This window comes from Ochotona curzoniae, unplaced genomic scaffold (assembly GCF_017591425.1).
Source record: "Ochotona curzoniae isolate NIBS_2020 unplaced genomic scaffold, NIBS_Ocur_1.0 contig_1, whole genome shotgun sequence".
NCBI lineage: Eukaryota > Metazoa > Chordata > Mammalia > Lagomorpha > Ochotonidae > Ochotona > Ochotona curzoniae.
The window spans coordinates 35,557,818-35,625,063 of record NW_024464918.1 but is presented as its reverse complement, the minus strand read 5'-3'; the positions used below and the strand labels follow the sequence as shown (position 1 = coordinate 35,625,063).

The 67,246-nt window shown below is 51.6% G+C and overlaps 1 protein-coding gene across 2 annotated transcripts; it reads right to left on the bottom strand.

Annotated features, from left to right (window-relative positions):
• Window positions 1–37,678: 37,678 nt before the first annotated feature.
• On the bottom strand, window positions 37,679–63,745 carry LOC121150536 (solute carrier family 22 member 5). Of its 2 annotated transcripts, none has more exons than XM_040971470.1 (10): window positions 63,353–63,745; window positions 57,658–57,761; window positions 53,258–53,412; window positions 52,214–52,385; window positions 51,284–51,410; window positions 49,402–49,502; window positions 47,788–48,002; window positions 45,912–46,094; window positions 44,662–44,797; window positions 37,679–38,707 (listed from the first exon to the last, which is right to left on the bottom strand). In XM_040971470.1, exons 1-10 carry the CDS (start codon window positions 63,743–63,745, stop codon window positions 38,515–38,517), a joined length of 1,779 nt encoding a protein of 592 aa, XP_040827404.1. In that variant the 3' UTR covers window positions 37,679–38,514. The 2 variants fall into 2 exon arrangements, with proteins under 2 accessions (XP_040827404.1, XP_040827409.1); XM_040971475.1 differs by lacking the exon at window positions 37,679–38,707 and adding an exon at window positions 43,299–44,353.
• Between the last annotated feature and the right edge of the window lie 3,501 nt (window positions 63,746–67,246).

The following is a 67,246-nucleotide window of genomic DNA, read 5'->3' as shown; positions in this document are numbered from 1 at the left end:
AAGTTCCCTGGCCCCTCCTCTTACTCAGCTGCCAAGATTCCTGGCATCCTGGTCTTCACTGAATGCATGCCAAAGCTTAGAAAAGTCTTAAACTACACATGAGCTCATTGTTCTCTTACCTTATAGATGTTGGTCTCTTCCAGTAGGTTGCAATCTCTAGCACCTGGAAGAAAAAATGAGAGAGGAAACTACTGGAGCTGAGAACGGAGCGGAGCATCTTTGAGCAAAGCAAGTCTGGCTGGAAGCTGAGCGGTGTGAGTCGGCGGTGTGCTGACCCAAGACAGAGACAGGTATCACAGTCTCCACCCAGAGCAGTTCTCCACTTGGACGACACCCTTCCCACTCGGCCTGGTAATGCTCTGTGGCTGGCAGAAACCCACTGCTCAAGGCCCTTCCTTCATTCCAATGACACGACCAATCTTATCAACTGTTTATTGAGTATCTTCTCTGGGCCAGGCATTGTCCTTGGGTTCCGGGGATACATCAAAACAGAGCAGACAAAATCTCTTGTCCTCCTGGGAGTCAGCTGAACCTAGATAATAAGCCTTTCTTTCTAAATTAGTTATTCTTAAGTGTACTGTAATAGCAGAAGAAAACACACTAATACACTGAGTCTAAAGACTCAGTAAATTACAGACCCAGTAGTCAGAGATGGCTTGTGCTTTGGAGGAAAGAAAACAGCAAAGCATGGCCAGCAACTCTGGGGCAGGAGGTGGGGAGTGCTGCTAGTCACACACAGAAGAGTTATAGTGAGACTCACACTGTACAGGATTAGTCTGAACGAGCACAAGCACGGCAGAAAACCATAGCACCAGCTCTTGGGCTACTGCAGAAACCCTGGCAAGAAACAATGATAGCTGGGGGTAACAGAAGTGTCAAGATATGGGCAGAAGTTGGCATAGATGGGTTTTAGAAATTGGAGGCAATGGGATTCATGTGGGAGGTACAAAAGCAGTCAAGCAGGACCCTAGGTAAATTTTGACCTGAGTAACTAGGAGGACAGAATTGCCATTTTCTCAATTGTAGGTACCTGCAATTTTTTCTTTTCTTTTAATAGATGGAGCATGTTTGGTGTGAAGATAAGAAACTTGGTTTGGGATATGTTAAGTATAGCATACCTTTTATTTATCTTTAGTGAATTATTTTATTTATTTGAAAGGGAGAGAGAGAAGAAAAGATCTTTCAGCTGGTTCACTCCCCAAATGGCAGCAGTGCTCAGGAACAGCCAGGCCAAAACCAGGAGCTAGGAAGTCCATGCAGTCTTTCATGTGAGTGGTAGAGGTCCAAGTAACTGTGCCTCTTTTGCTGCTTTTCCAGGTACATCAGCAGGAAGCTGGACTGGAAATGAAGCAGTCAGGACTTGAGCCAGTGCTCTGATATGGATGGCAGCTTAGCCCACTGTGCCACAGCACCAGGTATAAACAGATGTAAGCAGGTGGATAAGGGTAAGTGCTGAGCATGCTGCCATTCCACCACGCACATAGGCTGGGAATGCCAGGGGGGCAGATGTGGACAGAGAGGCTGTCCCAGGCCTGGGCCCTGCCCAGCTCAGTGGAGGACTCAAGGAAGGACTAGTGAACACACAGGGTGGTCACCAGGAGAAGGAAGAGGAGGAAGGAATAATCAGTGTGACGGGTCGTGTAACATGAAGTCAGGGTATTAGCATCTGATTCAGCACTGTGGAGTCCCGAGACCCTAGTCAGAGCAGAATCAGCTGGGATGAGCGCCTGTTTGGAGCAGGTTCAAAGGAGGAACTCAAGCCCTTAATAGGGGTACAACGGTGGCTGGGGCGGCAGCAGAACTAGAAGCAAAGGGGCCAGGGATCACATGGTGAACCAGTTCCACCTTCATTTTGCCCATTCATAAAATGGCAAGCATAAACCTGGCACTCACACAGCCCCTGTCAACAGCAACTGTTGCTGCCAGTGCTGGGCCACATCCTCTCTGTGACTGAGCCTTGTTCCTCCTCGGTCCCAGAAGCCAGCAACTTTAGCCTTAGAATAAATGCCCAGGGGGTGGGGTTGCTGAGCAAGTCCTCAGCTCAGCCGAAATGGAAAGTGGGCCCCTCCCTTCTCCTGCAGGGAAGTCAGAGCAAGAAGGGCAGGGTCCCTGACCCTACAGAGCTGGCTGGCAGGCAGCCAGGCATGCCCAGATATGAACGGTGCTCCAAGGACACTGTGACAGGGCTAAAGATGGACAATGAGTGTGGCGAGGTCTCCTGTGGCCAGCTGGTATGGACAAGGGGCCTCCTGCAGTAGTCCTGATCCATCCGTAGCTTCTATACTCTCTGAGACTCTGGAACAAGGCAGGGGCCTAGGGCCATCTGAGTCTGGGGCCAAAAGAACCCCCCCCCCCATACACACACCATGTCTCATCTCTCTCCAGTATATACCATGGGAAGCTCTTTCCTCCATAACCAGAAAAGACATGCACTTTCACTGAATTTGTAAAGTACATAAAACAGGAAAAAAGTCATACTTCTATGACCTAGAGATAACTCCAATGTACATTTGATATGCATGTTTCCATATATTTTTCTGTGTGCCCAAAGGCATATTTTTAGAAGACCAAAATCATGTACATTAGGTTTTTAAAAATATATTTACTTATTTTTATTGAAAGGCAGATTTACAGAGAGAAGAAGAAACAGAACTTTCATCTGCTGGTTAACTTCCCAGGTGGCCACAATGGCCAGAGCTGAACTGATCCAAAGCCAGGAGCCAGGAGCCTCTTCTAGGTTTCCCACATGGGTGCAGGGTCCAAAGGCTTTGGGACATCCTCAACTGCTTTCCCAGGCCATAAGCAGGAAACTAGATGGGAAGTGGAGCAGCTGGGACATGAACTGGCAGCCATATGGGATTGCAGCAGTTGCAAGATGAGGATTTAGTCACTAGATTATCATGCCGGGCCTGTACGTTAGATTTTACAACCTATTTTGACTGAATCTGCTGTATCTCTTGTTGCAGCTCTTCTGAACTTATTCATTTTCTTCCATATGATTTTTTTTTTGAGAGGCAGAGTAACAGAGAAAGGTAGCGAAATCTTCCACCTGCTGGAACACTCCCCCAGTAACTACAATGGCTGGGTGGGACCTAGGCCAGATCAAAATCAGGACTTTCCTCCAGGTCTCCCACATGGGTGCAGGGACCCAAGCATGTGGGCCATGCTCTGCTGCTTTTCCAGGCACATCGACAGGGAGCTGTATCTGAAATGAAGCATCAGTGACTTGAATTAGCACCCATATGGGATGCTAGCACAGTAGATGGCAGCTTAACGCACAATACCATAGCACAACCCCCTGGTAAGATAAAGTTAAGAGCTCCATAGTATTACATTGTGTTCAGTTATGCAACTCCAAAGCCCTGGACACTTACAATGTTTTAGGTGACAAGAACAAGTCTGAGAGAGTTCTTCTAGAGAAGGGCAGTAAATCTCTGTCTCCTTGAGCTACAAAAAGTGGATCTGTTCAGTTAACAGTGCATGGGGGTCCTGGAGCAAGGGGCAGCGGGGGAGAAGGTAAGCTGAGGGTGGGGATATTGGGAGCTGTGCCCCAAAACAGAGTAGCCATTTAGACCCCAGAGGCTGAGTCAGTCCTAGGTGGTGCCTCAGCAGCAGGCAAACAATAGGCCCCTCCCACAAACCCAGTGAAATCCCAGGGGATTCCCCAACTGGCCAGGAAGAGCCTGTCCTTCCCTGACCTCAGCCAGAGTCCATCCCCACCCCCTCTCCAAATTCCCCCTCCCCAGGAAGCTCCTCCCATTCTCCCCCACAGAGGCAGTTGGGCATCCTTGGTCCAGCATTCAACTTGGGAACGGGGCACAGCTGGCTGGGAATGCTCAATTAGAGTTCCGGGCACAGCTGCCTGGGAATGCTGAATTAGAGTTCCAGAGAAAGAGCAGCCCCTCTCCTCTGGCTGGCCCAGCCTTGGCTGTGGCTCCCAAATCCTCAAATTCCCCACAGGGGTCTGCAGGGACATCCTATGACCCTACGAGAAGAGTGTCCCCAGTGAGTTCTGGGATGAGAGGGGAGAAGCCTAGGCTACAGGCCTGCTTTTCTGCTTTCCAACTTCACCCTGGGCAAGGGTGTTCAGCTGTGGAGTGGAGGCACCATGAGGAAGAGGCTGGGGTCTGTTTTGGGTTGCAAGGAGATCTGTACCACTCAGCATGCGGCAGATGTTCCATAAACACACCGGGCCAAGGCATGAGGCCTATCATGCGTCAGTATGCTTGTCTGTAAAATGGGGACGGGGACACTGATCTCGCACAGTCTTGTCTAGAGGACTGAATGAAGCTTCAGTAAAACAGCACAGTGTCTGCTATGAACACAAGACAGAGCCCAACACCCCAAGAGGGTTGGCCTGTGCCCCACACTCCAGAACGTGGGCGGGAACCTTGCAGTCTCTTGCTGATGAACAGCATCAGTTTGCCTCCACCTTGCTTAACACTGCACCTGAAATCTATCTGCCTGGTAGAGCAAGCGTCACACTGTGTGGCTGATATCCTGCCTGCCTGCCCGCCCCCCGCCCCCCGGGCTTCCGGGAGCTTTGAGGACACCGGCTTTGCACAGTGCCAACACTGTGCCCCCTGAACAACACTTGGCCATAAACCCGGTACTTATTTCCATTCTACAAGTGAGGAGGCTGAAGCTCAAGAGCATTAGGGGCCTTGCCCAAGTCCGACACTGGAGAGTGACAGAGCAATGTCGGATCCCAGTTGTAAGTGTTGGGTTTGGGCTCTGCTCTAGATGATATTATTGCAAAGGGGAATGGTCACTGAGGCAGATAAAACTCCAGGGGGAAGGTAGGACTCTTGGAAATCTGCAGGGTACCACATTCCCCCTGAACCCCATCCCAGCTCCATGGAGACCACCAGCCTGCAGCTGCTATGGCCCCCAAAAGCTCCTGAGTAACTGACAGAAATGTGGGCTTCAGGACACCCCCGAGTGTGCACCCTCAGCTAAGCAAGAGTACTTGTGGATCCTTAACCTAGACCTGACTGTTAGAGCTCCAGCAGTGGGGATGGTGGCAGCAGGGCAACTGTTCAGAGCTGGTCTGTCCTGGCTATGGAGGAAGAACTCACCTGGGAGAGCCCAGGATCCCTGTGGCATCTGGTGTGTGGTAAAGGTTAAGTGGGAGGGAGCCCCCAGGCTCCAACAACCACAAGTGAGGGAGAGGGGGCGGCCGGACCTAAACCTGGGATACAGAAGGAGGTGACAAAGGATTGGAACGCTCGAATATGGCTCTAGTCATTTGTTTGTGACAAATTGCACGTTTCCTGGAAGGCAGCTCCACAGCTGACTCATCCTCATGTCTGTACCACACCCAGCCAGTTACTTTGAAGGGAGTTAGCACTGGGTAAGTGTAGATTACACTGGAATCATAACAGGCCAGTAGGCAGCAGGACAGCTGGCACATACTGTGCATGCCTGCAGTACCAGGGAAGGGTCAGTTCTGCTTGGTCCAGTGTGTCCTGACCACAAATGCTTTTATTTGGTCCGTTGGTGCCTAAGTCTAGAAACCACCCATAGAGAACCATCTAGAACCACTGAGGACAAGGGACGGCTGATAAAATAGTCTCTGACACAAGAGCTGGCCTTATTTACAGGGTTAAAAATATTCACAGCAAAAGGATGCCGGGGGACACAGGTGTGAACTCTGCAGAGGGAGGTATGGGGAACAGAGAGGGACGGGGGTTTCCAGGGAGTGGGAAGCAGCTGTGCCCAGGGGTGTCGGCAATGGGGCTCCTTCAGGGCCCAGGCCAAGGATCCACACTGGCTCCAGTGGTGTGCAGCAACCTGCAGGGCTGGCCTACTGCCTACTGCCCGTCATGTCTTGGATCCTGTGCACCCTGGGCATTGCATAGTGTCGCGAGGTGCGGCCTGCCTGCCTCCAGGGACCTCCCCCACCTGGTGGGAAGCTGGGAGTTGGGCTCTGGGGGCTCTTCCACTGTGCAGCTCGCTAGGGCAGAGCCCTGGCCTCATGCTGGCCTGGCGAGGGCCCCCACGTCCCGGCTGGGCTCACAGTCGCTGACCCTGTCCCTGGGGCTGGCAGAGTCTGCCCAGTGCGAGGTATTCTGCTTGCTGGCCAGGAGGCCTGGCCTGGCAGACAGCGGGTGCTGGGGTGATTGGGGGCCCACAGGAGTCAGCGCTCCCTGGGCAGGGCCCTGAGTTTCTGATTCAAGCGTTGTCCTTTGGGTCTTCCTTGTAAAGTGCCTGTTGGTCACAGGGACCAGGGCCTGTGCAGGCCAACCACCTCAGGTGTGAGTGGGGGACTGTGGGTGCCCTTACAGGACGTCCAGTGGCCTAGAAAGGGCTGGGCCACCTCTGGTGCACCAGGTGATCGGTGATAGAGAGCCCCATATTGCCTTCCAGCTGGGACAGGATCACCAGGACCCGTGCAGGGGTGGCACGCTGTCCCGGGTGCGCAGGCTGCCCCGGGTGGACACCACGTTGAAGCTGTCAGTGCAGTCGCACTGTACGTGCAGGTAGGACTTGGGGTGCTGGTTCTCCACCACCACCATGATGAGTCCCACCCAGCCATGTGTCAGGTAGTGTGCCTTTTCCCTCAGGTGAGCACAGAGACCATGGGGCACCTGGGCCTCCTCTCCTAAGCCATTTTGAAGAAACTAGCTGCACTTAGTGATTCCATAGATACTGAAATGGATGGCACATCAGAACAATCTTGCCCCCTGGGAACTGGGAGGGCCCTGGACTATGAGAAAGAAAAGCACCAGCCACCAATGATCTCCTTATTGAGAGCTTGTGCCAGGTAAGAAGTAAGAAAGCAGCCTCTCCTCCTCCTCTCTCTGTCCCTCTCTGCCTCTCTCCTCCCCTGTGTGTGTGTGTGTGTGTGTGTGTGCGCGCGCGCATGGGCAGAGGGAGGTAAGGGGGATAAGGGAAACCAAAGCCTTGGAAGCAGCCTGCTGTTTGATAGCACAACGTCCTGCCCAGACCCTGATAACTCTGCAGGTGCTCTCCATCCTCTCCTAAAGGAAAGCTGCTAGGAGAACCCTCTCTGCTCAGCACCACATGGGTTTCCAGCCTGGTGACACTGGGTCCTAAATCCTTCAAGGGAGGCACCTTAGAGGAAGGGCTCCCGCTCTGATAACACTTGTGTAGTAAAACCTTGGGAAGAAGGCTACCAGGAGAAGAGGGGACCCCATTCCTTAGATTGAATACTGTATGCTCAGCCCTCTCGGCCTATCCTGAGATATCCTGTCAGGTGTCCTCGCTCCATCAAACCAAGTCACCTTACTTTCCCTCCCCCACAACCCTTCTGAATGGCTGGGCACTGTCAAATGCTGTCTGCAGATGAGCCCACCGGTATTGCTGGGTACACCCTGACCCATTCCACCTGGCTACCTTGCTTATGACTCCTCTCTGTCACCTCTGAATCTTTTCTGGCCTGAAAACAAGAACCAGTTCCCTTGCCCAGCCTGGCACTTTCACTTCAATGGTCAGAAGCCCTGACTCCTTTTCCATCGGCCATCCCCGCTGCATATGGGAAGTGCTGGAGTTGCGTATTTAAAACTTTAAGGTTTTGCCCGTAAGTGTGCACCATTTTGCTCTGCAGGTGTGCTGTGTAAGGCAGTGCGGAACATGTCTCTACAAGGCCAGGCTCAGGAGGACTTTATCACTTGATATCACTCTATCACTTCAGGGTTGAGGATGGGGGACATGACACCTTAGACCCTGGAGCACGACATTCCTGCAGAACCAGCTCCTTATTCCATGTCCAACCACTAAATGAAGTCTCCAGAATCAGGCTGGAACTCCTCAGACAGCAGCCAAAGGCCTACAGGGTCTGGCCCACTGCACCTGCCTGAGGTGAGAGGCAGCTGCCTGGACTGGCTGGCTTTGGCTTAAAACTCTGGGTCTGCGGGGAAAGGGGGCATCTGGGATAATGATAAAGACAACGCAAATGATCAGGTCCCACCCTAGACCTGCTGAGTCAGAACTGTTGGGTGTGGCCCAGCAAGCTGTGCTTTAAGGAGTCCTCCAGTGTTACTGATAGGCGTGAAAGCTTGGGAACCTTTTTGCCTTTCCCTGAGCCTGGGTTGCCCTTTTAGCCATTCTCTGCTGGTTGTAATCCCAACCAATGACCTTTCAAAAGCTCAGGTTAAGTATCATCTCTTTCAAAAAAGCCCAAAGATGGCTCCACCTCCAACTGGAGTCCCTCTGCTTCTCCCTCTGTGTGGGGCCTGTTTTATGCTTTGGTTCCACAGTTGGACTTTGAGCACTTGCTAACTGCCTCCCTGGACTGATTTCCCGCCAGCACACGCCCATGGCACACCATAAGCACCTTCGGGGCAAAGGCCAAACGTTTTGCACGCACGCATGCCATCTTTCCACAGACACCCACTGAGGATCTGCTCCCCGGGCTGTGGCCGGGCTGAGTCCTGGCACCTGGCTTCCAAGACAAAGGCAGGATCTCAGCCTGCAGAAGCCAGTGGGAGGTGAGGCAACTGCCAACCAAAATGCTGGAAAGCACCAGTGATGGTATTTCCAAAAGCACACGAGGTCCCAGATCCCTCCCTAATAGTCCCTACCCAAAAGAAACCTCTGCTCTGCCTTCTATCAACAGATTCTTGACTTTTTAAAAAAAATTATTTATTTTTTACTTGATAGTCATAATTACAGAGACTGAGAGAGAGAAACAGAGAAAGATCTTCTACCCGCTGGTTCACTTCCCTAACAGCCGCCATAATCAGAGCTGGGCGGATCCAAAGCTGGGAGCTGGGAGCCTCTTCTGGGTGTTCCTTGTGGGTGCAGGGCCCCAAGGCTTGGGCCACCCTCTGTTGCTTTCCCAAGTCCTAGTCAGGAAGCTGAATCAGAAGTGAAGCAACGGCCCCAGCGCAGTAGCCTAGTGATAAAGTCCTTGCCTTGCACGTGCCAGGATCTCATATGGGCACCGGTTCTAATCCTGGCAGCCCCACTTCCCATCTAGCTCCCTGCTTGTGGCCATTGTGGCCACTTGGGAGTGAATCAACAGATGGAGATCTTCCTCTATGTCTCTCCTCCATTCTGTATATCTGACTTTCCAAAAAAAAAAAAATATATATATATATATATATATAAATTTTAAAAAAGAAAAGAAAAGAAAAAGAAGTGAAGCAGCCAGTATGAGATGGGTATACTCCGGTATGGGATGCTCATACCATAGGCAGAGGAGGATTAGCTTGGTATAACAGTATGCTGGCCCCATCTTAATATGGTTTTAAACTCCATGTAAAGAAAATTGTATAACAGTTATTTTTTTTTAGTCTCCCTTCTTTTGCTTAACATTGTGATTCTGATCAATGCTGGTTTGTACTTCTTGAAAATTACTGTATTGTATGCCATTACATGAATACAACATAATTAATACATCATGCTACTGTTGCTGGGCACTTTGGCTGTTTCCAGTTTGGGGGCTTCTGTGAATAAAGACACCATGGATGCCCTCCTCTGTGGCTTTTGGTGGATATTTGTTCTTATTCCTCTTACGTGCAAAGGAAGGTTTGTGGCTTGGGTTTAACCTTAGCTTTAATCGTACTGCAGTTTTCCAAAGTGCACCAGTTCATACTCCCACCAGAAATGCATGGGAATATGCCATAATTTGGTATTGCCAGCTTTTTAAACTAGCCATTTTTGTGGGTGTATGCTGGAATCTCACACATTTTAAACTGCTTCCAGGCTGTTTATATATCAGCTGTAAGATGCTTCTGTTGACAGTTCTGCCTCATTTTTCTTGTTCTAACAGTGACTTGCAGGAGTTCTCTTTACATGTGGATGCATGCCTGTGTCCTCTGCCAGGTACTGTACTGAGATTATCTTCTGCCAGTTTCTACCTTGCCCTTTTACCCTATTAACAAAATCTTGGGCCGGGCAATCAGCTTAGCAGCTATGATGCCAGTTAAGACACCTGTGCAGGGTACCTGGGTGTGATTCTGGCTCTGAATCCTGACTCCAACGACTTCCTGCTAATGCAGACCTTGGAAGGCAGTGTTGGATGGGGGCTCAAGTGATTGGGTCCCTGCCACACAAGTGGGAGACCTGGACTGAGTTCCTGGCTGCCAGCTTCAGTACCAGCTTAGGCCCTTGCCTTTGCGGGCATCTGGGGGAGTGAACCACAGGTTGAGGGATCAACTCTGACACTCTTTCTCATATAAATAAAATGACACTTTTCATCTGTGCCTAGTATTTTCTGTATCGTATTTAATCATCTCTACCTGATGAAGTCCAGTGAACACAGAAACAACATTAACAACAAAAACTACGGGCAGGAAACAACCCACAGAAGTGAAGAGAAAGCTTGGTGGTGAGTGAGGAAGAGAACCACCTGTAATCGTGAGGGTGTGTCCACCTGAGCGTGCCATGTGAAGCCTGACTCAGCACCACCAGGCTTTGCTGCTGGGAGCCAAGTGTCCAGCCGGCACTGAGAGGACATTCTCATGCCTAGGTTGAATCAGACATGGTGCCAGGGGCTAGATAACAGCTCCCTGGAGGGAAGGGGACCCTGGCTGGCTGGCCTCATGGTAAACTGGGTCTAGTAGTTCCCCTAAACCCTGCAGACTCCCTCTAGTCAGGCCTTGCTCCCCAGGGCCAGAGTGGTGTTGATATTTGTCCAGCTGGCCCCAAGGGGGAAATTCTTCTCTCTTTGAGTCACCAAGCAGGTGGGAGGAGCTTCATTCAGCCAGCCTGGACTACACAAACCCTCCTTGGGCTGCCACCCTTCCAAAATCCCCTGCCATGTTCTGCGACAAACTCAAGAAACAAAAACTTCCCCTATGTTTCCCCAACTTTGGGCAGAACAATACGCTGGGAATCACAGGCCATGTTGTAGAACTGCCCCAGCCAAAGAAGATTAAAGGAACCCGAGGCTCAGGGTTATGAGTCTGCGTTCTGGAGTGGCCATGCCACTACTTCAATCACCATGCCATGAGGATCCCCAAACCTCCAGGGGGACACAGGCCACCACCTGCCTCCTCTAGCAGAAAGCCAGGCCTGGTATCCTGGAGACAGTGTTTTCCACCTCTCACTTCATATGTGGGCAGTTCAGAGAAAAGGTGCCTGCATGGGCCTGTTACGGTAGCCTAGTGGCTAAAGTCTTCACCTTGCATGTGCTGGCATCCCATATGAGCGCTGATTCTAATCCCGGTGGCCCTGCTTTCTATCCAGCTCCCTGTTCGTGGTCTGGGAAAGCAGCTGAGGACAGCCCAAAGCCTTGGGACCCTGCACTCACGTGGGAGACCCGAAGGAGGCTCCTGGCTCCTGGCTCCTGGCTTTGGATCGGTGCAGCTCTAGCTGAGGTGCCTGCTTGGGGAGTGATTGATGGAGGATCTTCCTCTCTGTCTCTCCTCCTCTCTGTATATCTGACTTTACAATAAAAATAAAATAAATTAAAATTTTAAAAAGATACCCACATCCATACCATGGCTATGGGTCACTGCAGTCAACAAACACCCCTATGCACTAGGAGAGGAGGAACCATGGACAGCAAGATTCATCACTGATGTTTTCACAGGATCAATTCGGGCACAGCCACCTAGCAGAATTCAGGTTCCCTGCCCTACCTCCACCTTATCCCACTGTCATTCTCTTGTAAAGAGATCCTTGAAATCCCCACCTGATACATAAGATTTACTGGCATTTTTCCTAAGAAATGAATCCATTTGTTTCACTAGATTCTGGAAGCGGTATCTGACCTCAAAAAGCTAAGAAATGGAGAACATTCAGTCCAGGGGTTAAGATACCTGCATCTCACAGAAGAATGCCTGAGTTTAATTTCTGACTTTGGGCCTATTTTTTTTTTTTAATTTGAAAGGCAAAATGGGAGAGAAACAGACAGACACATACACACGCACACACACATGCAGATAAAGAGATCTTCCTTCTGCTGTTCGCTCCCCAAATGGCCACACTGCTCAGAAGCCCAGAGCTCCCTCTGGGTTTCTGACATGGGTAGCAAGGACCCACGGCCATTTTCTGCCGCGTTCCCAGGAGCATTGGCAGGGAGCTGGATCAGAAGCAGAGCAGCTGGGACTTGAACCAGTTCTCTGATACAGAATGTTATCGTCACAAGCAGCATCTTGACTCAATGTCCCACCAAGCCAGCTCTAGTTCTGCTCTAGTTAGCTTTCTTTTAATGCAGAACATAGGGAGGCAGTGATGACCAAATAGTTGGGTCCCTACCACCCATGTAGGAGATCTGGATTGAGTTCTGGGACCTCAGCTTGATCTCTGACCTTGCCTAGCCATCATGGACATTTTGGGCAGTGAAGCAGCAGATGGAGGCCTTGTCTGTCTATCTGTCTCTCTAGTGAATAAAGCAACTAAAAGGTAAAGAACCAATGATTGAAGTCCTTTTTAGGTATAAGTACATCTATTTGATTTGGTTAATCATATTAATGAGTTAGGTATCTTCAACTAGCTGCATTTTCAAAAAACACACTTGGGGAAAGATAATACTTAACTGCAAATGTTTCTAATGACAAAGCTGAGATACAATTGAAACCTGAGTGGGTCAGGATGCCACTAATCCTTTCCATGGGCACAGGAACTCAAGGCCACTGCAGTGGGACAGGAGCTGGTGATGAGCATGTGTCAGAAGTACAGGCATCGCTCAGATGAACCTCACACTAGGGCCACCGAGGCTCCAGAGGCCTCAAGACCAGTGTGACCAAGGAGCCCAGAAACCCAGATCCTCAAAATGGCAAGAGCCCTCCCGTAGCCCATACTCTTCCCTGAAACAGCAGAGCCCCTTGAAGACATCTGTCAGCTGCATCCGTAGTCCCTGCTCTCTCGTGATGAGACACAGCTGCCTGCATGGAGAGCCATCTGTGGCCTCCTCTCCCACCCACACCACCCACACACACCTCTTCCCCACACAGAGCTGCCTGCCCCCTGCTTGCTCTCTGTTCTCTCTCTTTCTCTCTGAATTAGAGCCCTGTCCCCTGCTCAGAGTGGGAGGAAGTGATTCTGCAGGGCCTCCCAGGGACTCTGGCATTGGCTCTAGGCACCAGACTGTTAAATAAGGGGGATTTTGTGTGTGTGTGTGTGTGTGTGTGTGTGTGTGTGTGTGTGTGCGTTTTCAGAAACTGTTGCTTAAAAAGACATTACCATTCACACTGTTTATGTAACCCTTAGGAAATCTCAACAGATATGGTTTTCTATTTATAATTGTGACCAGAACTCAAAACAAAAACAAAACAAAACCAAAATCCCAGTGATGAGGTTGTCGGGATTGGACAGCTGTCAGTCTCGGCTGAGCTCACAGCGCTGCCTCCAGCACTTCCCTTGTTGGAGAAGTGCCTCCTCACTCACTGTCCCCTCCTCGGCGGCCTCTGCTGTGCACCACACTCTCTGAAACTTCTGGAAATAGAATTGCCTCCCAAGATGAGATGGAGACCAGCATTTGCTTAGGCTCAGGCTGATAAGGGGTTTTCAGAATGAGTGACTGATATTAAATGCTGGGATACAATTCCAGGGCCTAGGAATAATATTCTGTTCTTACTGGTGCCCCATGTCCAACACGTCCCCACGTGGGACACGGTTCCCCTCCACCCCCATCACCACCAATGGCAGGGTTTCTGCTCAGATTGCCTTAGGCTGTCAGATACCCTGCTCTAACTCCCACAGGTTCCATTCTGACATCTAAGCTGAGTGTAGCTGGGAGATTGGGAGATAGGGCTGGGAGAGGAGGAGGGATGCAAAGTCCTTGAGACAACAGTGTCAAGGCAAGACCTGGGCTTCTCCTTAGCACTGTTCTGGTGTCTCCATTACTCAATGCTGGCATCCAATGCACACCCAACTCTTCCAGGAAAACACCGTCTTCTTTACCAACAGACTGTCCCTGTTTAGGTTAACTCAAGGTCTGGATCACAGAGATTTCCAGTGAAAAAGCATCTAATGAAAGCTATGCCAAATGCAGTATGCCAACACTTGAGGGCGGGAATGGGGGGCTGTCCATTGCCCCTAAAGATGACGTGGTGGATGGGGACTTAAGAATTTCTGACTTAAGGGGTTCCTCATATTAACAGTACCTTCAGAACTCTGAACCATACCAAAGGGTCACCAACAGCCAAACCCACCAACAGCTAAACTACACCAAAATGGCACCAACAGCCAGATCCTACCACAGACCTTTCCACTTGCACCTGTGCCAAGCACTTTTATGGAAGCAGGCAGGGTGCACAGCCCTCGTGCCCAGGGTTTCCCCTGAGGTCCTGACACCTCAGAGGGATTGAAGCGGGACTGGAGAGGGTGGCACTCACAGCTCTAACTGCCTTCCACTGAGTGGCTGAGGGACAGCTTGCTGCTATAAAGGGAGGCAGAGGGTCTGGACCAGAAGCTCTTCCTTTGCTCTTCCCAACACTCGCTACTCACCAAGCCTTCAAGTCACTCCTTACTGTGCCCATTCAGAAACCTTCGGCCACTTTTCATGGATTCACTCTGCCATGAAAGCTCACTAAGTGGCAAGTGCGGGAAAGAAGAAGGGGCAAAATATCATTCCTATTCTCCCGACTCTTCCCTGCCCAGTGAACTCCAATCTCCTTGTCTCACCTGGAAATCTCAACCCAGTCATCACATGGGCTCTTCTGATACAATGAAGAGCTCAGGAGGACATGCAAAGTTTCAATCCATGAAACCTTGGGCCAAGGGAAGACCCCTGAAAGCTCCCATCTACTGACAAGATGCGATAAGATGCTAACCTTACAGAAAACAGCTCTGAGGTCTTTGGAAGAAAACAAAAACATAGGACAACATGTTCCAGTCTTGAAATTTGGATCTGGTCCCAGGCTGCATGATTCCCTGCAATAGAAAATGCCCTCCCCAGTCCCTCTGCCCACCCCACCTCACTCACCTGAATTCCTGGATAATAGAGCGAACACTCCCTGACCACTGACTGTGTGCCTCCAACTATTCCAGGAGCTAGATTCTGGCATCCTCAAGAGGCTTTGAAAGGCATGAGAAATCAGTGCAGCCCCCTGATGGCCAGGTTCAAGCTCTGAGGGGCCAAGAATCTGAGAGAAAACCCAGCTAAGGGTGCTAGGCTGGGATGTGTTGCACTACAGCAGGGAGAGGAGCGCTTCACAAAGCAGGAGCCAGCAGTGAGCAAGTCTGCATGATAAAGTCATGGAAGGCAACCCAGAAAAGGTGACAGTCATGTGAGGCCTTGAAAACAAAAGATGGGGAGTTTCATTGGATGTAGCTGGGATGGAGGACATTCTAGGCAGAAAGTCCAGAGTCACCGAGTAAAGGCTGGGCGGCTGGGACTGTAGGAACAGTAGGCAGAGTGGGGGTAGAGCACAGAGATGGGACAGAGGCACAGGGAAGCAGGCCTGCACACAAGGCAAGGGGAGAAGAGGCTGAAAGGCAGGCTGCTGTTTACCCATGGGCCCGGGGTGTTTGCAAAGCCTGCTTGCCCAGGGTGTGGCCTCTCCAGAGGAGACTCTTGCCCTGGGCAGCAAGTGGCCAGAGCTGCCTGCTGGGCTGGGACATACACCCTAGTGCAAGCTGCACCCTTAACCGAGGTTCTGCCTGCTCCGGCCCTCCTCTCTCCGTCTTCGTGTCTCTGCTGCCTCTGCTGCTCGCTTCTGCTCCCTTTCCTTTCATCTGCCCCAGTTACATGTGGGGAGTGAATCAGCAGATATGTCTCTTGGTACCTCTCCTCCTCTCTCTCTCTCCCTCCCTCTCTCAAATAAATAAACATGTTTTTAAAGCAAAAGTCCCACGTATATTTGGAAAAAAAATATGTGAAAATTCTTCCCATCACCTTTCCAGAGAAGAAATAAATAAAGGCTCCTGGGGGTAGCTGGGAGGGCTGATAATGACCTGGTCAAAGTCAACAGAAATTAGAGATGAGCTGGGCACAAGTGGTGAAGGGCAGAGGTCCCAGAAGAAGCCAAGAGTGCTACAGTGGGTAGTGGGCAACAACTCACAGAGGAGATGGGGGCAGGGAGGCAGGGGTGAGAGGAGGCTGCCCAGGCTGGACAGGTAAGAGCAATGCTGCCTCCTACTCTAGAGCTCAGAGAGGAGTTGGGACTAGCAAGTCTAGAACTCTGGAGGGATTACAAAAATACTAACAGCGCTGACCAAGGCTGAAACACTAAAGATAAACACGGAAATTATACAAAATACTAGAAAAATATTGGTGAACATTTATGTGAGTTGATAAGGACTTCCAACTTTAGAAAGAACACAAAGTATTTTAAAAACCAAGCATTTTAACCACAGTAAAAATAAACCCAAAACTCATACACAAAATGAAAAAGATTGGAAAAAGATTGGAAATAATATTCACAGTAACTGACATAGAGGAAATATTCTCCATAAATAATAATAATTTTAAAAAATCAGATCAATCATGAAAAAAAAAAAAAGGCTGCAGAAGAAAAACAGTTGGAACCTTCTGTATCAGGGTTTGATTCAACTACAAAAAACCAAGCAGGGTAAAGAGTGACTTGAACTAGATGGGAGTTTATTTCTCCCTCATATTGAAAAAACAGACAGGGACAGAAGTTGTCAGTGCGGGACAGTATGGTGGTCCCTGTGTCTAAAACGCAGCTCTGGTTCTTGTGGTACAGGAGGTTCTGGAGTGCTGGTGGGCATCATGTGCAGAATAGGAGGATGGAAAGGACCAGCTTGGAGGCCCCACATGATGCTTTCACTGACATCTCACTGGCCAGAAAACAGTCACATCTTAGAAATGAGCAGCTTCTAATAGTCATGTGACCAAAAGTATTGGTTGCTGCACTGTCCTTGAGAAAGGCCACCCTTATCAACAGTCAAAGGGCTTTGGAGACCTCCATTTTCTTCGCAGCCTTCTGGAAGCCCCCTTGATAGTCTCTGCCACCTAAGATTTTGCACGGTGACAGGATGAGCCACAAAGAAAGGGAAGAGGCTACTCTCGTAAAAGCAATGTGGGGGGAGAGGATACAATGGCTCAACTGGCTTATCCTCCACCTCTAAGCACAGCATCTCATACAGGTGCCAGTTCATGTCCCAGCTGCTCTACTTCCCAACCAGCTCCCTGTTTATGGCCTGGAAAAGCAGTAGAGGACAACTCACAGCATGAGGATCCTGCACCCATGTGGGAGACTTGGCTTTCAATCGGCTCAGCTCTGGCCATTTGGGAAGTGAACCAACAGATCAAAGACGCTTATCTCTGCCTCTCTTCTCTTTGTAAATCTGTCTTTCAAAGAAAATAAATAAATAAATAAATCTTTAGACAAATTAAAAAGAGCAGTCTGGAGGCAACTGCACAAAAAGGTCATTTGTCCCACTGTCGGCTCAGTGGCTCAAAGGTGACAGTCCATCCTGCTCTCCCCAGAGTCTCCCTCAAACCCCAAGTGACGTCAGATTCTGTAAATGCTGGAAAGCAGAGGGAATTCAGCATCCAGGAACTCACTAACTAAACTCTGGCTGGAATTGAATTTTAGGTGTTTTTTAAGGTTCCTTAATAAAAAGCAAAACAAGTTGCATCCTCACATAAGCTGAACCAGCAGTTTCAAGACTCTTTCAAAACACTTTTTTTTCCTTCTTTTAAAGAACCTCTGTTTTACGCATGGAGTGCCGCAAAATAAGCATGAAAATCAGACACTAAAACGAGGACGAGTGTTGAGGAGTGGGGTGGGGCTATGGGCAGTACAAGGCAAGCCCAGGTCATCTCTTTGGCAAGTTCAAAACTTCAGCTCTGCTACTCCATTGGGATGTCAATTTTGTTGCCCTTCGGAAGGCACAGTGCAGTGGTCAGTGGGGACCCCGATGTCTCAGGGCTATCGGCTTATTCTTATTTATCCTTTTATTTGAGAAAGAGGGCAGTAGTGGGAGGAAGGCAGTGGTTCTATCCACTGGTTCACTCTGCCAAATGCCTGCAATGGTTAGGACCTGGCCCAGGCCAAACCCGGCAGCCAGAAACTCAACCCAGGCCTTGTATGGAGGAGACAGGGACCTAAGTAACACCAGCCGCCAGCCCCTGTCTTCCGGGGTAAACAGCAGTGCAGAGCTAGAGTCAGGAGCCGGCATTCTGACACAGTGTCCGAATCACTGGGCTAAATCTCTTCTTGTGGGTCTATTTAGTGTAACAGTTAATATACCCTTTCTGTTTCTGATTGCTACCGGTCACTTCTTACTGTTTATTTGAAAGCCTACCTTCAGCACTCATTTTTTATGCTCCCCTTTTTTAAAAAAGTTATTTATTCTTTTCATTTCAAAGGCATGGAGACAGAGAGGTAAAGCCCATATTATGGGTAGTAGCTCACCTCCCAAATGCTCACAACGGGCAGAGCTGAGCCAGAGAGAAGTCAGGAGCTAAGAATTCAACCTCGCTCTCCTACAAGAGTGGCAGGGGCCCAATTCTGGAAGATATCACCTGCTGGCTCCCAGGGTGCAAATCAGCACAGAGCTGGACTTGGGAGTGGAACCGGGACTCTGATCCAGCACTCTGATGTGGGATGCAGACTTCCCAAGCAGCATTTTCATTTTTTTCTCGCATCTCAACTGCTGTGCCAGATGAATGCCCCTAATTTTACTCTTTTGAAAAATGGCTGTGGATTGGGGAAAGAAATGCTGGAATAAATGCATGATTTCAAAGAATCCACAGAAGTGTGATGATCTAATAACTAAACCTATGCTCTGGAGTCAGAAAACCCTGGATTTGTGACCTAGCTCTACCATCCCCTGGTGATATGTTCTGGAATAAGTTAAGAAACTTCTTTGGGCCTCAGGTTCCTTGTCCTAACGTGGAGATAAGTGTGAGTGTGGTGTTTACCACCTGTTACCGGGGCTGGCAGGGAAAGACAGCACGCCAGCGACAGGGCCTGTTTGTAAAGGGATTGAAGGGGGTACAGAGAGAGCACATCAGAGAGTAGCTGTGACTATCTGCAGCCTGGAGGTGCAAAGCAATGGGGGGCAGGGTGTGACTCAGAGAAGGCAGCTGTTGGGATGGGCATCTGGCAGGAGGTGTGGGCTCCGAGGATGACGACTGTGGTCTGCAGGGAGCTGACACGGAGCTGGAGGAGATTAACTCCTGACCTCATCTTTCCATGTCCTGGAATATCTTGTCAGTTCCTTCTACGGGCGAGAGGCAAGCTGGGTGATGGACCAGGTCAGTTCTCAGCCCAGAGCAGGTAGCAGAGGGGATCTGGAGGGGCCAATGGAGTAGACACAACTTTGTAAGTGAACACGAGGAGTCTACGAGTCCTCAATATCTGTGGGTTTGTTTAGGACTCTGGACTTCTCCTGTCTACCTTCACTGCTTACTGAGAACTTCCTGGTTTTCCGCAGGTCACACGTGGCTAAGGTGACCTCAGATTAATCAGGTGTTGTTATCTATATTGGAGTGTATCAAAGGAGTAGTGAGCATGTAAAAAAGATAACAGAGATTCTGAGCGCTGCAGATGAGACAGGGAAATGAAAAATGGGCAGCAGCTGAGAGAAGCTGACAACAGAAAACATAGAATTGTGTGCCCGGTGTGATGGCTCAATTAGCTTATCCTTGCCTTGCAAGTACTGGCATCCCATATAGTCGCCAGTTCATGTCCCGGCTGCTCCAAATCCCATCCAGCTCCCTGCCTGTGGCCTGGGAAAGCAGTCGAGGACGGCCCAAAGCCTTGGGACCCTGCACCTCGTGGAAGAGGCTCCTGGCTCTAGATTGACCCAACTCTGAGCATTTTGGCCACTTGGGGAGTGAGCCAGCAGATGGAAGATCATTTTCTCTGTCTCTCCTTCTCACTGTAAATCTGCCTTGCCAATTAAAACAAAACAATAAAACAAAACAAACAAAAAAACCAGAATTGTTTTATATAAAAACTAAATTATGTTCATCCTGGGATATGATAGCTGAGCCTGGTGCAACCCAGCAGAAGCGATTTTGTAAATAAAATCTCCTGCCCTGAATCTGAAACCTGGGGCCAGGCCATGGTGCAGTGGGTTAAGGCCATGCTGGCATCCCACACTGCAAGCTGGCTTGAGTCCTGCTAGCATATGTGGAAGAGCAGGATGGCGTTCCAGGCTCCTGGCTTTGTCCTGGCCCAGCCCTGGCTGTTGTGGCCATTTAGGGAGTAACCCAGCAAATACAAAATCTTCTCCGTCACTCTGTTTTTAAAGTAAATAAAATACACATGTATGTTTAAAACTCTTGGATTTCCTTCCAGATTAATATGATTTTCCACTAGGTTGATTTTTTTTTAATTTGAATTGAATACATAGTAATTATACTTAATTTATGACTTTTGGTATGTGTGCACGGTGTGTAACAATCCATCATTTCATTGTGTTGGGAACAAAGTACAAGCTACTTTGAAATCTGAAATTACTCGTTGTCAGCCGTCATTATCCTATTGTGCTGTGGGACATCAGATCACACCTCTTACCTAATCAGACCCTTAGACAAGCACAAGTTTCTACTGGGCATCCTGCCCCCAACGAATCAAGCCAACATGCTCATCTGCAAGTGAGTCGAAGCCTGCTCTCTGTCCTGGGGGTGGAGGCGGGCACATCCTCTCCTCTGATCTGGACTACAGCTGCCCTGAGTGAGTCTTTCCACATGATGCTCCTGGGTAGGAAGGGAGGCCGAGAGTGGCCTGAGCAGTAGCTGCTTACCCAGCATCCTTTCTCTAGGTTTTGGAGCACGCGAGGCCCACCTGCTCCAGTCCCAGGACCTGCCAGTGTCCTTCTCATGTCTGTTGATGCTGTTGCCCTCCAGGCTGTGCATGGGCCCCTCCCCCTGCCGGGGACACTCATGCTTTCCTCTCCCAGTCACCTTACCGCTCCCTCCAAGGCCTCACCCATGCAGATCTCCTGTCTGCCTCCCCTTGTATACACACCTGCTGGCCCCACAGATCCTTTCACCCACAGCATTTACACCATGCTGCCTTGGTCTCCTGGCCCAACTGTCCCCACTCACTGAGGCCCCTGAGAAGCGGCCTTAACATGTTTGTCTTAGTGTCCCTACATCCTAGCAGAGTGCCAGGCAAACAGAGAGCAACCAGTAAAGGTTCGTTTAAGGAACATCTGAGGCATAATTCAGAACAAAGAAGCCTCACATAATCCCAAAGCACCATGTTAATCAAGCTGTATGTTCTAGAACATTCTTCCTCACCTGCGGCCTCCAACAGGACAGGTAACTCGCTTGCTCTTTCCTTTGTCTTTTCTTTCAGGTTTTCCCTTAAATGCCACTTCTACAGATGACTCAGTTGCTCAGTCACTTGGTTGCACATCAGTGTATTTTAACCTGCTAGGCAATGCTTACTATCAGCATTCCCATTTCACTTATGTGTTTGTTTTCTGTCTCCACCATGAGCCTACTGGTTCGTTTGAACAAGGACTTCTCGCTGTCTGCCCTAGCACTCGCAGCAGTCTGTGGCTCATGGTAAGGCATTCACTAAACATTTGTTCAACATTAAACACATACTCGGTCCAGCACTGTGGCCTAGCATATAAAGCCCCTGACTGTGACACCAGCATCCCATACGGAAATTGAGTTGAGTCCTGGCTATTCCACTTGTGATTCAGCTCCCAGCTAATGCATCTGGGAAAGCACTGGAAGATGGCCCAGGTCCCTGGGCCTCTAGAGCCACCTGGGAGACCTAGAAGAAGCTCCAGGCTCCTGGTTTCAAGACTGGCTCAGCTGCAGTCATTGCAGCCATTTGCGGAGTGAGCCAGTAGATGGAAAATCAATCTCTCCCTTTCTGCCTTAAAAGTAAATACATTCTTAAAAAAAGTAAAAAAAAACAATTTTTTAAAAAAATAAATGTACACACATGCTGATATTGCCACCTTGTTTGGAGCTGTGTCTCTGTTGCCGGAGATGCTCACTGGGCCTGGAGTGCCACCCTGCTTGTGGCTGGCCTGCATTCCCCTCCCCAAGCCAAGCTGCCTGCTCTCAGCTTCCTTCCGGCCCAGGCTCCTTCAACAGCAGCCAGAAACAGAGGCACCTCAGACACAGTGTCTACAGGCCTCAGACATGGAAAAGCTTTCCCCAGCTGTCTGTGAGCTCAGCTAGAGCTGCCCGCTGCCAGAATGGACATATGTATGTGCCAGAACTCCTCCCTGGCCTGGCACCGAGCAGGAAGCAGGCACAGGCCAGCTCGCTCAGGACCGATGTCTTCCTTTTCCTACACCCCCACCCTGAGAGTGCACGTTGCTGCCTGGTCAGGGCAGAAACGATCCCCACCTCCTGCAGTCTGGCAGACAGAATGCCTCTGGCTGTGCTGTAGACCTGGGCCAATCTTCAGGGGCTGGGGCCCTACTCCCTGCCCCTCCACCCCCTGCAGAAACCATGCTGCCAGCTCAGCACAGGGTCAGGTCTGGAGTCTCTCACCTGTCCCTAAGCCCTTCCTTTAAGGCCCCTGGTTTACTGGAAACCATAAACCATGAGACAGCCGTTATCACACCCTTTACAGTGCACTCTTAATATTTAACACTATAGGCTGAGCAAGCCAGAGATGCTAGCCTCCCGGTTACTCTTGGCAGTGAAGTTTGCGCCCTGGTAATTGAGGTCAGCTTTGCTTCTTTTAAGTCACGTGATTTGCTTCACAACAGGAAGGTGTTGGGGCCACTTGCTGCAGAGACTCCGAGGTGGTCACAGGAATGCAGCAAAGCTCCCAGTTCCTGGGGGCCTGGAACTGAGCCTGCAGCCGGCACTCCACGATGTAAGTAAGTCTCCACAACTCACTCAGAGCAAGCTCAGGACCTCTTTCCTCCCCACAAGATGCCTGCTGAAGACAGCCACCTACACTCCTTTTGGGAGTAGGCAAGGGCATAAATTAACTAACCAACCACAGAATCAAGCAGGTTGAAAAGCCACCCAGAAGACACTGGTCATTTAAGGGTCTCCAGATCATAGTACAGGCCCCACCCTACCTAAACACTTAATCTTGTTCCAGGCTTTGCTTGATCTCAGGTATTTATCTCCTAGTTGTCATGGAAGCTGAACAGATAAACAGCAGCACAGCCAACCTGGCAGGAAGCCAGTCAGCCAAGCCTTACAGCCTCCTGAGAGCAATGGAGCTCTCTGGTGGCCACTGGCACCAACTCACAGCTAAGGTCTCTCACAGGACCCACTGGTGAGTGTGTGAAGACAGTGCCTGTGGCAAGCTGGGCTGAGCCACAAAACCTAGCAGTTCCTGTGAGAGATGGGGCTGGCTGTGGAACTGACCAGGCAGCTACATCCACTGGTCTGTGTTTTGGCTTGTGCAGGGGTGGAAAGACTTGAGCCATCCTCCACTGTTTTCCCAGTCCATAAGCAGGAAGCTGGACTGGAAGTGAAGCAGTTGGAACTGGAATCAGCACCCATAGGGGATGTCAGTGCCGCAAGCCTTGTTGAGCCATCACGCCTCTAGGCATGCAGAATGTGTTCAACACATGATTGCTGAATGAAGGAACTCCCTAGGGAGTGTTAGCGCGCAGGCTTCAAGGTGCCCAGATTGGGAGATCCCTGGCCCAGCAGACAGGCCTGCCTTAAACGGCCAATCAAATGACCCAGCTGGCCCACAGACGCTTTACCATCCCCAGGGCTGGATGGGGGCATACTGAGGAGGGTGAAGCCAGCTGCCACCAGGTACTCAGTCGAGGGTGCCAGCAGTGCATGCCACACTCTACAGCAGGGCATAGTGTCTGCCTCACAGCCCCTTGGCCCAAGTTTCCCCAAGTACTAAGGATGCTCTGCTGAATGGGCATCTGGTCCCTAAAGGACAGCGCCAAGGACTCAAGGAAAAGCCACTGTCCCTCCAGACCTCTCAAGGTCATGGGATTGAACTACTGCCAGGGGTAGAGAGCAGCCCACAGGCCAGAGAAGGCCCTAGAAGGCAACACTGGAAGCTTGGGGATGACAGCTGGGTCTTGGACATCCGTGGACCTTGAGTGTCATAAACCTGCAATACATTTTGGCTACATAACTTTTTTTTCTCTCTTTCAAGGACATTTAACTAACCACAAGGGACACAGGGAATACAGTACACTTGAACAGAAACTTGATTACCCACTCTGGAAAACTAAGAATGACTGCACATAACAACACAGCAAAGAGAAGTCTGAGATGCCTGGCTCGCTCTCTCCGGAACCCTGAGTCATAGCAAGTGCAGTGCCACGTGAGAGCCGCTCCTCCCACACACTGGTGCAGCCACTGAGGAGCCTAACGATAAAAATAGCCAGCAGGCACTCACACACGCTGGGCAGTCCACATGGGCGATTTACATACAGCAGCAAACCTACCGTGAACTTGGCATTCTTATTCCCATTTTGCAGATACAGAAACTGAGAACTGAAAAGGCTGAATCATTTCCCAAGCATTCCTCTACTCACCTACCATCCTTCCATCCACCCATCCACACACACAAAGGGTCAAGAGTCAGGATTCAATGCCAAGCGTGGCTCCATGTGCAGTATTTCCTGAAGTAAAAGCCCTTAATGCTGTTGTTTTCCTAGGAAAACCCACCCAGACAGTCCTTCAATGAGCTTTGTCAGAACCCAAGGCCGTCACTGTGGGCCTGAGACCAAGTCTTGGGCAACAGGATGACCATGGCAGCAGAAGAGGGCATCTGAGGTCACTGTCCCATTGGACAAGGGACTTGATGGGAGCAACTGCATCTTGCCACAGTCCTACTGCAGGAGGAGGCTCTGCCCAGTGCACCCCTTCTCATTCCAGGGTTCCCGAAGGTTCCAGAAGGTCACTGCGAGCCTCCAGGAGGGCTGCAGGAGGTGGCAGCAACAGGCAGGCCTGGGGAGTGGGGCATGGGGAGCTCACCCCCTCCAGCCCCAGCCTCTGCTCCCGAGGGGCTATGGGTTTGATGAAGTCCTGCCACCAGCACCGGCAGCTGAAGCACCAGACACACAGCAGGCCATTTTTTTCCTAGAAACCAAGATGAACCTTGGGGAGAAAAGCCCTGGCCTGGACTTTCCAAACCCTGCCTTCTTCTACCTCTGGTTTTGTCTCTACCTGTCCACACGATCACAGGCCAGTCACATGACCACTGTGGCACGGGGGAATCCTTCTCCCATCATCATTATCAGCATAGCTGTCATCCAGGGAGGTCCACCCAGGCCAGGCACTTTGACCCTGTGACTCAGGGTTCTGGAGCGAGCCAGGCATCTCAGATTTCTCCTTGCTGTGTTGTTATGCAACAGTCACTCTTATCCAGAGTGGGCAAGGATGAAGGTAGCATCACCTTCATCTTCCCATCCCCTGCGCAAGGGGCCCTGATCTCCATTCCTGTTGTCAAGTGGGGACACTGTAACAGGCTGGTTACAGGACATGCCCAAGGTTACATGGATAGCAAAAGCACACTGGCCCCTGTCCCACGTCTGATTTTCTGTGCTCTTAACCACTGCAGCATTGCAGAGCTGGTTCAGGAAAACCAAGGACAGATGGGAAAGTGTTTTGGGAAGTACAAGAAGTGGTGAGGACAGAGAGTGAGCCTGTATAAAACCAACAGAAATCACAGCCCCTGAACATGACTCCAGGACTGTTTCTGACCCCATGAAGAACATTCTAAGGAATTTATCCACAGAATAAATTACTCAGGACCCCCAAGATGGGAACGAGCCTCCGCATGTCACTTGGGTCTTCCTCCCCTTCTGTTGGCCAGCAATGGCATAACTGACCAAATTCATGTAGGTGACACAGGAATGGTTAAGCCAGTTCCCAGGCTGAGAGGAGACAGAATCCTAGTCCCCTGTCCTCTGCGGGAGGGCACAGCAAGGAGAACAACAGGCCTCTTGCTGTGGTCAAGACATTGACAACATCAACATTGGAATAGAGTTTGCAAATGCTGTTTTTTCATCACCCGGATATTAGGCTCTGCAGAGCTGGTGGACAGTGGGTTCCAGAGAGGGGCAGCCAGCCCTTCCAGGCTCCCCTTGCAGCTCCACCCCAGGCAGGGTCCACAGGGGTTAATTCAGCTAGCAAATTGATATCGTAAAGGGATCTGGGGGAGCTCATAGGGTCTCTTGGGGTTTGCAGCCAGGCAGACAGATACAAAACCTTCCCTGTAGTTGCCTTCCCACTGTGGCCTGTGAGGAGGGAGCACTCAGCCCCCCTGATGTGTGTGCTGGCTGCCTGCTGCTGCTCCCCTCAGGCTAATTCTTTCTTCTGCTGGGACAATGAAACCCTCACATTCTGCCTGCAAGGAGGAGGATGAGGGCAGCAGCAGGGACCCATTTGTGCTGTCACCCGGCATCTAGTCCTGCAGCTCTTAGAACTGGTCTGGGCTGTTGCTGCTCTGCAGCCCATCAGATGCTGGCCTGATTCTGTCCCCTACTGTCCTGGAGTGTCAGAGACCAGGAGACTGTTAACCCACGGCCCTTTTGCCCCACAACTGGTTCAGCCCAGTGCTTGTGGCTGCTGAGCAACTGGAGCCACATGTGGAGACGAGGTCACACAAGGTCAGAGCCAAGGAGAGCCCTGAACCATGCAGGCCAGTTTTTACTTGCAGATAAGGAAGCATTCACAGGCCCTGCGGTCTGCCCACATCTCATCCTGGAAGGCCTATGCTCCCTGCTCCAGCTTCCTGCTGCTGAACACCCCTGAGAAACGCCAGTTGATGGCTCAGGGAATTGGGTCCCTGTCGCCCTCATGGGAAACTCAGATTGAAGTTGGGTTCTTGGCTTTGGGCTGGCCCAACTCCCAGCATTTGGGGAATGAGTCAGCAGATGGGATCTCTCTTTCTCTGATCTCCGCCTTTCAAATAAGTAAGCAAAACTTCAAAAATTGCACTTACATTCCTGCTGACTGACTCATTTGAAGTTGTAAGTTAGAACGCCGTTGAAATGTGAGGCCAGCATTGTGGTACAGTGAGTTAAACCACTACCTGCAATGCTAGCATCCCATACTGGAGTGTCAACTGGAGTCCTGGCTGCTCTACTTCTGATCCAGCTACTTGCTAACACACTTGCAAAGGCAGTAGATGCTCAAGGACCTGGGCTCCTGCCACCCATGTAGAACATCAGGATAGAGGTCTGGATCCTGGTTTCAGCCTGTCCTAGACAAGGCTGTTGTGGTCACTTGGGGAGTAAACCAGCACATAGAAGATCTCTTTCTCTCCTTCTCTGTGTGTAGCTCTGTCTTTCAAATATCTCTAAAAAAATTTTTAGATAAAATGTCCCCCAAATATTCTATTTTCCAAATACAGGGGGAAAAAGTCATGCAAAGTACCCAGGAGGCGCACTGCAGTCCCTCCCATTTCTGTATGCTTGGTCTGTGTGGAAAACAGTCATCTTTACCTCTGAAGATATTTGACAAGCACAGGAGCTCCCTGAAAACAGAGAGCAGGAAAATTAAAACAAACCCCAAGAATTAGACTCACAGGAAGATTTCAGGAAGGAAAACAGTTGAACTGAAAACTGTTGACTGGTGGTACAGTCACAAAAAAAAAAAAAAAAAAAAGACGGTGGTGGGGGAGGCGGAGGCAACCGGAAATGTTTTTGAGCTGTGTCTCTCAAGGTCCCTAGGGGCTGGTTTGTCCTGACATATCCTTTTGAACACCTGCTTTTACTAAGAACCAGCAAACCTGACTCTGTGAGGAAGGAGTGGGGTGATGACATGTAGGGACATCGCTGTGAATGATGTTGCCCAGCTGGCCAGCCCCAGGGGATCACAGCTTGCGGGTGGACCACAGAAAGCTGCACCAACAGCAGATGGCATCCTGCTGCCCACAGCTTCTCCACCTGCCTCCTTCCTCTTTCTGGCCCAGCTCTGTTCTGTGCCTCCCGCAGGCCACACACTCCTAGGGGGTACTCCTCGCATCAACCTCCAGGGACACCTCAAGACCAGCTCTCCGGCTTCAGGTCGAATGTGGCCATGGGTATGGACCCTTATGGTTGAGATGGCCTGTTCTATGGCTCCTGATTCCAGGTTCCTGTTAATGCAGACTCTGGGAGGCAGTGGTACTGGTTTAATGACCGAGTTCCTGACCCCCCAAGCAGGAGCTTGAGTTCCCAGCTCCAGGCTTCAGCCTGAGCCCAGTCCTGGCCAGCTGCAGGCACTTGGGGAGTGTGGGAGCAGAGGCACAGTCTCTTGCTCTCTCACTCTCTCTGGCTTTCAAGGACAATGAATTTTACTAAACGGAACAAACAAGACTCATCCTGCACATATGGTGGCTGGGCTCACTTTCTAATAAGACCAAAGATAGAGGAAAGACATGGGGACCACACCAATTTGTTTAGTTACAGTTCAGCTCCATGAGTAACTTCATGTCTAGACCTTGTTCACTCTATCTTTTAAGGTTTATTTATTTGTTTTTATTTGAAAGGCAGATTTTATAAAGAGAGAAGAGACAGAGGTCTTTCATCCGCTGATTCATTCTCCAAATGGCTATAATGGCCAGAGCTAGGCTGATCCAAAACTAGAGGTCAAAAGCTTCTTCCGGGTCTCCTACATGGGTGTAGGAGCCCAACGACCTGGGCCATCCTCCTCTGCTTTTCCAGGTCATATGCAGGAAGCTGGATGGGAAATGGAGCAGCCAGGTTACAAACTGGTACCCATATGGAATGCCAGTGTCACAGGGCACCATACCAGCCCCTCCCTTTTTTCTATTTCTATTTCTTCTATTTCTTTTTTTTTTTAATATTTACTATTTTATTGGAAAGGCAGATACACAGAGAGAGAAGAGACTGAGAGAAAGATCTTCCATCTGCTGGTTCACTCCCCCGTGGCAATGGCCAGAGTTGAGCTGATCCAAAGCCAGAAGGCAGGAGTCAGGGGCTTCTTCCAGATCACCCACTCAGGTGCAGAGTCCTGAGGTTTTGAATCATTCTCCACTGCTTTCCAAGACCACAAGCAGGAAGATGTATGGAAAGTAAAGCAGATGGGATACAAACTGGTACCTATATAGGATCCTAGAAGATGCAAAATGAGGATTTAGCTACTAGGCTAACAGATTGGGTCCCCCTTTTCCCTCTTTTTTTAAAAAGATTTTTTTCTTATTGCAAAGTCAGATATACAGAGAGGAGAGACAGAGAGGAAGATCTTTCATCTGTCGATTCACTCCCCAGGTAGCCATAATGGCCTGACCTGCGCTGATCTGAAGCCAGCAGTCCAGAGCCTCTTCCAGGTCTCCTACATGGGTGCAGGGTCCCAAAGCCCTGGGCTGTCCTCAACTGCTCTCCCAGGACACAAGCAGGGAGCTGGATGGGAAACAGGGCCACCAGAATTAGAACTGGCACCCATATGGGATCCTAGCACATGCAAGGCGAGGACTTTAGCTGCTGAGTTACCACACTGGGCCCTATTTCCCTTTTTTTAACAAAGAAATAAAATGATCCATTTCTTCAGGTTTTGTCCAAGAATGAAAGAGATATAAACCCTGTAGCCTGATGTCTGATGCCATCAGGTTACAAAGTGAAAAACAGGGCCAGGTGCAAACAGCCTAATAGCTAAATCCTCACCTTGTATGCACTGGGATCCCATACGGGCGCTGGTTTGTATCCTGGCCGATGTACTTCCCATCCAGCTCCCTGCTTGTGGCCTGGGAAAGCAGTCGAGGACGGCCCAAAGCCTTGGGACCCTGCACCTGAGTGGGGGAACCCAGAAGAAGCTCCTGGCTCCTGGCTTCAGATCAGATCAGCTCTGGCCGTTGTGGCCACTTGGGAAGTAAATCAATGGACAAAGATCTTCCTCTCTGTCTTTCCTTCTCTCTGTATATCTGACTTTCCAATAAAAATTAAAAAATAAATATTTTTTTAAAAACAAAAAAAATATGTAAAACCACCTCGAGGCGTGAAAGAAGGTAATCAGACACAAACTTCAAACATTTTAAAACTCAGTAATTAAAAAAAAAAAGCAAAGACAGATTTGACTTATAGAATTACCTCCCTCTTCCAACCACAACAAATTTCTAGGAGGCCTTGGATTTTGGTGAAATCACAGCCCAGTACATGCCTGTGTCCATCTGCAATTCCATACAGGGAACCCAAAGTACAAACAGTGCAGGACCAAGCTGACACAGGCCAGGGTGAAGGACAAGGGCTCATCAAGTTCTCTGCGGAGAAGGCGTCAGGACAAGGGGTGGAGCCCGCAGCATCCTGGACGGGCAAGCCCCAAAGGTGCTGTAGTTAAGGAAAAGGTACTGCCAAGGGTGTGCAGAAACCTGGGGAAGGTCTTTGCAGAGAGCCTTTCTAGGGCACCAAGAGAAATCTGTGATGTGGAGACACACGTGAGCTGGTCGCTGCCATGCAAAGTGCACCCCAAAAGTACCAGAACCACAGGGTCGCTGCAGTGCAGGCCTCACTACATGTAAGCTCAGCTTTTGGGGGTGTTACAGCCCCCCACCCAGTGCAGACGGGGACACCCTCAATGCCATAGGGTCCCTCTGCCTTGCCTCTCCTCTGCAACACTTGATGGATAATTCTGGTTTCGCTGCTATCGTTTTTCAGTTTTGTGAAAAGACTAAAAATTACACATCACTCCAAACTGAACTCATGTGTTTTCCAGGAATTCCCATAAAGAAGAGCAAACAAAGAGAAAAGCCCCAGCTGATCTGCACACTCACCCACAGCTGGGGGCTGGCATTCATGGCTCCGGGAGAAGGGAGTCCATTTTTGCCTTGGCTGACTTGCCTGGCCAAGGCCTTCTTTGCAGGGAGCCCCAGGACGTGCTGCCATCTACAGGCCAAACAAGAAAAATCATAAGCAGTAGCCCAGCTCATCCACCCAGCTTTGCTTGGCCCACAGGCAGCTGGGAGACCTGGCTTTCACCCTGGTAGAAAAGCCAGCAGCACTTATCCAGGCCCAAGACCTACAGGGCCACACAGACAGCCTAGGCTTGAGGTTCCGCCACAGTCTGCAGGGTCAGCAAGATGTCTAAATGACCCAGAATTCAAGTGTTTCTTAATAACAGTGACTTTCGCCTCAGACTGCTGGTGCCAGGCGCTGCTCTGCCTGGCTCCTGTTTATGAAGTTACTCAGTCCTACCAACAGCAGGTGACTGCTTTGGAAGGTCTCTGCCAAATCACTGGACTGCTGAGTGAGGGTGAAATAAAATGAAGACTTGATAACAACGGATTTCAAAAAGGGACCAAACATGAAAACTGTGCAAGATTATGTGCCCTTTGCAGACCATTCATTCTCAGATACTACTCCAAGGGCCTGTGTGGACCAGATGTATCCTGCCACCTGGGAAGAAAACAGCAAACACCTAAAATGAAGTCCCTATTCTCAGGGAGCTTCCCTTCCAGGAGAGAGAGAGAAAGGAAAAAAAAAAAAAAAAAAAAAAAAGGAAGAACCACAGAAGGCAGAACCGCGGGGGTACACAGTGGGATAATGACATTATCCATTCAGTCCCTGCTTCTTACTAACCATGCCATTCCTTGTTTCCATCTGCATATTAGCTGCCCTAGGCCAGGGATACAACTGTGGGGAGGAAACACACCAGGGGTCTACCAATACGGATTTACCAAACAACCACCTCAATAATGCAAAGATGCCCAACTCTGCTTAAGTGTCATAGCAGAAGGCACAACCCCTCCAAGAGTATTCTGGGGGGAGTAGCTGCCCTTGGCTGAGGCCTGAGACAGAGTGTGCTGAGACACCATACCCCTTGCAAAAAGCTGCCATGCGCACAGGTGATATGGTGGGCGACAAGCAGGATGGGAGATGGCCTACAGCTGGAGAAGGGGTGTGGGCATCCCGAGCCTGGCCCTCCCAACCACAACAGTAGTATGGGCCTCATTCTCTGCATGCTAAAGCACCATGCAAGGGTCATAGCCAAGGATGAACATGGTTTGGTAGGTGAAGTTAGAGCTGTACCAGAAACATCAATGTCGGAATCTCCCGGGATATGGCAACAGGGGCAAAACAGGTGGTTAAGGTAAGGGTCTCACCACAGAGAAGTTATCCCTGGGGGCCCAACGTCATCATGGGTGTCCATCTAAGAGGGAGCCCTAGTCAGTTTGGACCACAGTGGCACCCTAGGGATGCAGCATAAAAGGCATTTGTCTACTCTACAGGTGGAAGGAGGCACCTGGAACTAAGGAATGCAGGTGGTTTGGGGAACCTGGAAGAAACAACAAACTTCTCAAGTGGAGCCTCCAGAAGGCAGGCAGTCCTGCCCAAGCTTGATGCTGGGACTCTTGGCGTCCCCAACAGGAAAGCTGTAAAATCCTCCTCTGTCGTTGTTTGGGACAGCAGGGGTAGGAGATTAGAAAGCACTGACTGGGTTGAAAACAGACAGGAAGTGAACAGAAGGCCAGACAGGCACCAGGCAAGAGAGGTGAGAATTTGCAGCAGAGCCCTGGGCGGGTGGTGGTGATGTGTGTCAGGAGGGAAGGAGGGCAAGAATTGGTCTTGCTGTAACCCCAGTAGGGGCAGGTGTTACAAGGTGTTGTGCCACAAGGGGCCTCCATCAGGTTCAGGATGTGGACTGCTCACCTGCTTAGAGCCCAGAACCCTAGAAGGAGCAGGAAATTCCCAGTCGTGTCCCAATTTAAACATATTCAACTTCGACCCAGGAGATGCAGCAGCACCATTTTGACCAACATTTAGAAATGGTCAGTAGAACAACATAGAAAGTAAAGAATGAGTAAACAAGCAACTAGGAGACTTTTGGCATCTACTTCACTCCAGCAAATGATTCAGGCCTAGAGAGGCGGCTCCTAATTAGTCTCTCTATTGGGGCTGTTGAGAGGAAAAAGCAATAAAAGTGACGGTTGCCACGGCTCAGAGCGTTAGCTCTCTGCCTGTGGTGCTGGCATCCCATGTAAATGCTGATTATAGTCTTGGCTGTTCCACTTCTGATCCAGCTCCTTGCTAATGTTCCTGGGAACAAATCCTTGGGTCTCCATGTCCACATGGGAGATCTGGAAGATGTTCCAGGCTCCCGGCTTTGGATCAGCCCAGCTCTAGCCATTGCAACCATTTGGGGAGTGAGCACATGGAAGATTTCTCTCTGTCTTTTTCCCGGTTTTTTGGCCCCTGCCACCCACATTAGAGAACAGTAGGAAGCTCTTGCCTCCTGGCTCTAACCTCGTTTTAACTAGCCATGGTCACTGTAGTCACTTGAGGAGTGAACCAGCTCATGGAAGATATCTCTCTCTCTTGCTCTGTGTGTATGTGTGTCCATCTGTCTCTCTCTATAGCTCTTATGAAATAAATAAATATTTTAAATGCACTTGACAATCAAAACCCAAGCACTAGCCAAGCCCATTTTATCCTACTTCACTATAAGTGTCCACTGTATTTAACTTTCATAAACAAGAGATATCATAAACAAAAATGTTAAAAGCACTGCCACTTCTAAGAGGTTTTTTTCCATGTAAAATCTTCTCATAGACCATTTCTATACCCTAGTGGCCAGTCCCTGCTGTCCGGCAGCTCGATTCCATGAGCCTTCAGTTAGTGCTGAGTTTACACAAAGCAATATTGATTGGTTTAACCAAGCTAAAGTAAACTCAGTAAAACACGAGGAAGTGACTTTGGCATTTACAAACAGTAAAATGTCTTTGTGCCAGCAGAGGTCAAATGAGGATCACAATAGCACAAATTCTTATCTTGAAATCTTATCTTGGAAAAATAAGAGACCCAGAGAAGCACTACTCACAGGAAACAAGTCGCTCTAAAGGTTCAGTTAAGCCAATGCAAACGCCAAGAAAAAACTCCTGTTTACAATTTCTCTTCCTGGAGTAACACAAACTGCAGAGATAGACTACAGATTAATGCATCTGTTCAGAGTTTGAAAATAAAGTACGCATTGAAGCATGAAGCATTAACAAAACTAGAAAATTCCAGATAGTTCCGATGATTCCTGAGCAGACACCTAACAGTATATTGCTTACAGGGGAAGTGGAGAAGAAGAGAACCAAAAACAGGCTGAATGAATGGTTTCTTGCATTTGGAAATGGGCTACAGATTCTGATTATTTTTTTTTGCCATTGATAGGAACTAGGTTTATCTATGCTGTAGCGCTCTTTACTAAACAAAGAGAAGGGAAAATGGACAAAGATGTCTGCATGAATCCAGAGTCATAAGGGGATGGGGTGGCAGAGAAAGAACTCATGATAAATTTGTGGCAGGACAAATGATAGAAATAAATAGAAATAAGGCCATATGTATCACTACTCCAAGTAAATGCGAACGGGGGCCAGTGTAATAGGTTAAACCTCTTCCCGTAGCACTAGCATCCTAGATAGGCACTGGTTTGCAATGCGACTGCTCCACTTCTAATCCAGCTCCTTGCTAATGTGGCTGGGAAAGCAGTAAAAGATAACACAGGGCCTGGCACAGTAGCCTAGTGGCTAAAGTCATTGCCTTGCATGCACCGGGATTCAATTGGGTGCAGGTGCATATCCTAGCTGCTTCACTTCTGATCCAGCTCCCTGCTTGTGGCCTGGGAAAGCAGTAGAAGATGGCCCAAAACCCTGGGACCCTGCACCTGCGTGGGAGACCCAGAAGAAGCTCCTGGCTTCGGATTTGCTCAGCTCCAGCCGTTGCGGCCACTTGAGGAGTGAGCCAGCAGATGGAAGATCTTTTTCTCTGCGTCTCCTTCGCTCTGTATTTCTGCCATTCCAATAAAAACAAACAAACAAATAAATAATTTTTCAAAAAACATAAAAGATAACCCAATTCCAATTCCCTAGGCCCCTGAAGTCATGTAGGAAATCTGGAAAAATTCTTGGATCCTGGCTTTAGATGGGCCCAATGTTGGCTCTCTCTTTCTGCCTCTATTTTTCTCTCACTCTCTCTCTCCTCTCTTTGTAACTCTTCCTTTAAAAGAAATTAATAAATCTTTACAAAATAAATATGAATGCCATTGAAAGTTCAAGACTTTCCACCCATTTTAATAGATACCTACACTACTCGCCTGGCACAGAAGGTGTCAGAAAATATTTGCATGAGCATGGGAAAAGTCAGAAAATCACATCACCATGGCAACTATGGCTTACTATAACGAGTGGGTTTAGAGGCAGAAGGGGCAGGCTTTCCTAGCTTAATTAAGAATGTCTATTTCAATCTATTATAAAGCTACGCAACCACAGAAACATAAAGAAATGAAGTAATAAATGTAAGGGCACAATTAATGAAACAGATGATACTGAGAACAAAATATACAGAACAAAATACAGAAAAAAAATTTGTCTAACAACTCCCAAATTATTTATTTGAAATTCTACAAATCCCTAGGGGAGACTGACAGAGAATAATTGACCAAAGACTGCAAAAGAAAAAAAATGAAGAAATAACAATTACAACGGAACTTAAAAAGGTATAAAAGAATAGGTAAATAACTATACAACACCACCTTTGAAAATACAGATGAAAAAAATTCTTGAAAATAGAAATTTCTAAAGCTGGCACACAAATGGCCAAAAAAAAAAAAAAGTGAGTAATCATTTAAGAGTTAAGTAGGGCCCGGTGTGGTAGCCTAGTGGCAAAAGCCCTTGCCTTGCATACCCGGGATCCCATATTGGCGCCGGTTCTAATCCTGGCAGCTCCACTTCCCATCCAACTCTCTGCTTGTGGCCTGGGAAAGCAGTCAAGGATGGTCCAAAGCCTTGGAACCCTGCACCTGCTTGGGAAACTCGGAGGAACCTCCTGGCTCCTGGCTTCAGATCAGCTCAGTTCCAGCCATTGCAGCCACTTGGGGAGTGAACCAGCAGACAGAAAACCTTTCTCTGTCTCTCTTCCTCTCTGTATATCTGACTCTGCAACAAAAATAAATCAATCATAAAAAAAGAAAGAAAAGTTAAGTATCATGACAGTGTCAGGCCCAGAAGGTTTTGTTCGTGAGGAGGCAGAGCACCCCCATCTCCTAGATGCTTCAGAGCAGCAGCAGGGATCTTTCTTGTCTGAAGCCATCTGCATTGGATTTATAATACCATTTGGGGCCATGCAAAATTATCAACTTAAACACTAGCCTGCGGGCCTGGCAAAGTGGCCCAGCAGCTAAAGTCCTCACCTCGAACACATTGGGATCCTATATGAGCGCTGGTTCTAATCCCGGCAGCCCCGCTTCCCATCCAACTCCCTGCTTGTGATCTGGGAAGGCAGTCAAGGACGGCCTTGGGACCCTGCACCCACGTGGGAGATCCGGAAGAGATTCCTGGCTCCTGACTTTGGATGGATGCAGCACCGGCCTTTGCGGTCACTTGGGGAGTAAATCATCGGACAGAAGAGCTTCCTCTCTGTATATCTGACTTTGCAATAAAAATAAATAAAGAAATCTTAAAAAAAAAAAAAAAACCCAAACAACTAGCCTACCATAAACATTGAACTTCAAGGCCCACCTGCGGTGGCCTTGACAGGACTTTAAATGGACTGCAGGGTCAACATTCCCCACCCCTGCTTTAAAAGGAAAACCAAGAAAACACTGTACAATCTAAAATTACACTGGTTTTGAAATTTGGAATATGACTAATACAAATAAAGGCAAAGACAGGCCAGTTTCATTTAAACACATAAAGGCTAAACTCTTAAATAAGACATTATCTAATCAAATCTAAAAGTGTATTAAAAACACATCACAATAAAGCAATCCACTCCATTAACAAACCATGGAAAGAGGTGACTGAAGCTCGCCCACCTGCTCTCTTGCCCAAGGGGACATCACTGGCCTAAATGTCCCAGCCGCCTTACAAACTAGGTGGGACCCTGAGGACCAGCACATCAAGGCTATCTCCTACAAACCCACAGCAGTAGAAAGTAGCAATTTCTAGTTCAGACAGCATACAAGAACCCTAGAAACAGCAAAGCCATGTATCTCTGTATCATCCCTCTCAGAAAAACCCGTGCACGAGACCACATGGAAATAGCCAGGGGACTGGCTAAGCGTACTCTAGCCACGTACAGTTCTGATACAAAACTACACAACAACCCGGAGCGACAAATTAGATCTACACATAGTAACATGGATTGAATCACATTCATAATGCTGAGGAAACAGAAAACAAGGCAGTATAGCTCAACAGTATTTGCTTAGGCAAAGTACAGCGAAAACAAAACACAATCCATTTTTCAAAGACCATGTGATGTACGTGACTTGGAAGCATGCGCAATAAATAGGCCAGTCTAAGTTCAAGGCAGGGGTGGGGTAGGTGTTGGGAGCGAAACCAAAAGCAAAAAGCAAAAAGCAAAAAGCAAAATAAAATAAATGAAACGCTCCACATCCCGGCCCAGTCCCAGGAGTTGTGGCCATTTGGGAAGTGAGCCAGTGGATGGAAGAGGTCTTTCTTTATAATCCCTCTATCACTCTGCCTTCCAAATAAGTCAGTCTTTAAAACAACAAAAAGAGGCAGCTCTAAGTAGGGCAAATATTGTAGTGCGCTATGAACTTAGCTGTAAAACCTGAGATTCTAGGGGGAAAAAAATACACTAAAACCCAATCTCTACTTCCTAACAAAAAAACTAATTTTAAAAAGTACATCACAGGAACCCAGTGCAGTGGCATAACAAGCATCCAGCACAAGTGATCCAACTGGTGTCTCAGCAGCCCCTCTTCCCATCCAGCCCTCTGCCTGTGGCCTGGGAAAGCAGTACAGGACGGCCCAAAGCCTTGGGACTCTGTACCCACATGGGAGACCCAGAAGTAGCCCCTGGCTCCTGGCATAGGATCAACTCAGCTCCTGTCACTGTGGCTACTTTGGGAATGAACCAGTGAATGGAAGATCTTTTTCTCTGTCTCTCCTCTCTCTGTAAATCTGTCTTTCAAACAAAAAGAAATAAATCTTAAAAAAAAAAAAAAAGTGCATCACAAGTGATGGCCAAACTGACGGATGATGAAGCAACGGAGAGAACAAGGAGGTGGGCAGGGCAGGCCTGTTGTTCAACTGAGCCATTCTCCTTTTAGGATCCCAGGAAGCTAACAAGGCATTTGTGGTTCACACTTGCCATCTTCCCAGTCACAGGAGGTTAGGACCAGCAGGAACAAGCCATCTGCTGCGGCCCAAATTTCATTAACCGGAGGGAAGACACAAGGGTTCCAGAGCGTAGGAAGGTGAGTCATAAAACCCATTTTTCCAGCTCCTGAAAACGACAGCATTTTTTTCCCCTAAAAACACTACACCTTGAGGTCGGGACAGAGTAACCTCATCACGTTTTGAAAATCAGTGTGTGGAGTCACCATCTGTCAAAGTTCAGATCCTTCAAGTTTGGTTCAGCCCCAAACGTGGAGGGTCCCAGGCACGCGATTCCCAAGTTCATTGTTGGGTAAACAGGGCGTTCCTACTGTCCACAAAAACTGTCAAGTGCCTGAAGAGTCGGGCTCTCTGCTGTCAGCCACCTGTTCTTGTCCTACAGAACCTGCCTACAGATAATTTGCAGGGGGCCGCCCCACAGCCTGGGGTGCAGTTCCAATCTGTACACACAAATGAGCTGTTGAATGTTTGGGCAGACACCGACAGGTGGGACTCTTCTTTCACACTGATGAGTGCGGTGGGCAGAAGCCTTCTGGTATGGGACAAGCTCAGTCTTTGAGGGAACCAGTCCCTGACCATCTCTGCCAGCCAGAACCTCTAGGTTCCTGCTGAGGAGGTCCCTTGCCTCACGTTGGCAGGGGAGTAAGGGGTGGCCCTGGCCCATGATTAAGAGGCGACTTGCCAGCTTGCTGGGTCAGGGAGCCCTTGGAAAGCATCCGAGGTGCGCCCGAGGCCGGCCAGGTGTATAAGGTCTGGAAAAATTAACAACCACAGGTGGGATGGGACCGGCGGGCACTGAGCTCAGGTGAGGCCTCCACTCAGCATTTTCCCCACATCTCCCCACTCTTTTTAGTAAACCCTGGAAGGTTTTATTACAAAAACGAAACCTGTGCTCTGCCGGGGTCTGCCTCGCCACCTCGAGCCCAGGTTGCCAGCCCCTCCGCGCCTGTGCAGAGGCCTTCCGTCGTGGTCGTGCCTCTCCGCCCGGCCCCGGGGCTCTGCCGGGCGCCTGCGACCCTCCCCACCCCGAGGCAGGAATCCCCGGCCGGCCGCCGGAGCCCGGACCGGCCCCGCCGCGTCAGCGGGTGCCTGGCGTCCGGCCCGCCGGGTCCGCAAGGAGGAGCCCGCGAGGCGGCCGCCAAGGGGCTGCGCTTACCTCAGCCGGCGCGGCCCACGGCCCCGGGACCCCGCTTCCCAGCCGGCAGCCACCGCCGCCGCAGCACTCCGAGCCTTTCGCCAGAAACGGCAACTGCGCGGGCTCTGCTCACGGTCTCTTTATTTTCCTCAACGACGGCGGGCAGGAAAGCGAAAGCGAAAACCTCCGGGGGGCGGGGGCGGGCCTGGGGCCGAGGCGCGGTGAGCGCGGGGCGCGCGGCGGGGGCCTCAGCCGGGGATGCGCGCGCCGGGCCGGCGACGACGGCGACGGCGTGAGCGCTGCAGCCCCGCGGCCCGAGCCCAGCTGAGCTCGCTCGGACAACGGGTTCCCCCTCTGTCCTCCAGTCTGTGCCCACTTGGGCCCGGCGGCTGGCAGCGGGCCCGGACCTGACCGCTGTGGCTCGAGGAAGGCGGGTGCTGCGGCTTGGCCGGCTGGGAGCTAACCTCTGAAGGGGGGCCCTGAGCGTGAGGTGTACCGGGCACTTCATCTTGGCCCGGAGAGAAATTAAAATGTCGGTGATGTCGGTGAAACGGCAGCCCCTTGATGTGATCGGAAGGCCCAGGGTTTGGGCTCTAGTGCCCATTAACACACCGGGATTTAGCGGTTCCAGGCTGTAAGCCGTGGCTCTGTGTGGCTGGCAAGACTATTTCACTACTTACCCCTGGTCTGCCCCCTTGAGGGATGGGCTATAATACTACGTATGATTAGAGGAAACTACACACAGGTAGAGAAGTCATGGGCCTTTCTGTCAGCCCTTAGGGGGGCTCCTTGAAGGCTGGGGGGTGGAAGGGGGTGTGTCTACCTGGCTGTCTGTGGACAGTGGGCAGCACTAGGCTGCCTCCCCTGCACTTGTCACAGTCTGGACTTCGTTGCCCTCAAAATAGAGAAGTGACTGCCCTGGTTTTCGGATGTAGCCTCAGACTTGGGCTGCCAGTTGGTCCCTGTGGCTTTGCCGTGGGGCGGGCTTTGTTTAGAGAACAGCACTGCAGCACTGCAGCACTGTGCGCGTCTGGCTGCTCCGAAACCACTGGCAAAACCCTGGATTCCAAACATGATTTGCTGTGTGTGTGTGTGTGTGTGTACATACAGCAGTCTGATAACTGGAATGAAAAGTAAAATAAACTGTTTAATCTACCCAGAGCCACTGTGGTTTTGCCTGTTTGTAAAGTCAACCCATTCCCTGCTTGGCCTGGTCCTAGGCTGGGATTGATGGGAAGACTCAGGGTGTTGAAGTATTTCCCTCAAGAATGGGCAAGGGCATGAGACAGGCCACATAATGGTCTTGGAAACTCTTAACAGCCTGGATTTCCCTCCTCAGAAGTGGATGCTTTTAGTCTGTACCGTGAAGGACTAGGAAAAAGAAAATTGTCAAGAAGGACAAAAGCTGGAAGTCCCTTGTTCGTCTAATAATTCTTGACTCCCATGCAAGAAAACTAGGATAAGATTTGCTTCTGTGTGAAGAGTAAATTGGGGGAGATGAAGGTGGACAAAAGAGAGGAAGGCAATCTCTGTGTTTACCTGGCTAGCCTGTAGGGTAGTGAGAGCCAGGGCTTGAAGCTTAACCAAGCTTCTTAGGAGCAGAACTGTGAACACAGGATTCTTGAGGCTGCCTGGTGAGAACACTTGTTTTGTACCCATGTAATGTGGAGTGTGATGGTCAGAAGGTGGCTTGGTAAGTTTACAATTAAAATCACATGAGTTATCTGATACCAGTGTTCAATGATATCAGGCTGGAGCAGTCTCACATCTTTCAGCCATGTCTTTACACTTGTCAAAACCTGACCGCTCATCCCTGGGGTCTGGCCAGCCCTTCTCCTGTCATGAAATCCTCCAGACAAACTTACCAAGCAAAGAGGAGCTTCCTTTCACTCATAGTTCTGGGGACCCTTTTTTTTTTTAAAAAAAAAGATTTATTTTATTTTTATTGGAAAGGCAGATATACAGAAAGGAGAGACTGCTTTCCCGGGCCACAGGCAGGGAGCTGGAAGCGGGGCTGCCGGGCTTAGAACCGGCGCCCATATGGGATCCCGGGCATGCAAGGTGAGGACCTTAACCACTGTGCCATTGCACCAGGCCCTGGAGACCCTTTTATATTTGACACTTGATCAGGGTGGTAGATAACTGTGGCAAATGCATGCAGAGGAAAAGCCACATGGTGAGCAGGAAGGAGAGGAGGGCCCAGTGTGCCCAGCCCAAGCCAACCTTTATAACCACCCTCCTTGGACTGCCCACTACTGGCACACTTCCAGTGACCCAAGGACCTGCCACAACAGCTGGCTTCCTGAACACATGAGCCACCCTTGCATCCCTGGGGAAAATCCCACTTGGTCCTTGGTGATGACCCTCAGTGCCATCAACTTACCATGAGTGTGGGAAACAAATCATGTTCAAACGATAGCAGAACATGCAACATTCCTACTAGGTTACTGATTTGGTTTGCTAGTATCTTGTTGAGTATTTTTACATCTGTTCTCATAGACCTTTAGTATAAAGTTTTAGTTTGGCATTTTTGTCTGCCATTAGCCTTGTGAATGAGCTCCAAAGTATTCTCTTCCTTTCCATCCTCTGGAAGCATTTCAGAAGGAATGGTATTAATTATTCTTTAAAGGCTTACTAGAATGCACCGGGAAGTCATCTGATTCTGGGCTTTTGTTGTTGTTGGGAGGGTTTGGGCTATTCATACAGTTTTTTTTTTCTTATTTTAGTCTATTCATACTTTGTTTATCCTTTAAATTTTGTAATTTTTGCATTTCCAGGAGTCTTTCCATTTTCATCTAGATTAATTTGTTAGCTTATTCTGAACCTAGTACTGTCTTGTAATCCTTTTTGTTTCTGTAAGACCGATAGTAATTTTCTCAAGTAATTTGAGTCTTCTCATGTTTTTATTGGTCAAAACTTTAGCAATTTTATCTTTTCAAAGAATTAACTTTTGTCCAATTGATTTTCTGCAACAAACTAGACAGAGGGCTTAGATATTGCAACACTTGATTGGACCCCAGCAGCAGCAGTGACTCAGACCATTGCCCCATCATGGTATGGTCTCCCAGCACTGCGTGAAGCACAGCTTTCACCCTCAGAACGACAACAGCCACTGACACAAGAGTCAGAGAGAAAGTGGAGACACAATCCTTTGATGCCACAGGAGAAGGGGCTGGCAGGGACACCATTCAGATCCTGCAGGCCCTGGGAAGTCAGTTCAGCAGAAACCCAGGACAGTACCAGGCTTGAGGAGAGTGGTGGGGCCAACAATGTCTCACCGGGTGCTTTCTTGGGTCTGTGACATGGTGTGTGTAACTCAGGAGCTAAAATTCTGGAATTCACTATGGTTTCTAGCCCAATTTACCCCATAACAAGTTGTAAACAAAGACAGACACCTCTTGGCACCACAATGATCCCTGGTTCCCTTGGTTCTACCCCTGCCCCTAGCTGCTGCTGCAGTGAGCAAAGCAGCACCTCTGGGGGCTCCTGCCAGCATCTCCCCAGGGATCTGCTTTCCATCTGTGTGACAGAACCTGTCTGAACTCACAGGTGTGCAACATGGAACTGTGCAGGGCTGACAGCTGGAGCTGCCTCTGACACATGGGTGTCGACAAGTCAAGGGTGCTCACGCTTAGCCATGGTGCAGGTGGCGCTAAGATGCACAGGTCCTTGAGCAAGTGCTGGCTGGTCAGCCACACCACCCATGGCGCTGGCCACTCTAATCGTGAATCTTCGTCCTGGATCTCCCTCCATCCCTGCCCTTCTCCTATCCCTGACTCCTACTTCACACAAGTGCCAGTCTTGGGCTCTGCTCTCAGGCGAACCCAAGCTAAGACACCTGCACAAGGAGGCTGGCTCAGTCCATGGTCAGTTGGCAGGGGCAAATTCCGCTCTGCCTGTGAGACTAATCCCAGTCAGCTTCAAGGATCAACCCCAACTGACAGAGAGGTCAGCAGACGGTATGTTAGGTACACCCCGAATTCCGGAAAGGAAGATGGCGGGCAGCTGTTATTATTTAAAATAATCATTTTATGTATGAAAACTTCCTCATTTCCCAAGGCACTTCAGTAGCTTTCACAGAGATGTGTGGTTTTAACCAGGCAAGGCCTGAGGTTTACAAGTACCGCAGTGACACGATCAGCAAACAGCACAGCGTGTCTCCCAGTAACGCTGCGGCACCACAGCCAGCAACTCCACAGGACCATGAACACAATTTAGGTGGTCTTTTTCTTTCTTCTTTTCTTTTCTTCTCTTCTCTTCTCTTCTCTTCTCTTCTCTTCTCTTCTCTTCTCTTCTCTTCTCTTCTCTTCTCTTCTCTTCTCTTCTTTTCTTTTCTTTCATTTCTTTCCCCATGATCAAGTGTTACAAAAGGAACACACACAATGACATCAATTGTTGCTGCTCAGAACCATGTCATTGGCTGGTGGCAATTCAGGCCTTACACGGCAGCCACCAGAGGCAGCTACCAGAGGCTGGTGAAAGTATGATTCTGAGTAACAAAAATGAAACAAAACAACAACAACAACAACAAACAAGGCACAGACTAGAAGGCTGAGAAACCAGCCTTCCCAAAATCTAGACTGCAGGGCAAATAAGTTAAGGAGAAAGAGGCACAACAGACAGATGAACGAGGCCACAAAGTCCCTGGACAGTTTTGAGGGAGGAGGAGGCTCGTCTTCCTTCATGCCTCATCTAAGGCAGGCACTAGAGTGGCAACAAGCCTGATGTACACCATGGCAGAAAGTAAACCCTTGGGACGCGACAATGATGCACATGGGATGTGCCCACACAAGCCTGGAGCTTTGATCAGATGTAAACCTGTCTCCTGAGGCAGCAGTGGGGTCAGGAGTTTGTGGATCCCTGCTCCCTGGTGTCCCAGCCTCTGCCCAGGGCCCCTTGCCTTGACCACCTTGATGTGGGCTGAAGCCTGTGACCTTTAGCAGTGGTCCCAGTTACCATCCTATATGATGGAGACAAGGTGAGGGGTCAAATTCCCAGTGAAATTCTTTTCCTCTAAAATCCACTTTTACTGGGCAGCGGGGGCCAGGCAGGGGAAACCCTGCACTCTCTCCAGGTGGCCTCTTCAGGCAGGTTTCAGTGCCAAGTTCTGGCCTTCTTCCAGAGCTCATTAGGTCCAGTGCATCGTGCCCCCTGTAGTAGGGAGTGGCCACGGTGGCCATCAAGGCCTGTCTGCGAGCCGGTCACACGCAGGTTGACAGGATCCACAGCATACGCCCGTGTCCCTGGATGACCCGGGGTCTGCATGGCCTCCTGTGTCAGGGCGCAGTCATTCCCCTTCACTGGAGGCTGCTAAAACGCTGTGCTCTTAAGTATTGCCGGGCTCTCTTCGCTGTCTCTCAGTATCTTCGTGTGGTTTGGGTTGTGCCTGTATTTCAATCTATTTAAAAACAAGCCAGTCAGATGGCAGACACTGATCCTGGAAAAAGACGCCTGCTGGGTTAGAAGGACAGCAGAGGCTGGAAGGTCTCTGCCGGCTGCTGCCCCTGTCCCTGGGATTCCCATCCCCATGGACATGTATGCCTGGTGATTTCTGCTCAGTGTCAGACCAGGGACACACACTTCACCTTATACACCCTCTGGTGGACACGCTCTGGTGACATTCCACTGGGATGGCCTCCAAGGAGGACCCTGCCCAGCCCTGACCCAGCCCCACCACATCAGCCCTGAGAAGGAAGAGGCCCTTACCCTTTGACCCTCAGCATCTGGTCAATGGTGTCTGGTAGGGGAACGCCGAAGCTCTCTGGGAGGAACAAGGTGAGGATGGCGGTCAGGATGGTCAGGCTCCCCATGAGAATGTAAGGCAGGAAGCGGTCGTAGGCACCTGCGGTGAGGACAGAGGCCCCGGCTTGCTGTTAGACTTGTACCCTACTGTCCCTTTATCACCCAGGACTCTCTAAAGGGAACTGCCTACCCTACTGTCCTACTGTCCTCAGCACTTGCCATGGTTCAAGCTGTAGGACTGTGACTTGTTCCCATGCAGGCGTAGGGCGGGGTGGAGCTGAACATGATTATTCTTATTCCCCTGTGTTGGGTTTCTGAGTACCAGCAGGTGCTTATCTGGGCACAAGCATGTGCTCCCTTGCGCGACATGCGGCAGACTCTGTGTGGTAGGCTTTCAGCCAGACCAGATGATGACGCTGCTTGCTGGGCAGCGCCATGTGCTCACTGAGCATCCTTGAAGTAGGCACCATTCCTTTGGAGAGGCGATGGCTGGGCACGTGGAAGGAACAGCAGCCACCGTGGGGATGTGACTTTGAGGGATTGTTGGTACCTGCCACATGGAATAGCATGAGTCATGTGGACAGAGCATGAAGCGCGGTGTGAAGTGCTCCATGGGTCAACAATTCAGAATTGGTCAGACCTCCAGAGTCAAGAGGGAACATCTTTGCCCTTCAGGTGTCTTATGGATGCTAATCCCAGCATGTGGGCGCTTGACCTAGCAGCTAGGATGCTGGTTAAATTGCCTGTGTCCCACACTAGGGTGACTATGTTGAGTACCTTTCTCTGGCCCCTGCCCCTAGCTTCCTGTTAGTGTGGACTCGGGGAGGCAGTGGTGATGGCTCAGATGACTGGGTCCCCAGCTTCAGCCCCTGCACAGTCCTAGCTGTGGGCATGTGGGGAGGGAACCAGCAGGTGTGAATTCTATGTTTTGTAGTGTCTCCCAAATCAGTATTTCTTCTTCTTTTTTTAAAGATTAATTCAAAGAAGTAAGTTCTTTAGGCAAGACCAGTGGCTTCCTAAACCACTCTGCAGTGCCTTAGGATGAACTGAATTCTACAACAGAAGCTAGAGGAAGCTTTAAAAAAATGCCAAACCATCTAGCTCATTAGCTAGTCCCAAGTTGGAATGGGAGTGTCTTCCCCTTCCGCATTGTGAGAGCTGGTGAGTGCTTCCATCCTGTTGCCCCAGCATGCCAGGGGAACCCTGGGACTTACCCAGGTACACGAAATAGGGTGACAGGATGCTGCCAAGACGGGATGCCATGGAGCTGACGCCCACGCCCATGTTTCTGACCACGGTTGGGTACAGCTCAGCCGTGTACACGTAGACCATGGAGAAGGCAGCAGTGACTCCAAACTTGCCCATCATCACCAGGATGGTAGCCAAGTAGTACAAGTCTAGAGAGGCAAAGATAAAGGAGGTGGGAGTGGACATCCACCCCAGGGGTGCTGCCATGACAGCTCTGTTTCTTTCTCCTCTGATTCTCTCTTATGACTTCCTGTGGTGGGATAAAGGGCTACAGACAAGAAGTGCTTCCGAGTTGATTCCCGAGGGGAGGCTGGGGCCTGTGGTGCGGTGAGTGAGTGGGCTGCTTATCCCACAGCCCACCAGGGGCAGCTCCTGCACCACCCTATTTCCCCACAGTTAGGTCTGCCACCCTACAGCCTCCTACTGCACATGCCAAGCAACCACTGCATGACTGTCACTGCTTGCTTTCATTCTGCTCAGATGCAAAGAAGCACGTGGGCCATGGAAACCTCGGGAAGGAACTCCTGTGTGGCCCAGCTTTCCTCCTCATGGTCCAGTGAGGGGAGGCTGAACCGTGCGGGGGTCACTGGATTTCAGGTGTGTCTGCACCCATTCAGAGCTCCTCCTTTGGCTATGTCATACTGGGACTGCTCCCTCAGTCAGTGTTCCCGGCCCATAGCCCCCAGAGAGACCACCGGTGACTCTTGAACCCAGAAGTGCAAAAATGATGCCACACAGAGGCCAGATGAGGGCCCATGCACTGTTCTAGAAGCTTGTGGGCAAGGGCTACCTCCCGCCTACCTGTAGACAAGCATGACAACTTCAGAAATCACGTTCTGCCAACCACCTGGGAGACCCTCTGTGTGACCTGGCCCCCTGCTCCCATTCTTCCCATTCTTCCCAGCGTCCTCTCTCCTCAAATGTGCCAGGTCCCCTCTGCTCTGGCATTCACTGTGCTGGGGCTTCTTCCTGAAATGTTCTGGGCGCCCTGAGCCAACTCCCTGCTGCCTTGTACTTTTTCTCCATAGGAGGACACACGAGCTGAGCTATGAGCATTGTGTTAACATGTTTGGTGTCTTCCGTGGCAAGGCCCAGAGCCCCCTGAGCCTGGGAGCTGGGTGGGCCTCCAGACTTCTCTACCATCAGTGCTGGGCCAGCTGCCTGGCCCAGATCAGGCACTCCTCAGCTGTGTGTTGCATGAAGACAGGGCCAGCAAAGGAACAATGGGGCTGCCTCTCTTGCCTCCCCCTGACTCTGGAGAGGCAAACAAAGCTGGGTGCAGGAATGTGGGCAGGGAGTCACGCTGAGTGACAGCCCCAGCCTCTGCTCCCTCCCATGCCCTCACAGCCCAAGGCAGGAAGAGTGTTCTGGTTTCCAGAGACAAGTCAAGAATGCATCAATGCAGGGGAGCTGCAAAGGACCCAATCTGGTCCTCCATCTCAAATGAGGAAGACAGTAGACCCAAGTTGGGGCCAGCGCCTTGCTGTATTAGGTTAAGCCTCTGCCTATGGCGCTGGCATCTCATATGGGGACCAGTTTGAGTCCTGCTGCTCCACTTTTGATCCAACTCCCTGATAACATGCCTAGGGAAGCTGCAGAGGAGGCCCAAGCGCTTGAGACCCTGCACCCATGTGTGAGGCCCAGAGGAAGCTCTTAGCGTCTGACCAGCTCAGCTCTGGCCATTACAGCCATTTGGCAAGGGAGCCAAGGGAGCAAGTGGATAGAAGATTTTTGTCTCTGTCTCTGACTCTACCTTCCAAATAAATTAATTAACTTTAGAAGGAAATTAGAAAAAAAAAAAAAAAAGCAGAGCCAAGGGCTGTAGGGTCCCGAGGTCCGTACCTGAAGGGACCAGCTGCACGAAGAGCAGCACACCTCCGCCCAGGAAGAGGGCGGCGGCCATGGAGTAGCGCCGGGGCAGGTATCGCAGCAGCAGCCAGGCCAGCACATACGCCGGCACCTCCACCACTGCCGACAAGAAGCAGTTCAGGTAGATGTCCCCATGCAGGTTAGGCGTGTCCAAGGACAGTCCGAAGTAGCCCACGGAGATGGTCATCCTAGAATGGGGGGGGGGAGAGCAGAGCTGGAGAAGCACTAACCACACGCGCCTCTCCCAACAGCACGACTTGGCACAGTCATTTCAGTAAATCCTCCCCATCCCCCCACCTCTGACATCTGGCCTGAACAGGTCATAGCAAGGCTGCATTGTGAGCTTGGCGCCAGCTTCCATGCCCACACATGGCAAATGTGCCTGGGCCCGAGGGCCTTCACTAAAACAGTCACCCCCACCTGTCTTCCCACTGCCATGAGCCACAGCAGCCACTTCCCTCTTCTCTGAATCTCTTGGCATCCAGCAGCTGCCAAGGAGGAAGATGCCAGGGAAAGGGGGGAAGAGATAAGACAACACAGGACACAACATGAGCTCAAATGGTTTGGAGCCAGAGCCTGTGGACTACCTGCGCTGACCGGCCAGGAAGGGGCTGGTCTGGGGCAGCTGGCACAAAGCCCTCTGTAGCTGTGTAGAAGGGTGGTGGTGTCGCATGGTGGAGCTGCCTTGTGTCTTCCACACATTCCCTCAGTGTCCTTGTCCACACCCTGTCCCCGGGAGACATCCTCTCTGCTGTTGACACCCACTGCTTTAAGGGTCAGACAGCTTTTGACCCCTCTGCAGGTGGAAAGCACAGCTGGAATGAGGAAGGGGAAGAGGAGGGGACGTGTCCCTGGAAGCCCAGAGCAGGGAGCCGAGCCTGGAGGAGTTGGGAGGGGGTCCCTGAAGGCTGGCAGGTGCAGGCTCCCTGCGAGTCTTATCAGCAGGCCAACTCAGGGAGCAGTGCCTTTCCCGGAGGGACCCTGGCCCATTGACAGCAGCACAGTTGGGTGACCCAAAGCTGGAAGATCCTGGTGATAAGGACTCCGGGGTGAGTCTGTACTCTTTGCCCATTGCTCAGGTAGTCCCTGCCCAACTCAACGGTCTGCCTGACCAGCACAAGCTACTCAGGCACTTGGGTACCTGACAAGCCCCTCACTGGCACTTGAGCGAGGTCTTATCAGATGGAGGCTGAATGAGGATGCATGGGCCAGGGCCCTGACTGCTGGGTGTGGGTGAGCTCCCCGCAAGCAGCATGCTCTGCTTCCACAGCTCCATGTTGTACCTGCCCTCCCAGCCACCTCTGAGACTAGATAGGAGGAGAACTCAGCTGGGATGGATGGAGAGCAAGGACTCAGTCAGGGCCACACAATATCTCCAGGCAAACTGCACAGCCACCTTATCCTCATCCCCGCCCCAAAGTCCCATCATGGGGACAAGGGTGGTAGGCTCAGGGCTCCCGGTGGTCTTGGGACATAGCCCTTGTACTCCAACCACACGCATGGGCTCTGAGGCTTGTCTGCGATGTGGCAGGTGTCACAGCCACACCCAGAGTGTCTAGTGTCGGCAGGTGTCACGTATGTACACACCACAGGATTATGGACATGATGGTGACCATTCTGATGTTCCGGGTTTGCAGTAGATCCAGGATGCGGTGAGACGCTTGTTTCTTGGAGTTTAGGTCTTGTAGCTGCAGAGACAACATGACTCAGGGTGTGGGAGGGAGAGAGGGCAGGGCAGAGATGGAGCACTCGGGGATGTGCCTGGCACCCTGGTTCTGTGGGGCTTGGTGGCAGGGAGCCATCTTCACATGCAAATCAGAGGAAAAGGGTGGGGGAGCGCTCCCTTGGGGTGCACTGAGGGCAGAGGTTCAAGCGCACCACCCTCCACCCCTCCCTGGGGTTGTCTGGTCAGTGGCCACATCCCAAATGGCAGGAGGGGGACCCTGCAAATATTCCACCAGGGCCTGGCTCCTGGCCCTCTGAGTCACAGAGAGAAAACAGCCTGTGTCCTATATTGATCTGACGTTGTGAAACAATCAGTGTTTTTGAGCCCTTGGACCGTGTAGTTACTGGTCTACTTCCAGGGAGGCAGGGGGAAACATCAAACAGAAAAACAGGAAAATTGACCTGAGCTTCACCCAGTGTGACTTCCTATGAAGTTTGGCACAGGCAAGGCCATTAATAAGCCACACGTCTAAACACAAGGAGGCTGTTTTCTTAAGCAAACCCAGCTTTGGGCTGTGTTTTTCCCAGGGTTCGCAGTTCAACCAAAGGTCAAGCTGCTGACTCCCGGATCCCTGGAAATAGCTTCATTTCCTCAAGGATGCCAGGGGAAGAGTGGGAGTGTGGCTTCACCCAGACTGACCCTGTCTCAGAAACCCTCTTTGCCACACTCCGTGTGCTCAGCAGGAGCTGCTCCTGGGCCACCACGCAGCCTGGACACCAGAGGGGGCAGCCGATGGCCCTAGCCCTCGGCCCCTCCGCTGGCCGCAGTGGCTGGCTCCTCTCACCCGATTTGTATGGCAAGTGCTGAGGTCCTGTAGCATGCCTGCAGTGTACATACCCACAGGGGCCAGGCCCTTGCCTACCCAGCAGCCCAGGCATGCCTACAGAGCTCTGTCGGCCACTGGTGGTCAGCTTCTGGGCTCTGCTTGAAGGGAGAGACCCGGGAGAACTGCCTGCTGGAAGAGGAGGTGCAGGGGAACAGGACCTGGGTGGAGCCCAGCCCCATTGGGGAGTGCAAGAACAGGGCCTGCCAGGAGGAGCCTGATGACCACAGGGCTCCAGCTGAGAGGGCTGACTGCTGGGACAGGGCAGGAGGAGGTGTCCTGTGTCTCACCCTAAGGGTGTTCACGCTGGGCCTGATACACACAGGGTTTCTTCATGTCTAACAGGCCACCTTAGTAGGCACAAGGGGCCATGATCCCCCCACTTTCCACCCCACAAATGCCAACTTTGAGAGAGACCTGGCATTCAGGAAGGGTGTTTATCATGGAAACTAACGGTCTAAGCATACAACTGCCTGGATAGGAAGTGGACAGAAGCATTAAAGCCCAAATACTGTCTGCAAAGACCACAGAGGTTGGGTGGAGGGAGTTGTCCCCTAGGACTTCTAAGGCTCAGAGGGAGGGCTTGCTTGGGGGACAGATGTGTATGGGCAACTGCAGTGGTGGGCGTGGTTATGGGGAAGGGCTGCGATGGGCGTGGTCACGGGGCACGGGGCAGGGCTGTTGGTGGGCGTGCTCATGGGGAGCAGGGCTGTTGGTGGGCGTGGTTATGGGGAGCAGAGCTATGGAGGGCATGACCACAGGTAAGAGCTTGGTGGGCGTGACTACAGGGCCGGGCTGTGGTGGGCGTGGCCACGGGACAGAGCTGTGATGGGTGTGGTCACAGGGAAGGGCTGTGGTGGGCGTGGTCATGGAAGGGCCCGGCGGGCGTGGTCACGGGGCGTGGCCACGAGGCCGCTCACCTCACTCTGGTCGAAGATGGTGGCAGGGGCCAGGACACCGTTGATCTTGGCGGCCTTGTGGATGATGACCTCTGCCTCTGCAAAGCGTCCCTGGGAGATGAGCCAGCGGGGAGACTCCGGGATGAACCTGGAGGCAGGGGTGGCAACCTCAGGGAGGCGACCCTGCCAATGGGGCCGGGCAACGGGGCCGGCGGCTCCCCCACGCGGAGCTGGCACGTGTGGGTTCGGGGGGTGACCCTGCGTGTGAGCTCCGGGGGAAAATGCCTCGGGCCGGTCCTGGGGACTGCAGCCACAGGAAGAGTGTGGTGGCCCCCTGCTGGGGCCTAAGGAGACAGCCGGGCCCAAGATGGCTCCTGCTGCCTGTCACTAGCTGGGCCAGCTCCTGCCCCAGCCCAGGCATCCCTGGGTGGGTGGGTGCCTCTGTGGGCATTTGCTGCTCACCGTGAAGGGGCCCCACCACACGATCTCCTCTCCCATCCTGCCCTGAAATGCAGTCTGCCCCACGTGGGCCACGGATCGCCCCTTCCCCTGCACCTGCTGGGCCCCTGACTAGGCGCCGTCTCCTGGATAGAGAGCAGCCTCCTCTTGCCCTTCAGTCTCTCTCCCTCCCTCCCTCCCTCCCTTTCTCTCTCTCTCTTCCTCGGAAACTGGCAGCTCCAGCGGCCTCCACACACCACACAGCTGGCAGCCGAGGCTGCCCGGGGTCTGAGCCACCCATGGCCCCAGTTTCGTCCTCCTCTCCTTGCACTTGGGTCAGCTCGGCACAGGTCGGGAACAGGCCTGCCGGAGCGGGCTGAAGTACCACCCTGCTCGGGCACTTCTGAGGGCAGAGAACGTCGGGAGACGGCCGAGGGCCCCTGGGCTGCTGCTGCCCTCTGGTGACCAGCCGGGAGAAGCGCCCGAGCAGGTCCCGCCCCGCTCCTCACGCACCACCACAGCGCGGCGCACAGCACCCCGGGCGCCGTCAGCGCCAGCAGCAGCATCCGCCAGTCCCGGATGAAGTAGGCGATCAGCGGCAGCACCATGAAGCCCACTGCGTAGAAGATGCACACGCCCAACGTCGAGAACACGATCCGGACCGACTTGCTGAGAATTTCTGTTCCTGTTCGACACGAGGGAGGGAGGGAGGGGGTCAGGGAGGCATTTTAATTCGGGTTACTTCCCCGTGAGTGGGCCAGCCATGGTCTCAGCTTTCAGCTCACAGACAAGGTGGCGGCCAGAACTGTCTTGGCCCGGTTCCTGAGCCTGGGGGTGGGGACGTGGGGGAAGGAGGAGATTCTGAACTCAGATCCTTCTGCCCATCACCAGGGGGAGACACTGCGGCCCTCTCAGGACGCCCTGAAACCCCTCCCGCAGGAGATGAAGGCGTCCTGGAGCCACACCTGCTGACTATCACCCTTCAAGGAAAAAAGGCTCCCATTACACTGAAAACAATCACCCCTTCCGCATTCAACCCCTGGGGCCTGAAAACAAAGAGCCCGGCACAGGGTCAGAGAGGATGGGTGGGCAGGCCACTTGAGTGACAGCCCTGGACGGGGTGGGGGTGGGGGTGGGGGTTGGTCAGGGCCCAGCACTCCACGGAGGAGGCAGGGCTGGCTGGTACACCTGCCACTCACAGCCCTCACTCTGCCTTCCTGCCTCCCTCCTTTCCCCAGGGACCTCACCCTGGCTGGGGCAGGCTCTTGTTGAGACTGGCAGGCTCTGGAAGAGGCTTAGCAAGATGGCCACCGGGTAACACCTACACCAAGGCTCTGCACCCCAGAGGCCTTTAGGGAACTGGAAACACGAGGACGGGTTGTTGGGGCGTGCTGGCGACTGGCTGCTTCAGTCTGCAGGCCTGGGAACTGGGTGGACTGGGTGCCCTGGGCAGCCAGCACTGCCAGAGACCACATCCCTTGAGGGACACTGGAAGGGTGGGGGCCAGCTGTCGGTGAACATGGGACCCAGCACGCGTGACTGACTTGATGGCCGTACCCAGGACAAATGCTGCCACGTAGTTGGAGATCTGGCCCATGCCTACGAGGACAAACAGCACAGTGAACATCTCGAAGTTTGTGGAGAAGACCTGCACGAAGCTGAAGCCCGTCTGCATGGCCATGGTCACAAACAGCACATTCTTACGGCCAAACCTGGGGAGGAAGAGGGAGGGAGGAGGCGGTGGGAACAGGCCGTACCATGAGGGCTTCAATCCCCCCGCTCCCACCTCATGTGTCCAGACAGGGGTCGTGGAGAAGGTCACCAGGAGCCCTGCAGCCGGGGTCACTCCCTGTCCCTGGGCTCCTCCCACTCCATGGTGGGCACCAGGGCTGGGTCAGCACACTTATATCAGTCCAACAGCCACAGGACTACCCAGCGAGACATGTGCACCAAGACCATAGCGCCCAGCTCTCTGAGAGATGAGGGAGAAGCCTGGTGGAGAACCAGGCGACCAGGGATGCTCTCCCTGATGACAGCACACTGAGAGAGACACCACTCCAAAGAAGCCAGGCCTACAAGGGTCAAGGCTGTGAGATAGCTTTTTATTAAAGACGGTTGTGGGGGCCCAGTGCAGTAGCCTAGTGGCTAAAGTTCTCGCCTTGCATGCACTGGGACTGCATGTTGGTTCATGTCCCAGCTGCTCCACTTCCCTTGCTTGTAGCCTGGAAAAGCCGTCAAGGACGGCCCAAAGCCTTGGGACCCTGTACCCACACAGGAGATGCAAAAGAAGCTCCTGGCTCCTGGCTTCAGATCAGCTTAGCTCCAGCTGCTGCAGCCACTTGAGGAGTGAACTGGTGGACAAAAGAACTTTCTCTCTGTCTCCCCTTCTCTCTGTGACTCTGACTTTCCAATTAAAAAAAAAAATGGCCTGGCCTCCGCTGACCCTGCTCACAGGGCCAGGGTAGAAAGACGTCAGTGTGCCCTGGACTGTTACATAAGCAGTGTGCTCCCCAGGCTAACTGAGGAGAAGGCCTCACTGCACGGAAAACAGGCCTGACCTTTACCCTGCTGCCCTCCCCTGGGAAGGGAGAGGAAGAAGGTCCTGAGGGGCCTTCACAAAGCCTCAGTGCACGGCAGCTCCCACTTGCTGCATGTGTACACACACACACACACACACACCCCTGCTAACACAGGAAACACCACACCACACCGCCCGTTTGCTGCTTCCTTGGGCTGGGCCTCTCACAGTGTGCACAGGCAGGTGGTCACAGCCACCTATGAAAGGCTGTGATGACAAAGGACTATTTTAACCGCTTGACTTTCTGATGGCATTTTCGTTCCCTGTAGAAAGTTACTGCTGGTATCCCAGATGAGGCGACAGGTAGCACTCTGCTGCTCTTAGGTAATTAATGAGGCCTCTGTCCGCCCCCCCACGGGTGCCCTGGGCCTTCCGTGGGGGGGGGGGGGTGCACGAGAGTGTGAATGAGGGCGCTGGGAGCTGAAGGCAGGGGCTGCAGGCAGAGCAGCCATACCCTTGACTCTGTCCCTTACTGGACTTCAGTGGCCTGACTTTAAAACAAAACTGCGCTGCCGACAATATTTAAAACGGCGTTCATTTATTTGAAAAGGGGAGAGAGAAATTGCTCATCCACCAGTTTGCTCTCCAAAAGCCTGCAGCTGCTAGGGTTGGGTCAGCTAGCAGGCAGCGGCCTAGGACGGCCTCCAGGTCTCCCCTGTGGGTGGCAGAGGCCCACGCACTTGGGCTGCTCTTTGCTGCTGCCCAGAATGCTTTAGCGGGAAGCTGGATTGAAGGGGAGAGGCAGGGACTTGAACATCAATGAGTCCTCCACTAGCTGACAATTCCCAAATGTGTTCCTGCAAACTTCTGTCTTCATCTCCAACTGTCCCCTCCAGGTCCCCACGTGAGGTTCTCAGGTCACCCTAAATTCAGTGTCTTCATCTCTCCATCACCGTTCCGGCAGAGTCTTCTGTCCCTCTATCTCTTGCGGAGCTTTTGCCTGGAGATCAGGCTGCTTTCTCTGCCAGACGCTCCTTCCTTCCACCCCTTCATCTGGTCCTTCTATCTACCGTCCAACCCTCAGCCAAGGCTTCTCCCAGCAGGGAGGCCGCTGAGACTTCTGCTGAAACGCTGCCTCCACACCCTGTCCTGTCTCGCTCAGCACAGCCCAGGGTCACGCTCACTTCCTCAGCTGGTTCTTTCACATACTTCCTCTCGCAGGGAGAGTTCCAGAAGAACAGGGACCTAGCATGGTGGTCCATGCCCAGCGGTCCATGCCCAGCAAGGGTGCTCTTCCCTGTGCCAGCTGTGCACCTGGGGACACTTTACTGACCTCTCTATGGAGCACTGTCCCCATTCGTACAATGCAAATGGCAGTCTTTACTTCATGGTCATCATTGTTTCTAAATTTTTAAATTTATTTCACACACACACACACACACACATGAGTTCATTACTGAAATGACTGCCACAGGCAGAGGTCAGGAGCCGGGAAGGCAATCCGGCTGTCCCACACGGGTGACAGGGACCTGAGCTCTGACCTGCTACCTCCCTGGGTGTGTACTAGTAGGGAGCTGCATTGGAAGCAAGTCGGATCTGTGTAGTCCCCGGATCAGAAAGCCTACAGCCCTGGCTTTCCGTCAGTGCTCTGCTGGGCACCATCTTGTGTGTTTAGACAAGATCAGTGCTGCTGATAAGCCAGTTATCTGGAACAGCTGGCGTCTTCCAGGACACTGAACATAAAGACTGACTTATAGATGTGTAGGTAATATATCTTAGAAATTTTCACTAAGGAGAAAAATGCACTAAATTGGATTGCAATGTCAAAAGTTAAAAGAAGAGACAGAGGCACAATGAATGTTACTGAAGACTCCCCTGTAAAGGAACAAAAACCTCTACCAGCCTCAGAGTTAACTGAGGAAGACATTGAAAACATGGAGGACACAGAATTCAGAAAACTTATTATAAGGCTTCTGACCAACAATAAGAGGCACATAATACAAGAGTTCAAAGAATTTAAAGAATTAGTTACACAGGAAACGAATCAAATGAAAGCTGACATTCAGAAGTTAAGAATACAGTGGAGCAAATTAAAAGTACAGTGGAGAGTCTAAACAATAGAATGAATGAAGCAGAAGAAAGAATATCAGAATTGGAAGATATTTCCTGTCACCATGGGGAAACAAACAAAAAGCTGGAAGCAGAGCTAGGCCAAGCTAAAAGTATCCAGCAACTAAAAGATACAGTTAAAAGGCCCAACATAAGAATTATGGGAGTTCCAGAAGGCACAGAAAGAGCAACTTGTATTAAAGGTGTATTCAATGAAATAATAGATGAAAACTTCCCTAATCTAGAGAAAGAATTAGGAAACAATATCCAAGAGGGGCACAGGACTCCCAACAGGGTTGACAAAAAGCAACCTTCACCAAGACACATGATAATCAGGCTCTCCTCAGTTGAACAAAAGGAAAAAATCCTTAAATGTGCCTGTCAGAAAAATCAAGTGACCTATAGAGGAACCCCAATCAAACTCACAGAAATAGATCTGGAGCTTGAACCCAAACACAGAATGGGGGCAGGGCACAGTAACCTCTGAGTTAAGTGGCTAACACAGAACTTTCCTTTCTTCAGCTACTGGACAACCTCTGAGAGATAAACTGTTGAAAAATACCCAAGCGTGAATGTCTCAGAAAGACTCTGCAGGCAAAGACAGTGACCCATGGGTGGAAATGGGACAAAACGCCAGCACAGCTCGCGCTGCAGGGTCAAGTGGCCGTGCTCCTCAGGGAGATGCCCTTGACCGGCACAAAGGCCTGCGGGAGCCTTCTGCTGCAGCTGTGTGTGGGTTCCCGCGTGTCCGTGTGGCTAGGGACCTCCGGCCTTGGGTTGCTGGGAGAGACCCCCTGACAGACCCCTCCCCTGAAGGACGGGAGGAAAGCCGCTGACCTCGCTCCCAGAATCGCTCACATACGCACCCACTTGCCAGTGTTTGGCTGGTCATTTCAAGGGTTTCGTGACTCTTAAAGCCATGAAAGGAACTCAAATGAAAAGTTTCAGAATGGCACAAACAGCCTGCTCATCAGAATTGGCGTACAACAGCACTGTCCCTTGCCTTACAGTGACCGCCACGATGGTAAACCTCAGAGCACAGCGACATCACCCCCAGGGACCCCGGGCTCTGCTCTTCTCACCTCACACACAGAATGCTGGTCCTGGGAATACAGACGTGCCTCCTACCCCCAACCCCAGGACAGCCGCCCCTAGATATACATTATGGCACACATGCATATGTGGGTACTGTCTGCCCTCTCCCATCCCTAGGGGCACAAGAGGGCCACGTTAACCCACACGAGGCAAGCCAGGCTCACGCACATACGAGTGGACTAGGACACACGGGCCAGGCCGGGCTCCTCACTTGGTGCCAAAGTGGATGTCTTACCTGTCTGACAGCTGCCCCGAGATGAAGGAGCCTACCAGCACACCCACGAAAAACAAGGAGATGCTGAGCGGGGCCTTCCAGTCGTCGTCACACACCAGGTCCCACTAGAAGAGGAGCAAAGGTACACGTCAGTCACTTTTCAACAAATCCAAGACTTCGTGAGAAACCAGCACGCTCTGGGTGTGTGACCTCCACCCAGTGGGCGTGGCTGTCCTGGGTGGCAGGGCTGACAGTGGGCACCTGTGTCCCACTGTCTGCTTCCATCCAGAGAAAGGGAAAGTCTTGTGCCAACTCCCCACTGGCACGAGTGCACTAGGAGGGGAGCTGAGGGGGCAGCCCCTGGACCTGTTCCCATCCTGGCCCAGCAACCCCAGGATCTTCCCTGTGGCATTGCAGTGGGCATTCCTGATGCTGCTCACCAGTCTGGAGGCCTGGCTGCAGCTGAGGGCCCTGAGCCCGGAAGCTGACTTTGGGGTCACACATGCCTGTGTGCCTAAACTTTCCTACTCATACAACAGAGATAAGGGTAGGAGCCATAGCTCACACAAGTGGGAAAAAGGCCCGGAGGTGAAGTAAGGGGTCAGTGGCTGAAGTCACAGACACCAGGCTGTCCTGGCCTAACATGAAGTCAAAAAGGAAGGATGCCACTACAGGAACCTTGGCGGTTCCCAGGAAAACCTTTCCCAGAAGACAGAGCTCAGCGGCTGCCTCTGCAGATACCTGCCTGCGGAGTGCATAGCCTGCCGCCCCTGAGGCATGGACACAGGCAGCAGGGTTGACCAGCAGTCTGTAACAAAGCCTCTCTTCCAATGGGGAAGTGTAAATCTGTTTCTTTGCCCTGCTGGACAGTGCGCACACATCTGCCTGGTACCTCTGAGAGTGGTTGGGGGGTGGCCAGACACAGAGAATGTCCATGGTGGGTGGCCTGGCTCACAGGGGCAGCTGCTGGCTTTCTACTCCTGGTCAGACACACCCACAAGCGCTCAGAGTGGGGTCTGCGTGGGCACCAAGGCCTGACCACTCAAGCTGCTGTAGCCTCCCATCTTCGTGGCCTCAGCAGTGGCAGCACCCAGACATGTCTCCCATGGCTGCTGAAACAAAGTCCAGGGTCAGGGGCCAGGCGGAGCTGAGAGTCTCGGCAGCCAGGCTGAGCTTCAGGGCCCACTCTGGTGTTCAGGTGCATCTCCCTTCCACGCAGCAGGTGTTACCTCTGCAGTAACTGAGAAGACCCAATGACTAATGGGCTGCTAGCCATTTCTCAGCCTGTCTGTGTGAGGGTCAGGGGCTGCCGAGGCTGAGCCATGTCGGATCCCCACAGTCACTATGGTAGTTCTGGGGCTTTGTGGTCTTTTGTCAGGTCTCCCTAGAACAGACTCCAGGCTGGCCAGACCAGGGGCTACCTGAAGCCCTGTGAGACTCTGCTCTGGGCATGGGCCCAGGACATTCCAGCCTCCCCTCCCCCATGTGGTCTGGCTGGTCCTCAGTCCGGCAGGTTTGTAACTCAAAGGAGTGATGGTGGGCACTGCACACCATGGACGGTCCTGGATACCAGTCCTTCCCAAAGTAATTGCATTTCTTTTTAAAAAGATTTAAAAAAAATTTTTTTATTAGAAAGTCAGATATACAGTGAGGAGAGACAAAGAGAAAGATCTTCTGTCCATCGATTCACTCCTCTCAGTGGCCGCAACAGCCAGAGCTGTGCCAATCTGAAGCCAGGAGCCAGGAGCCTCTTCCAGGTCTCCCACACAGGTACAGGGTCCCAAGGCTTTGGGCCATCCTTGCTTTCCCAGGCTACAAAGAGGGAGCTGGGTGGGAAACAGGGATGCCAGGATTAAAACCAACACCCATATGGGATCCCAGTGTGTTCAAGGTGAGGACTTTAGCTGCTAGGCTACCGTGCCGTGTCCAGCAATTACACTTCTTCCCCACCAGCCATAGAGGCCCGTGACAGATTACCGAAACAAACACAGACTGGGTCCTGGCCCAGCCAATGCACCTGCCTACCTGAACATGACAGGGCAGGCTGCCATGGGCTCCGGGGCTTGGCCTGCCTTCTCCTTCGAGGACAGGGTGAGGAGCCCAGAGTGCAGGCCAAACACACTCTGCTTCATGCATTTACAAAGGTACTTGTGCCCCTGCACTAAGCTCCTGGCTCCCCAGCCATGACTACAGCAGCTATGGACCAGCTGGTCTGTGCTGCCACTTGAATGTGTGGGTCTTGCCAGGTTACCCCTTGGGTGGGTGAGCTGGGAAAGCTGGAAGCGACTCTGACAAGGGTCCAAAGTGACTGTGCTATCTGGTTGGAAATGTGCCTTTCTGACAGTTCTGGCTCCACAGGACTGTAGGCACACTTCACGTTCATGTGCAGTTCGAAAAGGTTAGCTGTTTCTCAATAAAGCTGTTATCCCCTCCCCTGCCCCCCACCCCTCCAAACACCCCAAGCACTGTGTCTCTCACACCTTACACAGGACCCAGGACGCTTTTCAGTAGTGGGAAGCAGAGATGACATCATTCTCCCAGGACAACATGTTCTGATCTACGAACTGGCTGGAGGAGGAAAGGGCCATAGCCAACGGCCAGAGGGCAGCGGCTCTCCCTGAGATGTACCTAGCCGGTGTGCATCGGTGGCCAAGCATGCAGATAAGCGCTGCCCATGACCCAGTGGCCTATGCATCAGATGGACACAGATTGCTGGGCTGCCTCCAGCTATAGTTCCTGAGGTCAAGAGGTTACAGCTAAAGTGTCCCCTAAGTCCTCTACAGTGCAGGGACGCTGGGGCAGGGAGTGGGAGATCACGTGGGGAGAGAGACCGGCTGCCAAGCTTCCACACCATGCTGTGGGAGCCTTGGGCTTGGCTCTTGGGCTTTACCACCTGGGACTCAGGAGAGACCCAAGTTCCAGTCTCCAGGATGAGTGATTTTCTTTGCTCCCTGATTTCCCATTAGATCCTTGAACCAGCAGGCAATGGTTTTTACACAGCCAGAGAAGGGGGTTCAACCTGCACGGGAGCCATGGGGATGGCAAGGGGCCCCTCTGCCCTGGCAGAGGCAGGCAGAAGGGTCTGCACCACCTCCAGGAGGAGGGTCCTAGAAGGCCTGTACACTTCCCAAGGGTTCTTCCTGTCTCCAGGTGGGAGCGGGCTTACAGGAAGCCCTGGCACTCTGAGAGACCATCCAGGGACACAGAGGAGGGGGCATTTCCTGTGCATTGCACAAGCATGCAAGGTGGGCCAAGTGAGCCCTCACACCTGGGGTAGGGCGGAGGGAGAGGCAGGCAGCCTAGAATATGCGAACCATGCAAGCATTCGCAAGACAGAAGCACAAACCTTCACATGTCCCCTTCCTTTGGAAATCCTATGCCTTGCTTCAGACCCACAGTATCCAGCCCAAGATGGCATGGAGAATCCTGAAGATCCTCCGGCAGGTCCTTTCTGACACCCCCAGGTTTCCCTGCCATCTGCAGTCCATTCTCCTCACCCTTTAGAGACGCCTCCTGAAATCATTCATCATCCTGTCCAACAACGTTTCCCAAGTTCTTCCCTCTGCAGCAAGCACTGTGCCAGGAGTTGGGCAAGCTGCAAGATCTGCACCTACTGCCAGGCTCAGTGCCATGTGCATGTACTTTGACTTGAACAAGGAACGTCAGCGGGGTGAGAGGGTGGGGAGACAAACAAGAGACCTGAGGCTTCAGTCTCTATAGAAACCTTTGAACGGGAATTCAAACAGCTTTGCGTGGGCTCTGGGGCACAGGGCAGGCGTGGAGACACTCGGTAGGCCCAGGGAAAAGCTGTGGCAGTCATGGGGCCTGCTCGGATTTGAAATAAAGCAGAACTTAGACCAAAAAAGAAAAACACCCCGTCATAATGTGGATGTGGCAGCTCACCACAGGGCCTGTCCACCTTGATTTCAACCAGGCATCGCCACATCCCCAAACAAAGGGCTGCCTTGGAACCTCCCTCCCTGCCAAGCCAGAAACCTGGAAGTAGGTGAAAGGGCACCCAGTTCTTACGAAACCGGTTCAAACAGCTAAGTTAGTAGCCTACCCGATAAAAGGACATAAGGCAGACCACCCAGGCAGCCTGGGAGGTGCTGCTCCCTTGCCGACCTCGGGGCAGGATACAGGCACAAGCCCAGGGCCAGGCCAGAGTGCCCTCAAGGTCAAGCCTCTCCTTTGCTCAGTCAGCCTCCTGCAGAACACACAGAGAATCCTGTGTCATCAAGTCTGGCTTCCTTGCAGCATCACAGATGCTGTGTCCCCGCCTAGTTCTCCCTGGCTTCCAGGTAGGGAACAGATGGAGATGTGGGGTGAGGACCCAGGTTGGAGGTGTGGGGTGGGACCCAGGATGGAGGTATGGGATGGAGACCCAGGATGGAGGTGTGGGGTGGGACCCAGGATGGAGGTATGGGGTGGGGACCCAGGATGGAGGTGTGGGGTGGGACCCAGGATGGAGGTATGGGATGGAGACCCAGGATGGAGGTGTGGGGTGGGACCCAGGATGGAGGTGTGGGGTGGGGACCCAGGATGGAGGTGTGGGGTGAGGACCCACTTTGCACCCCATCTTGGGTGTGTCAGTCACAAACCATGGTCAGCTACCTCCGCTCTGTCCTTCTGCCCAGAGAATGCCTCAGGACACTGCAGTGACATCACTGCCAGAGGGGTCAGGTCACACTCCCACTACACAGGTGGAGTGAGCAGGCACAGGGGCCGGCAACATCAGACTTGCATGCACAAACATGTGTGTGCCTGAGCCTCCAAGGAAGCACACCTCAAGTCCTAGAGCCCGAGGGGACAACAGCAGCGGTCTCCAGTGATGTCCAGTGCCATCTGGCACCCCCACCACGGCCTCCCCTCCTGATGAACTCTACCCTCCTACTGGGCACACATTTTTTTGGGGGGGGGGGGACTGTTGCAGGTGAGCCACCTCAGAGCCACTCAGCGGCTACCTCCTCATCCAGCAAGCCTTCGCTAACCCAGGATCCCTGACCCTGACACACAGGTGACAAAGAACTATAAAAGAGGGCTCTTTGTATGGCTTTGCTGCCACCTGGGTTCCGCCAATGCTTCCACGAACTGGGAGAGGCAGGGCCTAAGTCAAACCTGCACCATGCACGCACATCAGCCTCCGGGGACTGCAGGGTCACCAGGGGACAGACATAAACATGAGGAGGACAATCCAAGGGGTGGGGCATGACAAAGATCTCCACTAACACCCTGTGTCAGCTAAGGGTGTACTTACACTCAGCACTGTGGCCAGTTCACCACAGAACAGCCTAGGGAGACATGTGTATCTTTGGCCTCAAGGTTCCTGAATGACAAGCGACCTGGGCACCAAGTCAATTCAGTTCTCCACAGGGCAAGACCAGGCTGTCATCACGCAGCAAGGATGGACAGGAAAGGTGGACAAAGCCTGGTACGTGTTTCCTTTAGTCATCAAAGCTAATGGGACAATTTCCTTTCTTTCTGCAAAAGGATGCTGTACCATCTCACGCGCAGCCAGAGGACATCCCAGGGGCCTCAGGGGTGACCAGCCCGACTCCTACCCACAGAGGGATGCCACACAATGCAGAAGCGCCACCGCAGCGTTCTGCTTTGGGGAGGAGTGACAGAGCGAGGGCGCACCTGACCTGGGGTGGCTAATGCAGTTGCTGCCTCCTCTGCACCTCAGACCCCAGAGGCGGCGGGGCATGGTACTCACCTCGGTCACGATGGTGGACAGGTACACGTCCTGGCTGTACTCCCAGCCATCCAGGCAGCCCTCCTGCTCCAGCTGCTCCAGGTCCACGTCGCGCCCAGGCTCCAGCCCCAGCGCCGAGAAGTTGGCGATGGTGGCAAGCCGGTAGCGGCGACAGCTGTGGGGCACCTCGCGGCCGTTCTGCAGCAGCAGCGGGACGCTGTGGTTGCGCCACGCGCTGCTCAGGTTCGCCGAGTCGGGCACCCGGCAGTGGTGCTCCGGGGTCGCCATCAGGAACACGGACGACAGGCCGTTGAAGCCGTTGGGGATGATGCTGGCGCTGAGCAGGAAAAAGATGAGGCGCTGGAAGGGCCCCCACTCGCCCAGGAAGGCGGTCACTTCCTCGTAGTCCCGCATGCCGCCCTCGGCCGCCCGGGACGTGAGGCCCGGGGTGGTGGACACTGCGGCGCGCGGGGGGCGGGGCAGGGCGCGTGCGCGTGCGCGCGGGGTCCCCGGGCGCCGGACAGAGCAAGGAGCCGACCCGGAGAGCGTCCTTCGGCCGAGCTGGCTGGCGAGCACCCGTCCCTGCCCGGGCACCGCCGCCGCCGCCGGCCTTACATAGGGCGCCAGCCGGGGCGGGCTCTGGGCCTGGGCCGGCAAGGCCCGCCCTGCTGGCCAGCCGGCGGTGCGGCGCAGGCGGGGCGACCCGGCGGGTGGGCGGGTCCGGCCGCCACGCGCACGTGTGGCGGGGCCGGTGCCAGGGGCCCGAGCCCGGCCTCCCCGAGGCGGCCGCTGAGGATCCGAAAACTAGACTGCTGGGAGGCACCGAGAGACGGGCGAGGCGTTGGCGTCAGAGGCCGGGGTGGGTGGGCGCGCTGCCTGGAGGGCTCAGGGGCTGCGACTGTGCTCTGTCCCCGGTAACTGCCCAGGTCTGCAGAGGATGCGGGAGTGGCCTCCGAGCTGCCAGGATTCCGTCTGACCGTTGTGGGAGAGTCCTGTTGCCGAGACTTCTCAGATGCCCTTATAGGATTTTATTCTGCATCAAAATGTTGTGTTGCTCTTTTTAACTTTCTCAAGGAAATGTAAAAATTTAACTTGCCTCGTATTAAACGTGCCCTTCAGATTAGTTATTTCTGCATAGTTAACTCAGAAGTTGACTGGTAATTAAAAGGAAAGACAGCTCGCAAGGAGGCTGTGCTAAAGCAGCGCTAACAGGGTGAGGAGCTACGTTGATCTCAAGTGAATCAGGTTTGCTGATGTAGAAAATACATCGTTAGATGAGAAGACATAATTTTTTTTTTTCAGGATAACGGTGTCCCAGACAGGGATATATAACTGGGTGGCCTGTGCTTTATCTGCTATGCTTCTGGGGACAGTGCTGAAAATGATAATGAGCTGGGCACTGGGGAAAGGATGACCTTAGGTCGCACGCACCTTTGACGTCACCCATCTGGAATGACACAAATGGCAGGTTACATTATGCCTAGAGGCTCAGGAAGTGCATCAATTAGGCTCTTGTCCTAAGGACATGTCCACTTTTCTTATGTTCTTTGCTTCACTTTCCCACAGTCGTAAGAGTCCGGGTTCCCTTCCACTTTACCTGCCCTCAGAGCTCTCTGGACCCTCAATCCCTAAGAAGTTCCTTTACTTAGGTTTCTGAGTTCTGACTGAATGACACTGCATATTTACAAGTAAAACAACAATGAAGGTAACAGTATACTCATCTAATATGTTCTGCCCAAAACTTTATCATTCCAGCACCTAAGTAAAATAAAAATTACTGGAATATTTTTAAAGTCATTGTTCCCACTCCCTCCCACCCCAACTAAATCCTGAGACTCCAATATGTAACGTATGCCACATTTCAATTTGATTCCAGCGCTGCGTGACCTCTTGCAGCTAATGAGTATGCTGCGGGAACTGTACCATTCTTAGGCTTTGGGGAAACTGGGGCTGGTAACTTGAGTGTTACAGGGTATCCCTTTTTGAAGGTCATAATAGTGGCTTAGTGAAAGAAAACTAAGTATGCATCTTTTACATGTCATCTGTTGGACAAGCTATATTTAACAGTGGTTACATTCTAAACTGAAACTAACAGTACAGAAGAAGTGAACCCTGCCAATAGGTTTACACAACACACACAAACATTTCTATGCAACAGAGCTGAGTTTTAAAATAGTTAAAATGGCATCACATTTCTTGCTCTATGCTTTATACTTGCTGTTTACTCCTATATGTGTATTTCAAAGGGGGTTTTGTCTGCACCAAAATGAGCGTGTTTCCTAATTCCCTTTCCCAAAAACTTTCTGAAGTCCCCTCAACTTCCTGCTTCCTGAGAAATGGATGCTATGTGTGCAGAAATGCCCTAGTCTTTTGTAACAGTCCTTCTCTGAAACTTGGCAAAAAGGGATGCACAGCTTTTTTAAGACAAACATGCTTTTGCATCATAAAGTATCTTAGTATTTCAAAGTAAGGGAAATGCATGGGTGAGAATACTGAGGCAGGACTGAACCTGTGTTCACACCATTGCAGAGTAAGCCCCCGATTGACCGATTGACCCACTGACCGCTGGAGTGGTGATAAAGTGGCCATTTGTTTGCGAGCTGGGAACAAGGAGCCTGGGCAGCTGTCTCTCACCTCCTGGAGCCCCCAGGCATTAAGGTTAAGGAACCTAACATACTGAAGTTGGGGTTGGGAGATCCATGTTGTGTGTAGGTCTCCAGCTGGCCTGCAGTTCTTGTGTCACCTGTTTTGATTGGTCAGCAGTAGCTTGCCACTGGTGCTCTCCCAGGAACAAGGGCAAGGTGGGCTTTAGTCTGCTCTGGGATCTTTATTGAGGTACTTGCTACTTAGATCGGGGCTTGCAGTTACTGGAAAACATTTGAAGACAGGGCCTAGTGGCAAGTTTCTCTCTCTTTCTCTCTCTATCTCTCAGATACATGAACTCTGATTCTTGGAGCTGTTTTGGCCCATGCACCACCCCCTTAATTTGGTGGGTTAATCATTAGGAAGAGGGTGACTTGCAGTTGTCAAAGCATACCAAGCTAGGTTAAAAATTACAGAAATATTAATTGGGCATCAGAAGACACTCCTGGCAGGGTTTGGGAACAATTTAGTGAACCACCACAGATGCTGTGGGTGCTAATAAGGAAACAAACCATCTTTTCTAGACAGTGTGTCCACAGGCATCACACAAAGGGCAGTGCCTCCAGGCCTGGCTGGACCACGTGGCCATCTGAGTGTTGAATTGCATCTTTGAAAAGAAAGAGAGAACTTGCAAAATTGACTCAGTCACCCGGGACCTTTTATACCTCGAGATCCAGAAGAAGAGTGTTCCTATTTTATGTAAAAGAGGAACCAAAACTGATCCATGCGGCAGAGAGAAAATTCAGGGTTAGAGCTCTATGCTAAGAGACTCCAGAGTGGTACTTAATGCTTCCTGCCAGGTTCTTATGCCCTTATTCAGGTCCTGTCACTTACCAAAAAAAAAAAAAAAAAAAATCTTTATTGGCTTGAAAGTCAGAATTATAGAGAGGGAAAGATAAAATGAGAGAGATCTCCCATTCACTAGATCACTCCCCAGATGGCTGCAATAGTCAGGGCTGAACCAGGCTGAAGCTAGGAGCCAGGTGTTTGGGTCTGCAAGGTGGGTGGTAGGCAACCAAGCATCTGAGCCATTGTTTGAGGCCTCCCAAATGTATTAGCAAGACGGGAAGTGTGTGTTGGTATAGACTTGAACCAGGTACTATGATACAGGATGTGGGTGTCCCATTGGTGGCTTAACCTGATGTACCACAACATCAGCTCTGTTTGTTGGTTTAAGCTGCTAAATGCAACACTAACAGATTCTTTTAAATTGAATGATATATTGTACTCAAATTCAGAAAAATAAGCATCCAAAGCTCCTTGATATTGTCT

Coding starts and splice junctions, on each gene's coding strand:
- LOC121150536 (XM_040971470.1), bottom strand. CDS start 63,745: ATGCGGGACTACGAGGAAGTGACCGCCTTCCTGGGCGAGTGGGGGCCC. Junction 53,413..57,657: donor TCGGGGCAGCTGTCAGACAG/GTAAGACATCCA, acceptor CTTCCTCCCCAG/GTTTGGCCGTAAGAATGTGC. Junction 51,411..52,213: donor CTGTGCGCCGCGCTGTGGTG/GTGCGTGAGGAG, acceptor CCCTGCCTCCAG/GTTCATCCCGGAGTCTCCCC.